Below are 72,089 nucleotides of genomic sequence, written 5' to 3'. Positions count from 1 at the left end.
AGATTGGAACAGAAAAGAAAATCCTCTGGTCATATAATAATCAAAACAGTAAATGCAGAGAACAAATAAAGAATAGTGAAAATGGTTAGGGAAAAAGGCCAAGTAACATATAAAGGTAGACTTATCAGAATTACACCAGTCTCAACAGAGACTGCAAAAGCCAGAAGATCTTGAACAGGTGTTTAACAGACCCTAAGAGAACAATAAATGGCAGTCTATAGCCAGAAAACTCTCAATAACCAAAGATGGAGAAACCAAAATATTCCACAACACATCCAAATTTAATATCCTTCTACTAATCCAGTATTTTGGAGGATAATAGAAAGAAAACCCTAACACAAAGAGCGAAACTACACTCTAGAAAAAATCAAGAAATTAACCATCTCATGCCAAACCCTAAGGAAGAGAGCCATAACACTACCACTAACAATAAAAATAACAGGCATCAACATACACTGGCCTTTAATATCTCTCAACTAGATGGGCTCAATCTCCCAATTAAAAAAAAAAAACATAGGCTAAGAGACTGGTTGCATAAACAGGACATAACATTTTGTTGCTTACAGGAAAAACACATCAGTGAAAAAGACAGACACTACCTTAGATAAAAAGGCTGGAAAAAAAATTTTCAAACCTAACAGTCCCAAAAAGTAAGCTGGAGTAGCCATTGTAATATCCAATAAAATTGACGTTCAAATTTCATCAAAAGAAATGAGAAAGGACACGTCATACACATCAAAAAACATCCACCAAGATGAATACTCAATTATGAACATGTATACCACTAATGCAGAGGCACCCACATTTATAAAAGAAACATCAATATATCTCAAAACACACAATGACCCATGTATAATAATAATGGAAGATTTCAATACTCTATTCTCATCAATGGACAGATCTTGGAAACAGAAACTAAACAGAGACAGAGTGAAACTAACAGAAGTTATGAACCAAATGGATTAACAGATATCTACAGAACGTTACACACTAAAACAAAAGAATGTACCTCCTTCTCAATATCTCATGGTACCTTCTCCAAAACTGATCATATATAATCAGTCACAAAATAATCCTCAACAGTTACAAGAAGATTGAAATAATCCCACGCATTCTATCAGATCACCACAGGCTAAGACTAATCTTCAATAACAGCAAAAATGACAGAAAGCCCACATACACATGGAAGTTGAACATTAAATGATAACTTGGTCAAGGAAGAAGTACAGAAAGAAATTAAAGAATTTTTAGAATTTAATGGAAATGTCAGCACAGCATATCCAAACCTATGGGACACAATGAAGCAGTGCTAAGAGGAAACCTCACAGCTCTCAGTGCCTTCAAAAAGAAACTGGAGAGAGCATACACTAGCAGCTTGACAGCACACCTAAAAGCTCTAGAACCAAAAAAAAAAAAAAAAAAAAAAAAAACAAATACACCCACGAGGAGTAGACAGCAGGAAATAATCAAACTCAGGGCTGAAATCAACCAAGTAGAAACAAAAAGAACTATATAATGAAACAACAAAATTATAGGCTTGTTCTTTGAGAAAATCAACAAATTAATAAGCCCTTAGCCAAACTCATTAAAGAGCACAGAGACAGTATCCAAATTAACAAAATCAGAAATGAAAAGGGAGACATAAAAACAGAAACTAAGGAAAGTCAAAGAATCAAGATCCCATTACAAAAGCCTATATTCAACAAAACTAGATGAAATGGAGGATTTTCTGGACAGATACCAGGTATCAAAGTTAAAATCAGGGCCAGATAACCTATCTAAAAAGTCCCATATCCTCTAAGGAAATAGCAGCAGTCATTAAAACTCTCCTAACCAAAAAAATCTCAGGGTCAAATGGTTTTAGTGCAGAATGCTACCAGACATTTAAATAAGAGCTAATACCAATATTTCTCAAACTATTCCACAGAATGCCAACAGAATTGCCAACTACATAATTCATTCTATGAAGTCACAGTTACTCTGATACCTAATCCACACAAAGGCCCAAAAAAGAAAGAACTTCAGACCATTTTGCTTTTGGATATCAATGCAAAATTACTCCATAAAATTATTGCAAACTGAATCCAAGAACATATCGAAACCATCATTCACCATGATCAAGTAGGCTTCATATCAGGGACATAGGAATGATTCAATATAAACAAATTTGTAAAAAATTCAAAGAAAAAAATCACATGATCATCTCATTTGATGCTGAAAAAGCCTTTGAAAATAGGGCACAGGGAAAATTTCCTGGACAGAACACCAAAGCCTCAAGCTCTAAGATCAAAAATTACAAATGGGACCTCATGAAACTGAAAAGCTTCTGTAACGCAAAGGACACTGTCAATAGGACAAAGCCTACAGATTGAGAAAAGATCTTTATTACCCCATCATCTGATAAATGGCTAATATTCAAAATACACAAAGAATTCAAGAGTTAGACTCTAGAAAACCAAATAACCCTATTAAAAATGGGGTACAGAGCTAAACAAAGAATTATCAACTGAAGAATTTTGAATGGCTGGGAAGCACCTAAAGAAATGTTGAAAGTTCTTAGTCATCAGAGAAATTCAAATCTAAATGACTCCAAGATTCTAACTTACACCAATCAGAATGGCTAAGATCAAAATCTCAGGCAACAGCAGATGCTGGTGAGGATGTGGAGAACTCTTCCATTACTAGAGGGAGTGTAAGCTTGCACAAGCACTTTGGAAATCAATCTGGTGGCTCCTCAGAAAATTTAAAATAGCTCTACCTGAAGACCCAGCTATACCACTCCTGGGCATATACCTAAAAGATGCTCCAACCTATAACTCCACTCCACATATACTCCATGCACTCCACTTTGCTCATAACAGCCTTCTTTATAATAGCCAAAAATTGGAAACTACCCAGATGTCCCACAACATAAAAACAGATACAGCTAATGTTGTCCAATTTCACAATGGAATAATACTACTCAACTCTTAAAAATAATGACTTAATGAACTTTGTAGGCAAATGGATGGAACTAGAAATATCATCCTGAGTGAGATAACCCAAACCCAAAAGGATACATAAATGTTATATTCTCACTCATAAGTGGATATTAGCCCCAAAGCTCAGAATACTCACAATGCAACTCACAGACCAAGCTTAACAAGAAGAAAGCAAAAGTCTGGATGCTTTAAACCCCTTAGAAGAAGGAACAAAATAATCACTGAAGACAGATGGAGTGAAAGACCAGTGTAGGGAGAGGAAAAAGGAGTGGGGTGGGGAAGGACAGACATGTGAAAAGACAGGAAATAAATCCAGAGGGCCACAAGAAAGAACAGAAATATGAAGCAGTGGGAGGTGGGGAACCTAGGGAACCACTAGAAAGTTCCAGGACACAATGGGAATGACATTAACCAAAATACCCAATAGCAGGGAGATAGAACCTGTACAGACCACCTCCAGTAGATAGACATAGACCCCAGTGGAGGGATTAGGCCACCCATCTATTTAAAAGTTTTAACCCAGAGTTCTTTATGTCTAAAGGAAATGAAGGAACAAAAATGAAGCAGAGGCTGAAGGAAAGACCTTCCAGAGACCACTCTACCATGTGATTTATTCCATCAGCAGACACCAAAGCCCAAACTATTGCTGATGCCAAGATGGGCTTGCAGACAGGAGCCTGGTATGGCTGTCCTCTGATAGGTTCTGCCAGCACCTGACTAACACAGATACACATACAGCAAACCACTAGACTGAGCCTGGGGAGCCCAACAGAAGAGTTAGGTGAAGGGCTCAGGGAGCTGAAGGGATTGCAATCCTATTGGAAGAATAACAGTATCAATTAACCAGACCCCTCATAACACCCAGGGACTAAACCACCAACCAAAGAGTATGCATCGTTGGTTCATGGCTCCCACTCCATATGTAGCAGAGGACTGCCTCATCTGAAATCAGTGGGAGGGGTGTGTTGATCCTATGGAGGCTTGATGCCCCAAAGAAGGGGAATGCTAGAGGGGTGAGGCAGGAATGAATGGGTGGCTGGGGGAACAACCACTTAGAAGCAAAGTTGAGGAAGATGGAATGGGGTATCATGGAGGGGAAACTGGGAAGAGGAACAACATTTGAAATGTAAACATATAAAATGATTAATAAATAAAAGTATAAAGAAAAAGAAAAAAAGAAGACCTCTCCTAAGTGGTCCATGCACAGCTTCAGAGTATTAAAAAAAGTACATACCTGTTTGATATTTGACTTTCTCTCCAATATTCTTTTTAATTTTGAATAGTACCTCTCCCAGTTAAACATAAATTTTATTATTTTAAAAGGAATTTGATTTATGTTAGCATGGTTAAAAAATAGAAAATTGTATATTTTAATATAAACCATACAACAGATAATTACAAATCAAATTCAGGAGAGTGCATTGTGTAGCAATTACTCATGGTACAGCTATTAGAGTTGGTAACAGTTATACAACTTATGAAGAATGATAACAATTACTGTCATTATAGTATATGAGTTTTAGATTAAGTAAAATATTTAGTTCTATTGTGCAGTCATTTGTAGAAGAATTCATACCATGGACCGGTTTACTCTTATTTAGAAAATCAGTGTACTACATAAAAAGTATAAATGATTTATTTTTTCTAGTGCTTGTCTTCCACATTTTATAAATGAATCTAGCACACATGGAAGGGCTTAGAGGAAACAAAGATTCAGTTCATGTCTGTGAAGCGTTGATGGGCACCACCTGAAGTTCTCTCACACAGGCATCTTCAATGGATGGCTATTATGGTCAAATGTCTGGTTAGTCCCAGGGAGAAAGCTTTATTTATTTTTATTGATTGATTGATTGATTGATTGATTGATTGATTTTCCAATACAGAGTTTCTTTGTGTAGCCCTGGCTGTACTGGAACTTGCTTTGTAGTTAGTTTAGCCTTAAAATCTGCCCACTGCCCACTGCCCACTGCCCACTGCCTCTGTAATTGTAATCTAGACAAGGATCCATATAAACTGACAAAGTCTCCTATGCAAGATGGATCCTTTTGGCACATCAGCCAGAGTCAGACTCACACTTCAATAAAAAACTTCAATATAGTTGTCTTGAGTATGGACAATTAATTCTCACTGGAGATGAAGAAAATATTTTTGCATAACTTGCAGTTGGTATTTCCAATCTGATAAAAGTTCTTTATCTTTCCATCATTCATTAATTCTTTTCAATCATCTGCCAACTGCTCACTGACTATATGGGATGCCATGCACTGGGTCCCTGCCCAGAAGATGAAAGTCACATAGAAGAATGCAGGGTTAATTAATACCACCAAAAGCTTAGGCCAGATAGACCATAACGAATCTCTAAATGATGCATGTGTCTAAGGAGCTTGCACTAATTCTGAGGTACTTCAGCAAAAACTAGAGACTTCAGAGGAAAGTAAGAATTACCAGATACAGTTTGGATATTTTGTTCATGAAAATCATCTCCAGGTAGAAAGTTCTCAGCTTCAAGTGTCTAGAGATTATTCAGGCTGGTTTCTCGAAAATACCGAAAACTTCATTAGTAACAAAACTATAGGAGGGATCATTACACATAGTTACATGAGAATGCCACTTCTTATAGAGTTGTTCATAAAAGGTTATGCCAGATAATGCTATGTCAAGTTGACACAAGCTAAAGTCATCTGAATGAATGGAACCTCAATTAATAAAGTGTCTCCATAAGATGCAGGCTGTAAGTAACCTTATAGGGAATTTTCTTAATTAGTGATTGATGGTGGCATCCTGAATTGGTGGTACTGGGTTCTATAAAAAAGCAGATGAACAATTCATGTGGAGCAACACAGTAAGCAGCACCCCTTTATGGCTTCTGCATCAACTCCTGCCTCCAGGTTTAATTTCCTGTCTTGACTTCCTTCAGTGATTACCAGTGATGTGAAGTAAGTCAAATAAACCCTTTCTTTCTTATGTTTGTTTGGCGTTTTATCACAGCAATAGAAACTGTAACACAAATATTACTAAAAAGAACAGCAAAAAATGTTTATGCAACTCTGTATGATTGCAACTAATTTTTACTTACACAGAGATTGAGGTGCTTTATTATACAACATAGGACTACCTGTGTAGGGGTGGCACTGCCCACAGTAGTCTAGATTCTCTCACATTATAAAATTAATCAAGAAAATGCCCCACCCACAAAGGTGCCTGAAGTCCTACCTAGAGGAGGTATTTTCTAGATTAAGGCTCCATCTTCTCAAATGACTTCAAATTATAAGAAGATGACAGAAAACTAATCAGCAAGATGATGCATGACAGAATTTGGAAGCATGGTAGTAGGATGGACTCTGTATAAGGAAACCAACATTTTTTTTCTATTGTAATCTCTTTACACTCGATTGTAGTTCTTGCTTGTATGTTGGGAATATTTGACATAGTAATGCTACCACATGATTTCTTTCCATACTCTGTTCTTTGGAAGCTTATCAATAAGCCAGACAGTGAATAAAGATTTTAATCTTGGGGAATAGGTACTAAAGGTAGTGTGGAGATATGTTAAAGCCAACACTGGGAATATAAATATTTTTTAGGGAAATGCTTTGAGGCAATGACTTTCAACAATATTTTTCTCACTAATTTTAGTATACACTAGTAGACTTTGCTGTGACAATTATCTCTCTGGTTCCTAGTAATGATGTTTTGGTTAACTCCTGGTTGAAAAGCAACTGAATACATATGAGAAGTCTGGTATAGGACAGAAGTACTTATATTCAACAGTGTGGCCCAGAACTATATTGTATAAACTCATAATATTCTCTTATTAATAATAACTGGAAGTTTATTTTCATCTCTGCATGGTCCTCTGTTGCATTGGAGTGTTGAGCACTGCAAAGATGCTTAATGGTCTCAAGAGAAGATGTATCACCCTTCAGTGAGTGTGTTCATTTGCATTCTCATATTGAGCCCCCACAGCACATTTGGGTTAAAGGCTAACCCAGAGCTTCAAAGAGACACTTTCAGGACAACACAGTTTCTTAACAAATTTGATAGCTTCATTCCCAATTCCAGCTGTCAGTTTACAGCTTTCCAGGTTGAAATCTTAAATCTAGAACATGCCACATGTGCACAGTTGGTAACTGCCCTAACCTTTTTTGTAAATTGATGCCTGTGGTTTTCAAAAAACATAGTAAATTGCTGGCAATTGACAATGCTTTTCTATGCCAGCCAAACTTCACTTTTGCTGCTAACAAATCAGTCTTCAATTATTCATGTACATCACTCAATGTCTAGGCTTTGATTGACAGCCATTGATTTTATGGCCTGTAATTCTCTTGTACTGCAGTAAAACTTGTCATCTGATTATTTCCACTCTCTTTAAATGTAAAATTAAAACTGTAAGCATAAAAAAGGAAAGAAAAAGATTCTTCTAGAATCTCTGTGAGAGGTGAGCACAGCTTATAATGTATTCAATCCTTGCTGCCTGGGCTGTTCTTCAGGTCAGCTGTTTCCTCAAATTAACAGCTTCAAAGTTTTCTAGTAAACACAGAGTGTGTTCTTTCCTGCATCAGTTTTATACTTGTAGAAACATTTCTTCTACAAACATGGAGACTCTGGCCACTGACCACATCCAAAGACCTAGTTCTGTGTGATCTGGCTGGAATCCTAGGAGACAGAAGCAAGCAGATCTCTGAATTCAAAGCCATCCTGGTATAGAGAAAGTTTCAGATAAAGAAAAGCTTAGGTCCAGGCATGGTAGAACACTCCTTTCATTCCAGGACTAAGGAGTCAGAGGGAGGCAGATCTGGGTTGAGTCAGTCAGTCAGCTCAGTTTAAAGTTAAGGAGTTCCGAGTAAGCACAGTTGAGTGAAGGCAGGGGAATTCAGTTTAGGTCAGTTCTGTTCAGTCAGTTGAGTTCTGATCATACAGTTCAGTTGAGTAGGGAGTTGAATTACTGGCAGTTCAGTGAGTGGCAGTTCAGATTGTGGAGTTCAGAGGCAGTTTGGACTAGGACAGTTTGACAGAGACAGCTTGCAAAGGAAGAAAGGAGCCAGAAAATTGGAACAAATTGCCACAGTTAATTTGAGGCTAAACTGAGCAATTCAGGCAGAAGCCAAGAGAAACTGAAGGGTCCTTTTAGTCCCATTTTGTCTCCACTAAAAAAGTAGGCCATAAGGTATTTGCTACTTATCCTAAATGTAAGGTACTTTGCTTCTACAACTGATCTGCCTGTTTGGATTGTTCTGAGATAAGAAGCTGCAGTCTCTGGTTTAGCACCCTATTGTAAAACAACAGGAGGCTAAGAAAAGTAGCTTTTGTTCTATCTCAGCAGGAATTATGTGGCTCTAAGTTAAAGTCTCTGGAAGGAAAGAGGGGGAGGCCTGTCTCTGCTTTGTTGTCAACACTTGAAGGACTTTCAGAGTATGTGAGCACATGGTTAAAAGTTCATTACAAGTTTGCATATAAATTCAGGTTGTATATTAACTAAGAGATTTATAACAGAAAACATCTACATGAATATCCACTAGGAGTAATGGCTAAACATTCGTTATTTGTTACTACAGTTCAGGTTCATGGAGACTTAAAAACCATAACTAAATTGTCCTTAATGTTTTGTGTAGGAAAACCCAGTCAATATTTTATCTCTTGTCCTAACACCTGTAGTGTATATCTTTAGCTCTATCTTTATGACCTTCAGTTAATGGTTTTTATAACACCTCAGAATGTGTTCTAGGCTTTAGAAGTCCATTGTTATCTCAGAAGCAATTAAGCAATTCTATTATAAAAGGGGTTTGAATGTCTTTTTCTGCATCACAATTCTGAAGTGGTGATACTAGCATGCTGGTTGTTTCTGCAAAACACAAGAGATGTGAGACTTTGTTTAGTATATTTTAAAAACATTCTCTTAAGCATAGCAGGCCTATGCTCTGGTCTGTCATAGCATCTGTTTGCAAGTAGAAACTTCAAATAAAAGATTCTGTAGAAAAAGCAAGCAATGGAGGTTGATGAATGAATATGGGAAAATTCAGATAAATGAACATATTGCTTATCTCATGTGTGACTGAAAATAAACATGGTTCTGAAATATGACCATCAGCATTAAACTTTAAACATTAATTACAACCAGCAGAGAGCCAATGATTGCATAGTAATTGGCTGGAAGACAGTAACTACTTACACCAGGTGCTAGGGAAGATAGCACAGGTGATGGTGAACATTGCACTGCTTTTAGTGGCCATCCTCTATGGTCCTCCAAGGTGGCTAGTACAACGTTACAAATCCATACCCTGTGCCCAATTAGCAGCTCACCCTTAGTAGTTTCTCCTATGCCCAACAGAAGGAGTTTGTAGTGGGTTGGCCTATGTTTGTATTCTAATGCTAAGTGCTGGCCTTCAAGATTTAGAGTCACACAGAGCTTTTGAGACCCAATCCCCAAGTTAATTTTGACTGGTGAATAAAGTGCCAACAGCAAAGGAGATAGATAGATAGATAGATAGATAGATAGATAGATAGATGAGATAGATAGATAGATAGATAGATAGATGGATGGATAGATAGATAGAGTTTAGGTTTCTGGACTAGAAACTAAGAAAAAAGGAGCAGAAAAGTGAGAGAGCCACCATGCCTAGAGGAATATGCTAGAAAGGTGAAAGGAGTCACCATGGATTAGCTGAGCCCTAAAATGTGCACATGTGGGCTGACCAATTGGAGCTAGTACCAGCCCTGATGGAACATAGTAAATAAAAATGGGGTTCTCTATAGAGTAGATTCTAACAGCATGTAGGGTAGGCAGTTGTCTAGCTATTGTACTTCATAAGACATATTAAAACATAAAAGCATTGATTATGTCTTATCTGGGAACATAAAGGGTCAAAAGAAGAAAGGAAGCAGACATCAAGATTTTTAAAATATTGCTACAAATGGCAACATTGGGGAAAAAACCCACATTAAAAAAAAGGAGATTCCCAAAAGAAAACACATGCTCTCCCTTTAAGATTAGGAGGCAGGAAGAATTGATTTCTTAGTGGAGCCACATGATTTTTCACCAAGCAGAGTGGGTTTGGGGCTAAGACAACTAGGACAAAATTCATGTTAAGTTGGCAATCATAATTCTGGGGTTTCTGGCTTAAAGATAACACAGCTATGCTTCCAAGGCAACCCTGGTATACTAGGCAACTGGTGAGAGATTCAGCCTGAAGCTTTCTCAAATGCTTTGAAGCTACAGCAGAGAGCTTAAGCCACAGATGCTGGCAGCCCCTGTAGGGAAATAAGTCAGGTTATGCAAAGAGCAGACATAATCAAGATAAAAATAGAAAAATTAATGGAAGTTGAAGAAGTCTATGCTTCACAAGCAACTGTGTTCTTTGAACGTGGGCTCCATTGGAATTCTGGGGTAGCTTAGCATAACATATGATACTGGCCTGAAAATAGGCTCATACAGAAAACAGAAGGGAATTTAATTAAAGTTAAATACATGGAAAATGATTTTAATTCAACTTATATAGGGAGAAAGGAATATAATTATATGTTCACATAGGTATCAATCTCCACAGAAGGGAGAAATAAATGAAAACTGCTTTGATTGTTTTTGAGAATAGAAGGATACTATTGTAACTACTTTAATATTTTAAGTAGTAATTGTTTTAAGTGCTTATAAAGAGTTATTACTCTCCAAAGAAAGAAGAGATGAATGAAAATTGCTTTGTTTTAAGGTTAGTAGGGGGAAAGCCTGGTAATTTTTAAGTATTTTTAAGTTTACATGGAAGAATAAATAAATCCAGACCTTTGACCTAAAATATAGTAAACAAAGGCATGGAGACAGAGAGAAACACTATCTTAATAACTAATATTAATTGTTTTAAATTATTTAATTGTTTTGCATTGTTTTCTCAAAATGAAGGTAGTTATAAGTTTACTGGTATTAATGGCATTACTAAACTCTGGGAGAGAGGACAGAGCAGGCCTAAAGAAATAATAAGGCTGCTGAATTGAATCAATTAATTTTGGGTTCTTGGACCAAGTACATGCTATTTTGGGAGAGAAGTTCTGTTTTGGGGTTAACAGAACAGGAGAAAATGCTTTGTACCCCTTCCAAAGTAATACGAATCAGACATGATAGAGAAGACCCCCGAAGATCTTGACTGAGAACAGGAAAGAAATTTAAGGAGACCAAACAGTACAGGTAACATGAATTGTTGATCCATCTTCCATATGGCATGAATAAAGATTTGTTACAATTTAGTTATTAATCAATTGTCTTTCAGCAGCCCAAAAGTGAACAAAAATTCATCTTTAACTGATCTATACACCCTGTACAATCCTATTCAAATATATTTATAGAACTAAATATTGATTGTAAATAATATTCCTATATTTCAGAATGAAGCACCAACAATGCAGCTCTAACAAGCTTCACCCTTGGAAATGCTTAGATGAAATGCTAGCTTCCAGCTCCTTGCATGATCCTGCAGCACCTGATGCTGTTTACAAAAACTTGCTTCCAGAACAGCTTAAGGAATAACTGCTGATCCCCAATGACCTCAGGTCCTTAAACATTCAGACTGTTTCAGTCAGAACTTCAGTTAAGTGCTGACCTATCTCCTCATACAGAGACTAGACAACAAATGCTACAGCTAGCCTTCTAAATCTAACCATTATTTTTTTTTCTAATTTTCTTTTCCCTCCCAATTCCCTAGGGGGAAAAAAAGAATTCTTCACTGTAATTTAGCAGGACACAGTCATGGAAAATTGTCAACCAATCCTTCAGGTTTGGGTGTCTGGATTTGTTCATATGCATATTTGTGTGTGTGTGTGTGTGTGTGTGTGTGTGTGTGTATGTGTGTGTGTATGTATGTATATATATATATGTGTGTGTGTATATATATGTTGTTATTTTAAAGGATATTTGGAAATAATTATAGTTATGGACAGGGAGGAGTAAAACTAGAGGTCCATCCCTGTGTTCTCCTGGAATGGTGGTTTAGTCCTTAAAGCTCTGTGGGGTCTTATTAGTTGATATTGTTGTTCTTATTATGGGGTGGCAAACCCCTTCAGCTGCTTCAGTCCTTTCTCTAACTCTTCCATTTGGGATCCCATTGTCAGTTCAGTGGTTGGCTGAGAGCATCCACCTCTGTATTTGTCAAGCTCTAGCAGAGCCTCTCAGGAGACAGCTATATCAGGTTCCTGTCAGCATGCACTTCTTGGTATCTGCAAAATTGTCTGGGTTAGGTAACTGTATATGGAATAGATCAACCAGGTAGGGCAGTCTATGGATGACCTTGCCTTCAGTCTCTGCTCCAGACATTGTCTCCATAGTTCCTCCTGTGAATTTTTGGGTTCCCCTTCTAAGAAGGTCTGAAGCATACACACTTTTGTCTTCCTTCTTCTTGAGCTTCATGTGGTTTGCAAATTGTATCATGGATATTCTGAGCTTATGGGCTAGTATTCATTTCAGTGAGTACATGCCATGCGTGTTCATTTGTGATTGGGGTATCTTACAGAATATGATATTTTCAAGTTCCATCCATTTGCCTAAGAATTTCATGAAACACAATTTTATTGCGTTTAATAGATAAGTAGTACTCCATTGCATAAATGTATCACATTTTCTGTATCCATCCTCTGTTGAAGGACATCTGGGTTGTTTCCAGCTGGCTATTATAAATAAGACTTCTATGAACATACTGAAGCATGCATCCTTGTTATACGTAAGAGAATATTTTGAGTATATGAATAGGAGTGGTATAGCTGGGTACCTCAGGTAGTACTATGTCCTATTTTGTGAGAAATAACCAGACCGATTTCCAGAGTGGTTGCTCCAACATTCATAAAAATATTTTTTACTAAAACTCAAAACACACATTGTACCTCTCACAATAATAATAGGTGACTTCAATACCACACACTCATCAATGTAAAGACCATGGAAACAGAATCTGAACAGAGACACAGTGAAAGTAACAGAGGTTATGAACCAAATGTACTTAACAGATATCTGTAGAACATTTCATTCTAAATAAAGGAATATTCCTTCTCAGCACCTCATGGTACCTTCTCTAAAACTGACCATATAATCAGTCACAAAACAGACCTCAACAGATAACAGATGATAAAAATAATCCCATGCATCCTATCATATCAACATGGACTAAGGCTGGTCTTCAATAACAGAAAAAAGAGAAAGTCCAAATACATATGGAAGCCGAACAACACTATACATAATGATAACTTGATCGAGGAAGAAATAAATTAAGAAGTTAAAGACTTTTAGAATATAATGACAATGAAGGCACAACATACCGAAACTTATGGGATACAATGAAAGCAGTGCTAGAAGGAAAACTCATTTCTCTCAGTGCCTGCAAAAAGAAACTGGAGAGAGCATATACTAGCATCTATGCAGCACACCTAAAAGCTCTAAAAAAAAAAAAGGGATCAAATACACTCAAGAGGAGTAGACTGCAGGAAATAATCAAACTCAGGGCTGAAATCAACCAAATAGAAACAAAAAGAATGATACAAAGAAGCAACAAAACCAGGCCATAGCTCTTGGAGAAAATCAACAAGATAGATAAACACTTAGGCAGACTAACCAGAGAGTACAGAGATATCATCCAATTAACAAAATCAGAAATGAATAGGGAGATAACAATAGAAACTGAAGAAATCCAAAAACATCATCAGATCCTCCGACTACAAAAGCCTATACTCAACAAAACTGGAAAATCTGAAAGTAATGGACAGTTTTCTAGACAGATACTAGGTACCACATTTAAATCAGGATCAGATAAACCATCTAAACATTCCCATAACTTCTAAAGAAATAGAAGTAGAAATTGAAAGCCTCCCAACAACAACAACAAAAAATACCCAGACATTCATAGAAGACCTAATACCAATACTCTCCAAATTATTCCACAAAATAGAAATAGAAGGAACACTACCTAGTTTATTCTATGAAGCCACAATTACGCTTATATGTAAACCACGCAAAGATCCAACAACGAAACAATTTGCCTTATGAATGTTGATTCAAAAATACTCAATAAGATTCTCGCAAACTGAATCAAAAAACACAACAAAATAATGGATGAATCATGTTCAAGTAGGCTTCATCCCAGGGATGCAGGGGTGGTTTAGTATATGAAAATGCATCAACATAATCCACTAAATAAACAAAAACAAAGAAAAAACACATGATCATCTTATTAGATGCTGAGAAAGCATTGGACAAAATTCACCCCTTCATGATAAAAGTTTTCCAAAGATCAGGAATTCAAGACCATACCTAAACATAGTAAAAGCCATATACAGCAAACCAGTGGCTAACATTAAACTAAATGGAGAGAAACTTGAAGCAATCCAACTAACATCCTTGTCTGGGGACTAGACAAGGCTACCCACTCTCTCCCCACCTATTCAACATAGTATTGAATTCCTAGCCAGAGCAATTAGACAACAAAAAGATGTTAAAGAGATACAAATTAGAAAGGAAGAAATTAAAATATTACCATTTGCAGATGATAGATAGATACTTAAGTAACCCCAAAAATTCTACCAGAGAACTCCTACAGCTAATAAAAAAACTTCAGCAAAGGGGCTGGATATAAAATTAAATCAAACAAATTAATAGCCTTCCTCTACTTAAAGGATAAACAGGCTGAGAAAGAAATTAGGGAAATGACACTCTTCACAACCGTCACAAATAATGTAAAATACCTCTGTGTAACAGTTCTGTATGACAAGAACATCACGTCCTGGAAGAAAGAAATGGAAGAATATCTCAGAAGATGGAAAGATCTCCCATGCTCATGGATTGGCAGGATTAATATAGTTAAGATGGACATTTTACCAAAAGCGATCTACAGATTCAATGCAATCCCCGTCAAAATCCCAAATCAATTCTTCACAGAGTTAGAAAGAGCAATTTGCAAATTCATTTGGAATAACAAAAAACCCAGGATAGTGAAAACTATCCTCAACTATAAAAGAACTTCTTAGGGAATCACCTTTCCTGACCTCCAGCTGTATTACACAGCAATGGTGATTAAAAAAAAACAAAAAAACAAACAAACAAACAAACAAAAAAAAAACCTGTATGGTGTTGATACAGAGATAGGCAGGTAGATCAATGAAATAGAATTGATGACCCAGAAATGAATCCACACACATATGTTCACTTGATGTTTGACAAAGGAGCCAATACCATCCAATGGAAAAAAGCATTTTCAGCAAATGGTGCTGGTTCAACTGGAGGTCAACATGTAAAAGAATGCAAATTGAATCATTCTTATCTCTTTGTACAAAGATCAAGTCCAAATGGATCTTGGACCTCCACATAAAACCAAACACTCAAACTAATAGAAGAGAAAATGAGGAAGACCCTCAAGCACATGGGCACAGGGGAAATTTTCCTGAACACCAATGGTTTATGCTCTAAGACAATAATCAACAAATGGAATCTCATTTGCAAAGCTTCTGTAAGGCAAAGGACACTGTCAATGGGACAAAACAGCAACCAAAAGATTGGGAAAGGTCTTTATCACTCTTCCCTCTGATAGAAGGCTAATTTCCAGTATATACAAAGAAGTTCTTCTCTATCATTAAATAAATGGAAGGGGTTGAAGTGGAAAAAGAGGAGATAGAGTAATACAAGAAATTAGATATATGAGGATGGATTATTAAATTTACTCTTAAACAAGATTATAAGATTATAAAACAATAAATAAGATTATTACCATAATCTTTTATTGGTGAAAAATCTTTTATTTTGATGCATATTTGAAATTATATTTTCTTGCATTGGTATAGAATTTATATATTCATACAAGTTCAAGGTTTTTTCCCCTTTTGTCAATTGATTATTTTATTTATTTACATTTCAAATGTTATCCCTCTTCCCAGTTTCCCCTCCCAAATCCCCCTATCCCTTTCCCCTTCCCCTGCCTCTACGAGGGTGCTCTCTACCCACCTAACCCTTCCTACCTCAGTGACCTAGCATTCCCCTCTGCTGGGGCATTGAGCCCACAGGACCAAGGATCTGCCATCCCATCGATACCAGATAAAGCCATCCTCTGTTATACACGCAGCTGGAGCCATGAGTCCCTCCTTTTGTATTCTTTGATTGGTGGTTTAGTTTCTGGAAGCTTTGTAGGGTCTGGTTGGTTGATATCATTTTTCTTCCTATGAGGTTGCAAAGCCCTTCAGCTCTTTCAGTCCTTCCCCTGACTCCTCCATTGGGGTCTCCATACTCAGCCCAAAGTTTGGCTTTGTTCATCATCATCTGTATTGGTCAGATTCTGACAGAACTTCTCATGGGAAAGCTATAGCAGCTATAGTGCGTGGGTTGGTGTCTGCAGATGGGATGGATTTCTAGATGGGACAGTCTCTGGATGGCCTTTCCTTCAGTACCTACTCCACACTTTGTCCCTACATTTTGACAGGACCAATTATGGACTATAAACATGTTGGAGCATGTGTCCTTAATATGTATTGGAGTATCTTTTGGTATATGTGCAGGAGTGGTAAAGCTTGGTCTTCAGGTAGAATTTTTTCCAATATTCTGAGGAACTGCCAGATTGATTTCCAGAGTGGTTGTATTAGCTTGCAATCCCACCACCAATAAAGGAGCTTTCTTCTTTCTCCACATCCTTGCCAGCAACTACAGTCAACTGAGTTTTTGATCTTAGCCATTCTGACTGGTATGACATAGAATCTCAGGGTTGTTTTGATTTGCATTTCTCAGATAATTAAGGATAATGAACATTTCCTTAAGTGCTTTTCAGTCCTTTGAAATTCCTCAGTTGAAAAGGCATTGTTAAGGTATGTTCCCCATTTTAATAGGGTTATTTGTTTCTCTGGAGTCAAACTTTGTGAGTTCTTGTATATATTGGATATTATTCCTCTATCAGATTTAGGATCGGTACAAATCTTTTCCTAATCTGTGGGCTGCTGTTTAGTCCTATTGACAGTCTCCTTTGCTTATAGAAGCTTTTCAATTGTGTGAGGTCCCATTTCTTAATTTTTGATCTTAGAGCATGAGCCATTGGTGTTCTGTTCAGGAAATTTTACCCTGTGCCCATGTGTTCAAGGTTTTCCCTCCTTTCTCTTCTATTAGTTTCAGTGTGTCTGGTTTTATGTGGAGGCCCTTGACCCATGTAGACTGGAGGTTTGTAGAAGGAGATAAAAATGGATCAATTTTCATTCTTCTACAAGCAGACCTCTCATTGAAGCAGCATCATTTGTTGGAAATGCTGTCTTTTTTCCACTGGTTGGTTTTGACTTCTTTTTCAAAGATCAGTTGACCATCTGTGCAAGGGTTTAATTATCGGTCTTGAAATCTGTTCCAGTTATCTATCTGTCTGATTCCATACAAATACCATGTGGTTTCTATCTATAGTAGAGCCTCAGGTCAGGGATGGTGATTCCCTCAGAAGTTTCTTATTGTTAAGAAGAGTTTTGTTATTCTTATTTAGTCTTGTCCCAAATGAATTTGAGAATTGCTTTTTCTATTTTTGTGAGGAATTGAGTTGGAATTTTGCTGAGAATTGCATTGAATCTGTAGATTGCTTTTGGTAAGATGGCCATTTTTACAATGTTAATCTTGCATGGGAGATCTTTTCATCTTCTGAGGTCTTCTTCACTTTCTTCAGAGACTTGAAGTTCTTGTCATACAGATCTTTCACTTGTTTGTTTAGATTCTTACCAAGATATTTGATATTATTTGTGACTATTGTGAAGGGTGTCATTTCCCAAATTTCTTTCTTTGCCTGTTTATTCTTTGAGTAGAGCAAACCTACTGATTTGTTTAATTTTTATATCCAGCCACTTTGCTGAAGCTATTTTTCAGGTTTAGAAATTCTCTGGTGGAAATTTTGGGATCAGTTAAGTATACTATCATATCATCTATTTTGACTTCTTCCTTTCTAACTTGTATCACTTTGACCTCCCGTTGTTGCCTGATTGCTCTGGTTATTACTTTGAGTACTATACTCATTAGATAGGGTGAGAGTGGACAGCCTTCTCTAGTCCCTGATTTTAGTGAGATTGCTTCAAGTTTCTCTCCATTTAGTTTGATGTTGGCTATTGGTTTGTTGTATATTGCTTTTATTATATTTAGTTATGGACCTTGAATTCCTGATCTTTCCCAATACTTTTAAGATGAAGAGGTTTTGTATCTTGTCAAAGGCTCTTTCCACATCTAATGAGATGATCATGTGTTGTTTTTTCTTTTTGAGTTTGTTTATATAGCGTATTATGTTGGTTTCCATATATTAAATCATCCCTGCATCCCTTGGAAGAAGCCTACTTGATCATAGTGAAGGATTGTTTTGATGGGTTCTTGAATTTGGCTTGCAAGAATTTTATTCAGTATTTTTGCATCAATATTCATGAGGGAAATTTGTCTGAAGTTCTCTTTCTTTGATGGGGCTTTGTGTGGCTTAGGTATCCATGTAACTGTGACTTCAGAGAATATATTGTGTAATGTTCCTTTTGTTTTTATTTTATGGGATAGTTTGAGAAGTATTCATATTAGGTCTTCTTTGAAAGTCTGATAGAAGAGAAATCTGCACTAAATCCATACTGTCGTGGCCTTTTTAGGGGGGGTTGTTGGGAGGTTTTTAATGACTCCTTCTATTTCTTCAGGGGTTATGGGACTGTTTAGATAGTTTATATGTTCCTGATTTAACTTTGGTACCTGGTACCTGCATAGAAAATCACCGCTTTCACCTAGATTTTCAAGTTTTGTTGAGTATAAGCTTTTCCAGTAGGATCTGATAATTTTTTAAATTTTTTCAGTTTCTTTTATTATGTCTCTCTTTTCATTTCTGATTTTTTCAATTTGTTTATTGTCTTTTAGGGTCTGTATGACATCTGCACAAGATCTTATGGCTTTAAAGGTCTCTGTTGAGAAGTCTGGTGTAATTCTGGTAGGTCTGTCTTTATTGTTACTTGACATTTTTCCCTTACCATTTTTAATAGTCTTCCTTTATTCTGAGCATTTTGTGTTTTGATTATTATGGGACAGGAGGAATTTCTTTTCTGGTCCAATCTATTTTCCATTCTGTAAGCTTCTTGTATGTTTATGATCATCTCTAGGTTGGGGAAAGTTTCTTCTAGAATTTTTTGAAGCCCTTTGTGTTGGGAGTCTTCACGCTCTTCTATACCTATTATCCTTAAGTTTGGTCGTTTCATTGTGTCCTGGATTTCTTGAATGTTTTGAGTTAGGAGTTTTTTGCTTTTTGTATTTTCTTTGACTATTGTGTCAATGTCTTATACATTACCTTCCATGTCTAAGACTTTCTTCTATCTCTTGTTTTCTGTTTGTAATGCTTGTATCTGTGACTCCTGATCTCTTTCCAAGGTTTTCCATCTCCAGGGTTGTCTCCTTTTGTGTTTTCTTTAATGTTTCTATTTCCTTTTTTAGACCCTGTACAGTTTTGTTCACCTCCTTTACCCATTTGATTGTGTTTTCCTGTATTTTTTAAGTGTTTTATGTTTCCTCTTTAAGGGCTCTACTTGTTTACCTGTATATTTCTGTACCTCTTTAGGGGAGTTATTTATCTCCTTTCTAAAGTCCTCTATTACCTTCATGAGATAGGATTAGATTTACCATGCTTTTCAGATGTTTTGGGGTGTCCAAGTCTTGTTGTGATGGGAAAACTGGGTTCTATGCTGTCCAGTAGCATTGATTTCTGTTGCTTATATTCTTGTTCTTGCCTCTTGCCATCTGCTTATTTCTTGTGCTAACTGGTCTTACTGTCTCTGACTGGATCTTGTCCCCCCCTATGAGCCTGGTTGCATCAGAACTCTTAAGAATCTACCTGTCTCTGTGATCCTGTTATTCTGGCATTTTGTGATCCTGAGATTGTGGGTATAGTAGAGCTCCTGAGAGTCAAGATGCCTCTGGGATCCTGAGATCTGGTGTGTCTGAGTTCCTGAGACCTTGGTATGTCAGAGTTCCTGGGAGTCATGCTTTCTCTGGGTGTTGCAGGGGTGTGTAGGCAGCCAGGGCTCAAGGTCTGTTCCAGGTACAGGTGCAAACCTATGATCCTGGGGTATGTCAGAACTCTTGGGAGTTGAACTTCCTCTGGGTTTTGTAGGAGTAGGTGGGAAGACAGAGCCCTGGGTTCACTCCAGGCAAAGGTACAAACCAGCAGGTTTAAGGTTTTCATTGATATAAGTATTTGTATGATGATACAAAATTTAAATTTAATTTTGTTACTCTTGAACAAAATTATTATGCCCAGGCAATTAATTTAAGAATAGAAGGCTTATACTGAATCCTCCTAATAGCTGCTATTGCAAACTACTTACAATTATTAGGTAATGCAAGTTAATAGACAGTCAAACTCATGGTCATATTGGATTCTAATTTGGTTAATTACAATGAACTATCTTCAAGATTATTCAAATAGTGAAGAGCTAAAAATAATCAATATTTGACAATTCAGTTGTGCTATGTATAGATAGATGTTCTTCAAAAGCATCAGAGATCCACAGAATATGGCACTTAAAATCACTTAATTATTAACATATCTTTTGTTTGCAAGCCATGTCTGCTCCTGACAGTATTCCCATCCCACTTTAAGGAAGGAGATGAGCAGCAATAGCTTCATGTGCAGTTACTTCAATTGTGGCAAACTAATCACTAGGCACGAAAAGCCCTAATTTCAACTGCAAACATAATGTTGTACAAAAAGGACAAACAGATGTAGGATAGTCAATTGCTAAGCTCTGGCAATACAGGGTAAGGTAGCCCCTTATAATTCCTGCTTCACTTAAAGTCTGTAAGATGTTCTTGGATGGAAAGCTGAAGACATTCAGATTAAGGTTTTCACATTAAGATTTTCTGACATTATAAAGTATATTAGAAATTTTCCAGGCAGTTAGCTGTCTCTGTCAATTGTTTAACTTTTGGAAGCTGTGTCTTTGTGTTTCCTGTGTATTCAGGTAATATTTAATTACTTCCCAAGTCTCTAACAGAGTTAAAGATTATTTATAATCTCACAATTGAACTTAAGTTGTTTGGCAATAAAGAAGATATTCTAGATTTGAAAGGACAGGTTTCAGAGGGTAATACAAGTTAAAATCAAACATGATTGAGGACAAAATTCTAAACTCATTAAATTAGGATAGATGATAGAATACTTTATCTTAATTGCCAAATATGGTGGACTGGATGTTATAAGTGTATAGCATACCTTAAAATTTACATAATTGTTATAATTGTGTTCAATGTATATCTGAGAGATAAGAGACTTTTTAATTGGACAAAAAGGGAGGGGGATGTAATGCTGCTTGTAGTCTAATATTAAGTGCTGATCTCCAAGATTTACAATATGCACCCAAGTTAATTCTGATTGGTGAATAATAATACCAGCCACCATAGCTGGAGAGAAAAGAGATAGGTGAAGTTTAGGTTTCTGAGAAAAGACACTACAAAGAAGGAGCAGGCAGGGATAGATATGCAATGGCTTAGAACAGTGTGCTGAAGAAAGGAAAGGGGCCACCATAGCCTAGCCCAACCATAAAACATGGCTGTGTTGGCTGACCAATTGGAGCTAACAGCAGCCATAATGAAACATAGTAAGCAAAAATGGGGTTATGGAAAGAAAGTAGAGCACGGAGGTTAGGCAGTTGCTCAGTTATTATTCTGCATAAGGCATATTAAAATATAAAGATATGTGTGTGTGTGTGTGTGTGTGTGTGTGTGTGTGTGTGCGCGTGCGGGTGTGCGTGTGTGTCTTTTATCAGGGAACATAACTGGTCAAAGGTGTGAAGGAATCCCTCATCAGGTTTATTTAGATATTACTACAAGAGTTTTCTACTGCAGCAGCCCCGAATGAAAGTTAATGATTAGAAGTTATCATTGGAGTCCTGTGTTTCTGAGCTTGGAATGGTACACTAAGAAATGTGACCATGGAGAACAACAAAACCTTGGTGGATTCAAAATCCATTAATTATTTTGAAGTAAAGACTATACATAGAAGCAAGCCAATGGACTCTGGAGTAGATCTGAACAGTAGTTAAAAAATGAATTATTCTGAAATGGGATTATGTATAATAATTAATAATAAGAACTTGCTTAAAACACTGAGATGACATCTCGCTCTGGTACTGATGTTGCTGCAGCTAACCTTATGAATTAAGACATGCCTGAGACATTCATGGTCCTGAAATATAAAGTCAGGAATAAAAATGATCTTACTCATGAAGAAATTATGGAATTTATGGATAATGTTTCTAAGGAAGATCACAGTGAAAGGAGCAGTTTTGTGTGTGTGATTCCAAGCCATGGTGACGAAGGATTAATTTTTGGAACCAATAGACTTGTTGACCTGGAAAAACTAACTAGATTCTTCAGAGGCAACTACTGCCAGAGTCTGACTGGAAAGAAGAAACTCTTCATTATTCAGGACTGCCAGGGTACAGATCTGGACTGTGGCATTGAGACAGACAGTGGAACTGAGGATGATATGGCATGCCAGAAGATACCAGTGGAGGCCAACTTCCTCTATGTTTACTCTACAAAACCCAATTACTATTCCTGAGAAATTCAAAGTCTTGGTTCATCCACCCACTTTGTACCATGCTGCAACTGTATGCCCACAAGCTGGAATTCATGCACATCCTCACTCATGTTAACAGGAAGGTGGCCACGGGCCTCTGGGTAGCACTTTCCAAGAAAAGAAACAGATCCCATGTATATTGTCAATGCTCACAAAAGAATTGTACTTTTATCACTAAAAAAATGATTGGGGGTGAGGTGGGGGCATGTTTCTGTTTTGGTTTTTTGTTGGTTTGAATGCCACATCAGAAAACTGTCAGGGAAACTTCATTTCCCTCTCATATAAATCAAATCTGATGTACCAGGTGTTCTTTAAACAATATCACTGCCTAGCAATGCAGCCACAATGCAGCTACCTCAATTTTGGTATCAGGTACTTGAAATGAAATTTAATTAGGAACAAATAAATGGCAATAATGATACTATCATCATAGGAGAAATTACAAAGTTACACTTTTGTAATTAGCAAGATTTGGTGATACTATGAATTTGAAAGTAATTTTTTTCTCCATCTTTATTAAATTGGGTATTTCTTATTTACATTTCAAATGTCATTCCCTTTCCCGATTTCCAGGCCAACATCCCCCTAACCCCTCACCCTCCACTATGTGAGTGTTTCCCTCCCCATCCTCTCCCCAACAATTCCGTTCACTGGGGGTTCAGCCTTGGCAGGTCCAAGGGCTTCCCCCTCCACTGGTATTTCTACTAGGCTATTCATTGCTACCTATGCAGTTGGAGCCCAGGGTCAGTCCATGTATAGTCTTTGGGTAGTGGCTTAATCCCTGGAGGCTCTGGTTGGTTGGCATTGTTGTTCATATGGGGTCTCCAGCCCCTTCAGCTATTTCAGTCCTTTCTCTGATTCCTTCACCGGGGGTCCTGTTCTCAGATCAGTGGTTTATTGCTGGCATTTGCCATATTCGGACTGTGCTTCTCAGGAGAGATATACATCCAATTCCTGATTATGAAGCAGTGATGATTTTATACTCCCTCCTCATGTTAAGAATGACATTTTAGTTTTCCTTAAATGTAGAAATGATAATGGCAAATGATATGTCTTAGAACTTGAATCCATGAGCAGAGTCAAAGGCTCGAACCTTGATTTGGAACTGATCTATGGAAATGAAGTTAGAGTACCATAACATGCATTATAGCTACTGCTTTTGTGACAATTGTCCAGGGCATGTATTTGTTATTTAAAAATAATCATGTTTTATTATTGGAACAAAACTAACTTGAGTATTTATGTGAGAGGAATCCATGTGCGAACTTGGTTGACTTGTTGAAGGCTGCCATCCTTCAGTGGTGGACATGATGACAGGGTGCTAAAATCCACCAGCATTTGTTTCTTTATTAACCTTATACAAACCAGCTTAGTTTTACAGACCAGCAAAATATCTAAAGAGCGGTTATGCAACAGCCTCAAATTGTCGACTATTAAAATGCAATAAAGGATTCTACAGGAATATACCATAATATCAATTGTCAAACAGAGCATAAGGAAAAGAGAGAAGACATCTACTGTAATTGGAGAGAAGATGGTTTAAGCCAGAGCAGAGCCATGGCAGAACCATGGGCACATCTTCAGAAAAAGTCTGCTAGTTGGACCCACCCTATGAGTACTGGTCTGTGTGGATAATGTCCAAGTTACCACAAGAGAGTGAGCCAGGTTAGAACCTTCTGCAAAAGGGCTTTCCCAGAATACTAAGAGCCTCAAGAAAGTTCACTGGACTCCATGTACAAAGTCTGTAGCATGCTGACTTTTCTGTTGAAGTTTACAAATCAAGGAAAATAATGGTGGTATTTGTATTGTTGCTAGAAATGAAAGAGCCATGGCACATAGGACTTGGAAAGCATCAGCGATAGGTCCTGCAGCCCACATGGAGGAGTTGCGGACTGGAGTCGATCCCCAACAGGAAGGCTATGCTCCAGGCTTCCTTATTCATGGAGGAGCAGAGTCTTGCTGGCTCTCCTGATGGGTCCAGCATTTCCCATAAGCTTCCTTTTTGCAAAAAGAAAGGAAGTAACTCACATTATAACTGATAGTAGTTTCTTGTTTAGACTGAATTTATTGTTAACTCTTTATAAGTAAGTACAGCATGTGATGGCATTTTAGTGTGTTCCCATGTGACAACTTTATAAAAGTTTGTTATTTTGCAATTTTATTTCAAAACATAAATTCAGATTTAAAATTTAAAAAAGTTATCATTGGTTTTTTAATACAAAGTGCTTGGATTAAAGAAAGCAGATACTATATTTTTCTGTGATAAAAATTTCACTGTACTTTTTGGTATATGTGGATAAAATGACACCCCCAAAGATAAAATAAAAATGTATCATGGGTGTTTTCAAGAAAAGCTACAGCTTAGTTGACACACAGTGAGGTGCTGAAAATAAAACTGAATTACCTCATGGAAACTTTGATGCTTGAAAATTGTTCATGTTGGCAGTGCTGTTTTTGATCTGAAAGCTGTTTATCAAGGTTCTGAAGAAGTGAGAGTCAACTTTATGAGGAGATCTGATGAGAGTAAAACCAAAAGCAGAGCATTTGTTCTTTATTCTGAGGGCTATAGGAATGAAAGTTTGCTTTACACAATAGCAGCTATTCAGATCTTAGAAAATTCTATGAGAATTCAGTATATATCTAAATAAGAATATAAATACCATTATTGAAGATATTAAAGTATTACAAAGAGGTAGGGATGAATCATTCAAATTATTAAGTCAATTTTCCTTTTCTAATTATGTTGTTTCCCTTCTCACCTGTTTAGGGATCTTAATTTTAAATTACTACTTTAAAATATAGCAGGGAAGACACACCTAAAATATTGGTGGCATCATTCCATGGGCTGGAACCCCTGGCTGAATAAAACTAAGAGAATTGACTTAATACCAACATTCATCTCTCTTTCCTTCCTCACTGTGGATACGATGTGATCATCCATCTATATTTTGGCTCCTATTCTTCCCCATCATGATGATCTGTACTCTCAAATTATAAACACGCCTATTCTTTTACCTCCTTAGCTTTCTTTTTCCAGGTATTTGTTAGAGAAAAGTAACCAATGAAAACTTTGTGTTACAGAATATTTGATCCTGTTTCTAGATATAGTGTGGCTTAGCCCCAAACACATAATTTTAATCCCTCTGGTTAGAATACAGATATGCTATTAGTATTTAGTTTTAATCCTACTATGAAGGTAAAGTTAGTTTGCAAAAGAAAATACCCCTGTTTAAAAGTGATGCCTAATTGATTGACAGACAAAGTGATGAATCAGAGATACATGTGATAAAATAGGGTATGACCAATTCACAAGAAGAAAGGAAAGGGAAGCTACTGAAGGGAAAGATAGATAGTACTAAAAGAAGAGAGTTTTGAGCCAAAACAGCTGAGTGAACTAGCAAGCTAGAGCTCAAAAAAATACTAAGAATGGGTGAGCTTATTCAGCAGTAAGTTTCAGAGGTAGAAATATTCTAGATCTAGATTAGACTGAATGAATGCTAGAAGCTTCCAGAACTAGGCCCAGGTTAGCACATGGAGGCAGTAAGCCTCCCAGACAACAATTAAAACAGGAATATAAAAGTTTTAAATTGGAAAAAATGGGGTCGGTGCTGTGTTATGATTTAGGAAATAATTTGTGGAAGAAAAATGGGTGAGATTTGTGTGTATGTGTGAAGAATCAGGAGTCTTCAGGAGCCCTTATCTAAATATGCACAGATGATGAGCAACACCAAACAAAGGCAGAAACAATGTTAAACACCGTGAAGAATGAAACATGAATGATTTAAAATTGTAGGCAAAAATACTGTCAAAATAGCTTTTATTGAAAAAAAAAAAGCCTCCAGAAAACCAAGTAGGTCAGATGCCCAAGGATCTTCCCCAATCTCTAACTTCCAACAGACTCAATTCTCAATTGTCTCTCCCAAACTCATCACTTTTCCCCTGCTCCCCAGTCCAGCTAATTAAACATGCCCAACTGCAGGTCATACCTACTAAAAGACCAGATATGTTGCCTACACATAGGTCTCCTCTATGCTCTTAGCACCCCCACAAGATTATATACCCAACCCCCATCCCATCCTCATCACCATTCCCCATCCCTACCATTGTACAGACTCATGCTGTACCAGAAGTCACACCAGCCACGCGTACTCTAGTTAGGCTACACACCCTCAAGCCTCCTCTGATCTCTTGCTGCAAGCCCAACACCATCCACAATACCCTCTACTCTATCCTCATCACTATATCTCAGCCTCCAACTCAGACAGAAATTCTGCTAGGCCAGTATCCACACTAGACACCATAACTCCAGCTCCCAGTTTCAATAGAGACTTGCTGCTAGACCATAGGTCACACATGTGGCCAAAACTCCCAGGACAAACAAAGAAGGCAAAAGAGGAAATAAATCAAGACACAAAACACATATACAACAAAGACAAACTCAGAAATTGTCACCTAGACCTATAATCAACCCCAAACCCAGAGGCCTAGACATTAGCATAAGAACACCGTCAGCAACAATCAGGGGGATATGGTAACACTAGAGCCCAGATATCATACTATAGCAAGCCCTGAGTATTCCAATACAGCTGAAACACACACACACACACACACACACACACACACACACACACACACACAGACCAGAAAATTAAGAGGTTAAGTGTAGTCATGAATAAATTATAGGGAATAAATTATCTCAGATAAGTGAAATCAAAAGGGAAACACAAGCACACCATTACAACCATCAGTACCACAATGACTACAATGACCAAAAAATAACAAACAAACAATGACAATGATTGGTCATTGATATTTCTCAATATCAGTAATCTCAATTTCACCCCCAAAGGATACAGACTAACAGAATGGATAGGAAAACAGGATCCACACAACTATTGCATCCAAAAACACATCTCAACATCAAGTATAGACATTAACACATGGTAACGGATTGGAAAATAATAACACAAGCAAATAGAACTAAGAAGCAAATTCTTATAGCTATCTCAAAAAAATAGACTGTAAATACAAACTAATCAGAAGAGATAGTGAAGAATACTCATCAAACAAAAAAATCCACCAAGATCACATTTCAATTCTTAACATCTATTCCACAAAAACATGAGTGCCCAATTTGTAAAAGAAACACTACTCTAGAAAAATCACATATAGGTATTGATCCTCACACATTGATAGTGAGAGATTTCAATAGTTAACTCTCACCAATAAATAAGACAAAGAAATTCTGGAGCTAACAGATGTCATAAACCAAATGGACCTAACAGATATATACAGAAAAGTATTTCACCAAACACAATAAGAAGTACCTTCTTCTCAGCACCTCAATATAACAACACATCTGAACTCAGTAGAACAAAAAGAAACAAGCATATCCATGAGGAATAGACAGTGGGAAATAATCAAATTGTGATAAAGGCCATGTGAGTAGGTCTCTCTCTCTCTCTCTCTCTCTCTCTCTCTCTCTCTCTCTCTCCCCCTCTGCATCTGCCTCTTCCTGTCCCACTGCCTCTCCCTCTCTGTCTCACTCACTCACGATCTCTCTCTTACACACACACACACACACACACACACACACACACACACACACATACACAAAACTCTGTCCATAAAATGTCTCCTAATGATATTTTGCTATATTCATGTACTATCCCTAGGCCAATAGAGATTTCATCTGGAAGTTGAACAAAAATGGTAAAACATTGGATCTAGAAAAGAGAAAAGGTAAGGGAAATGGGAGGAGTGTAAGGGCATCTCATAGCCCTGTGCTCTGAATTTTAGGGCAGCTTTCTGTCCTAAGCTTCATATTATCATTTAATTGCAAGTAAAGTTTTATTTTGTTACATAAACCTAGCCAAAGCCATGAATTGCTACTTTGTTAGGAAAAAAGGGCACAGACATGATGTTAAATCTGATTTTATCTTATGAGCCATGGCAAATACCTCCTAAATTCTTTATCTTCCTAATTTTCCTTCTAATTAAGTTTCCCAGCCATGAGATTATGTGCATTAAGTTTACTAATTAACTTCACAGCAAGAGAATCCATAATCTTAATGATATTTGCTGGCGTTCTATTTGTTCTACACACTGCTGTTCTAGAACGACCTTATGTTCAATTTCCTCCATCAAGAATTCCACCTCTGTGTTTGAATTTCCTTTAAAAAAAAACATAGCAGCACATCTCCCAGGAAGCCATTCAAGCTGCTTTCTGAGAGGCAGCAAGTTGCTTTTGTTAACATTAGCATCCATGCCCTGGCCTCAGCAGCTCAAGGTTTTAAGTTGGTGACTTAATTTTCCTTTACTAAAATCATTACAGGTTTATTAAAAAAAATAATGCCACCTGTGTGGTAGAAGGTAAGAGATCAGGCAGGTTTGGAGGTCATATCAGCAGGCTCCTAAGAAATCAGGTTATGGGTACAGCACCTTAAGTGTCTCTCAACATTCAGTTGGTTAAACATGATAACCTACTGCCGGCATACTCTATCCCCCACTAACACAATGGCAGACTAATGTCAGTGTGAGAAGAGTAGAAGACCTTCAAAGTCACAAGCCACAGACCACAGGCTACAAGTGTGGTATGCTGTGGCCAAAATAGACTCCTGAAACCAAACGTGAACAACCCAGTTTAGACAGCAAATGTCGATACTCAATAGTGTACTGAATCAACTGGACCAGGGTGAGGGATCCCACACAGAAGCATCAGGAAGGGCATTATTTAAAACATAACATCATTTTTGTTTCCTAATTAATGACACAGGAAACTGTACTTTCTTCAAATAACTGTTCTTATATTTGTGGAGAGATTGGACAAACATCTCACTCCTGATTTTAGTGACCTTACTTCAAGTTTCTGTCCATGTAAATTGATGTTGGCTATGGGTTCTCTGTAAACTGTCTTTATTATGTGCTATCTATAGAAAGAAGTATTCACCTCCTTTAGATTTTCTGATTTTGGGGGGAGTACAAGTTTTTAAAACATGTCTTAGAATTCTCTGGATTTACTCAGCAAATGTTTTTATGATCCCCTTTTCATTTCTGATTTTGTTAAATGGATCTTCTCCCTCTTTCTGCCTTTTTAGTTAATTTGGATAGGAGTTTGTATATCTTGTTGATTTTTCTCAAAGAACTGACTCTCTTGAATCTTTGTATTATTTTTTATTTGTTTTTGTTTCCATCTTATTGATTGCAGCCCTTGAGTTTGATTATTTCTTGCAATCAACTCCTTTTGGCTGTGATTTCCTCTTTTTGTTCTAGGGATTTGAGGAGTGCTGTTATGTTGTGAATATGAGATCTCTGCAATTTGCTCATGTAAGCACTTCATGCTATGAACTTGCCACTTAGAACCACAGTCACTGTGTTCCATAAATTTTAGTGTGCTTTGTGTTCATTATATCTAATTGTAGAAAGGTTTTAATTTCTTACTTTCCATCTTGACTCATTTTTTGTATTCAGAAGAGATTTATTCTGTTTCCAGAAGTTTGTAAAATTTTTGTTGTTTCTTCATTGATCTTATAAAGAAAGAGGAATAAAATGGCTGTGAATAGATTGTGGGAGGCAGGAATAATGCTTGTTTTATATCCTTGTCTGTGATCAATTTTGGTGAAAGTTCTGTGAAATAGTAAGAAGAAAATATATTCTTGGCTCTGAGCAGTCTGCTATCCCAGGGATATTTTCATTCTCTTGCCATCTCTCCCCCCACCTTCATTAGGCTTCAGATCCTGAGCCATATGCATAAGCTTTTCTTCCCTCTCCCATCTCCCCTGCTTGCTGAGATGTCTGGACCAAGCCAAGCTGCCCTGAGCAGCCTGCTAGCCCAGGAAGAACCTCCATTCTCCTGCCACCTCTCCTCCCACTTTCGTCAGATGTAAGATTCCTGAAACATACAAGCATCCCATCCCCCACCCATCTTCTCTGCTCTCTGAGTCTGCTGGGCCAAGCTGCCCTGAGCAGCCTTCTATCTCAGGGGGACCTCCATTCTCCTGGCATCCTTCTACCCACCTTCATCAGAACTGAGAGTACTGAACATAAAGTCCTGAAAGTCCAGAACCATACAGCACAAGGATACCAATTAGAGGACTGCCATAGCAGGACAATCCAGGTTCACCCCCATCCCAATACCTACTAGAAGAACCAAAACCAGGAACTAAAACCATCCAGATGGCTAAAAGCCCTCAGAAGAATACAATCAAGAAAAGCCAGGGCATCATGACAACTCCAAAGTACCTGGATATCCTATGTGATACCAGCATGTCAAATATGATACCAGCAAGGTCTGGATATCCTAACACAACTGAAACACAAGGAAATTGCTTTAAATCCAATCTTATAAAGATGATAGAGGACTTTAAAGAGGAAATAAATAAATCCCTTAAAGAAATACAGAAAAATACAATCAAGCAGATAGAGGTCTTTAAAGAGGAAACAAATCTCTTAAAGAAATACAGGAAAATACAATTAAACAGGTGAAGGAAATAAATAAACTGTGCAAGACCTGAAAGTGGTAGTAGAAGCAATAAAGAATACACAAACTAAGGAAATCCTAGAGGTGGAAGACCTAGGAAAGAGAACAACATATGCATTACCAACAGAATAGAGCATATAGAAGAGAGAATCCCATGTGTAAAGGATACAACAGAAGAAATTGATAAATCAGTCAGAGAAAATGCTAAATCTAAAAAATTCCTGACACAAAACATCCAGGAAATCTGGAATACTGTGAAAAGGCCTATCCTGAGAATAATAGGAATAGAGGAAGGTGAAGAGTCACAGGTCCAAGGCTCAGATAAATATTCTCAACAAAATCATAGAAGAAAACTTTCCCAACCTAAAGAAAAAGATGTTTATGAACATACAAGCTTATAGGACACCAGGTAGAATTGACCAGAGAAGAAATTCCTTCTACCGTGTAAAAATCAAAACTCAAAATCTAGAGAACAGCAGCAGCAGCAGCAGCAACAACAACAGCAACAACAACAAAAGAATATTAAAAGTGACAAAAGGAAAAGGCTAGGTAACATACAAAGGCAGACCTATGATAATTAAATCCATTAGTCCTTTCTCTAACTCTTCCATTGGGGCCCCCATGTTCAGTCCTATGGCTAGCTGCAAGCATCCTCATCTGTATCAGTAAGGCTCTTGCAGAGTCTCTCAGGAGACATCCATAGAAGGCTTCTGTCAGCAAGTACTTCTTGGCATCAGCAATAATGACTAGGTTTGGTGACTGTTTATGGGATGGATCCCCAGGTGGTTCAGTCTCTGGGTGGCCTTTTCTTCAGTCTCTGCTCCACCCTTTGTCCATGTATTTCCTCCTGTGAGTATTTTATTCCCCATTTTAAGAAGGACTAAAGCATCCACATTTTTGTTTTCCTTCTTTTTAAGCGTCATATGGTCGGTGAATTGTATCATGGGTACCACCCAGAGTTCCCAAGGACTATACCACCAACCAAAGAATACACATGGAGGGACCCATGGCTCCAGCTGCATATGTAGCAGAAAATGGCATTGTCTGGCATCAATAGCAGAAGAAGCCCTCAGTCCTATGGAGGCTTGTTTCCCGAGTGTAGGGGAATGCCAGAGTGTTGAGGTGGGAGTGGGTGGTTGGGGGGGGAGCATCCTCATAGAAGCAGGGGAAGCGGGTATGGGAAAGGGGAGAACTGGGAAAAGGATAACATTTGAAATGTAAATACATAAAATATCCAATGAAAATGTGTATAAGCCCTAAATAAAAAATTACACCCAACTTCTCAAAGGAGACTAAAACCTAGAAGGTCCTACTCAGGTATTTGGCAACCTCTAAAAAAACCACAAGTGACAACAAATACTACTATACCCAGCAAAACTCTCAATAACCATAGATGATCTTTCAAGAAAAATCCAAATTACAAAACTATCAATCCATAAATCCAGCCCTGTAGAGCATACTAGAGGGAAAACTCCAAGACAAGGATAACCACATCCATGAAAACACAAGAAATAAGTAATTCCATAACAGCAAAAACAAGAAAAATACACACACACACACACACACACACACACACACACACACACTCTAACACCACCAACATCAAAATTACAGAAAATAACAATCTCTAGTTATTAATATGTCTCAACATCAGTGGACTCAATTCCCCAATAAAAAGAAACAGATAACAGAATGAGTGCTAGAATAGGATCCATCATTCAGCTACATACAAGAAACACACCTGAGCAATAAAAGTAGACATTACTTCAGAGGAAAGGGATGGAAAATTTTTCTCTAAGCAAACAGACCCAAGAAGCAAGCTGAAGTGGTCATTCTAATATCTTGTAAAATAGACTTTCATCCAAACAAGACAGGGAAGGACAGTTCATACTCAGCAAAGAAAGAATCTACCAAGATGGCATCTCAATTTTGAAAAACTGTGCCTCAAACACAAGGGCACACACATTGTAAAAGAAATATTGTAAAAGTTTAAATTGCACATTGAACCACACACACTAATAGTGGAAGACTTCAACATCCCACTGTCACCAGGTGACAGGTCATCCAGACAAAAACTAAACAGAGAAATAATGAAACTAATAGATATTATAAATCAAATGGACCTAAGATACATCGTTAAAATATTTCACCCAATCCTGCTAAGACTGAACCCCCAGTGAACTAGATTGTTGGGGGGGGCAGCAATGGGGGGAGGATGGGGAGGGAACACCCATAAAGAAGGGGATGGGGAGGGGATGTTTGTTCGAACCGGAAAGGAATAACACTCGAAATGTATATAAGAAATACTCAAGTTAATAAAAAAAATAAATAAATAAAAAAATAAAAAAAAAACAAAACATCACTGGTATTTTGGCAAATGAGGCAAGATTAAAAAAAAAATATGTCACCCAAACACAAAAAGAATATACCTTCTTCTCCATAATTGAACATATAGTCAGTCACAAACCAATCTTGAAATGATGCTTTATATTTTATCAGACCATCATAGATTAAAACTAGACTTCAAAAACAACAGAAATATCAGAAAACCTACAAACTCATGGAAATTGAACAACTCTTTACTCAATTATCTCTGGATCCAGGAAGAAATAAAGAAATTAAAGACTTTCTAGAACTCAATGAAAATATAGACATAACATACCAAAATTTATGTGACACAATGAAAACAGTACTAAGTGGAAAGTTCATAGCTCTGTGTGCCTCCATAATGAAATTAAAAAGCTCTGAAAACAGCAATTTAAAAGTAGACCTGAAAGTTCTAGAAGTAAAAGAAGCAAGCACACCAAGGATGAATGGAAGGCAGGAAATAATCAAACTCAGAGTTGAAATCAATCAGTTAGAAACAGGAAAAAATACAAAGAATCAAACCAAAAGTTTTTCTTTTTGAGAAAAATCAACAATATAGAAAATTTCTTAGTCAAACTAATCAGGAAACAGAGAGACAGTATCCAAGTAAACAAAATCAATAGCGAAAGGGAACAGAAAGACTGACACTGACGAAATTCAAAGAATCATTACATCTTTCTTCAAAAGCCTGTACTCCACAAAATTTTAAAAATCTAAACAATTCATGAACCTCAACTACCATGTCTCTAAATCAGCATAATTTCTAACTAAATTTTAAATAGTTGTCCTTATACACACAGATTAATGTAGTAGTCCTCATCTCTCACTAAGAAACTTCACTTTGAACCAAAAAAGAGTATTACAAAAAAATACTCACACCAATCAAAAATGACAGTGGTGGAGCCCTGTTCTAATGAATGTGTTTTCTTTTTTTCCCTTGCCACAGTTTATGCATTTCTAATTCACATTGCATCCTCTCCTCTTCTCCCAGGTCTGCCCTTAAAAATCCCTCCTCCCATTACCTTCTCCCCTTCTCCTAAGAGAGGAGAAGTTCCCCTTGGGTATGACCTCATCTTGGGTCATCTAGTCCCAGCAGGACTATGCACCTTCTCTCCCATTGAAGCCCAATAAGGCAGTTCGGGTAGTAGGGAGGGTATCCAATGGCAGACAACTATATCTGCTCCAAGTTTTAGGGGACACACATGAAGACCAACTGCACATATGTGACATATGTTGGGGAAGTGGAGACCTCTCTGGTTGGTGATTCAGTCTCTGTGGGCTCAGATAGGCCAAGATTAGTTGACTTTCTAGGTCTTCTTGTCAAGACCTTGGCCCCTCTGGGTCACTCAGTTCTATCCCCTACTCTTCCACAAGACTCTCAAGGCTCCACCTTATGTTTGGCTGTATGTCTCTACACCTGTTTCCATCTGCTGCTGGATGAAGCCTCCTAGGAGACAGTTATGCAAGCATAATAGTGTGTTATTAATAGTGTTGGGGAATTCACTCTCTCCCATTGGATGGTCTCATGTTGGGCCAGTCATTGACTGGTTGTTCCCTCAGTCTCTGATTCATATTTATACCCACAGATCTTTTAAATAGGACAAATTTTGGTTGGAAGGTTTTTTGGGGGAGGTGATGCCTCCTCTTTCCACTGGAAGTCTTGCCTGTCTATAAGATGTGGCCATTTCAGTTTCTATATTTCTGACTGACTAGAATCTCAGCTAGGGATACCTCCATAGACTCCCTGAAAACTACCCTATTCCAGGTCTCCAACTAGTCCCCAAGATGCCACCACAAACTTCCATTCTCACTCTCAGCCTACTCCTGCCTTCTTTTCCCCCACAGCAGAACATCATCCTCATACCCATCTTCACCAGATCTACCACTCAGTTATCACGCCCCATCTACCTCTGATGACTATTTTGCTTTCCCTTCTAATTGAGAATCACACTTCCTCACTTATTACCCAGTTTCTTTGGGTCTGTGGATTGTAGCATGGTTTTCCTGTACTTTATGGCCAATTTTTAAGTAAATACATACCATATATGTCTTTCTGGGTCTGTGTTACCTCTCTCAGGATGATATTCTCAAATTTCATCCATTTGCCTGCAAAATATCTTTGTTTTTAATAGATTAATATTATTCCATTGTACAGATTACCACATTTTATTTATCTATTCTTCAGTTAAGGGCCATTTAAGTTGTTTTGAATTTCTGACTATAACAAATAAAGCTATTATGAACATAGGAGAACAAGTGTCCCTGTGGTATAGTAGGCATCATATGCACAGGATGGGTATAACTGGTCCTTAAGTTAGAACTATTCCAAGGTTTCTGAAAATCACTAAATTGATTTCAAAAGTGGTTGTACAAGTTTGCACTCCCAACAGCTATGGAGGAGTGTTCCCCTTGCTCCATATCCTTGTCGACATGTACTGTCAATTGAGGTTTTTATCTTAGCTATTCTGATTGGTATAAAGTGGAATCTAAGGATAATTTTGATTTACATCACCCTGATGTCTAGAAATGTTAAATAATTCTTTTTTCTCTTTTCTTTTGGTTATTTTATTTATTTACATTTTAAATTTGACTCCCCCATCCTACTTTCCCATCCATAAACCAATTATCCCATCATCAAGCTCCCTGTTTCTATGATAGAGCTCCCCCACCCACCTACCCACTCCTGCCTCACTGCCCTAACATTAGAGCATAAAAATCTCGCAGGACCATGAGCCTCCCAGATAAGGCAATCCTCTGATACATAAGCAGCTGGAAACATGGTTCCCTCCATGTGTACTCTTGGTTGGTGGTTTATAGTTCCTGGAAGCTTTGGGGGGTCTGATTGTTGATATTGTTGTTCTTCCTATAGGGATTAAAGCACTTTCAGCTCCTTCAGTCCTTCCCCTAACTCCTTCAAAGGATCCCCATGCTCAATCAGAAAATTGTCATCTTCATTTAGTCAAACTAACAAAAAGCAGAAATAGTATCTAAATTAACAAAATCAGTAAATAAAATGGGAGATAACTACTGACAATGACAAAATTGGAAAATCTAAATGATGATTTTCTAGATAGGTAAGGTTAAAAGTCTCTCATCCAAAATAAAGCCCAGAGCCAGATAGTTTTAGCACAGAATTTTGTCAGACTTTCACAGAAGAGCTAATACCAACACTCCTTAAACTATTTGACAAAATACTAATAGAAGGAACACTACCTAATTCATCCTATCAGGCCATATTCATCCTGTTATGTAAACCACACACTCAATTAAAAAAGAGAATTTCATAAAACTTTCCCTTATAAATAGCAATGCAAAAAATACTCAATAAAATACTCATAAACCAATTCCAAGAACAAATCAAAGACATCATACACCATGGTCAAGTAGATTCTATCCCAGAAATGCAGAGGTGGTTCAATATACAAAAGTTCATCAATGTAACTGAACATGTAAACAAATTGAAAGAATAAAACCACGTGATCATCTCATCCATTCAGTGTTTAAAAATGCTTAGACAAAACCAAACTCCCCTTCATGTTAGGTCTTGGAGAGGTCAGGGAGACAAGACACATACCTAAACATAATAAATGCAATATAGAGCAAGCCAGGAGACAACATCAAATTAAATGGAAAAAAACTTAAAGCAGTTCCTCTAAAATCAGGGTCAAGACATAGTTTCCCCTCTCTCTCTCTGTATTTACTCACTATCCTACTTGAAGTTCTAGTTAGAGCAATAAGACAACTAAAGGAAATCAAGATGATACAAACTGGAAAGGAAGAAGTAAAAGTATAACTATTTGAAACCTCATGGGAGAGAGAGCTCACCGCCGAGACAGGTGGGCACTCCTGAGACTGCAGAGCGGAAGAGACCACCAACACTGCCCACCCCTGCCCACATCCCTGGCCCAAGAGGAAACTGTATATGGCCTCTGGGTTCCCTTGGATAAGGGCACAGCAGCAGCAGGTCCCCTCACTCTGAGACACCACAGGAACCTGAAGGGACCGACCAGATAAACAGTTCTCTGCACCCAAATCCCATGGGAGGGAGAGCTAAACCTTCAGAGAGGCAGACACGCCTGGGAAACCAGAAGAGTCTACACTCGGCCCACATCTCTGACTCCAGAGAAAAACACCAAATGCCATCTGGAACCCTGGTGAACGGAAGCTCCCGGAAAGGGCGGCGCAGATCTTCCTGGTTGCTGCCACTGCACAGGGCTTTTATGCAACACCCCACGAGCAAACTTGAGCCTCGGGACCGCAGGTAAGGCCAACTTTTCTCCTGCAAGTGACCTGCCTGTTGAACTCAAGACACAGGCCCACAGGAACAGCTGAAGACCTGTAGAGGGGAAAAACTACATGCCCGAAAGCAGAACACTCTGTCCCCATAACTGGCTGAAAGAAAACAGGAAAACAGGTCTACAGCACTCCTGACACACAGACTTATAGGACAATCTAGCCACTGTCAGAAATAGCAGAACAAGGTAATACTAGAGATAATCTGATGGCGAGAGGCAAGCTCAGGAACCCAAGCAACAGAAACCAAGACTACATGGCATCATTGGAGCCCAATTCCCCCACCAAAGCAAACACAGAATATCCAAACACACCAGAAAAGCAAGATTTAGTTTCAAAATCATATTTGATCATGATGCTGGAGGACTTCAAGAAAGACATGAAGAACTCCCTTAGAGAAACACAGGAAAACATAAATAAACAAGTAGAAGCCTATAGAGAGGAATCACAAAAATCCCTGAAAGAATTCCAGGAAAACACAATCAAACAATTGAAGGAATTAAAAATGGATATAGAAGCAATCAAGAAAGAACACATGGAAAAAACCCTGGATATAGAAAACCAAAGGAAGAGACAAGGAGCCGTAGATACAAGCATCACCAACAGAATACAAGAGATAGAAGAGAGAATCTCAGGAGCAGAAGATTCCATAGAAATCATCGACTCAACTGTCAAAGATAATGTAAAGCAGAAAAAGCTACTGGTCCAAAACATACAGGAAATCCAGGACTCAATGAGAAGATCAAACCTAAGGATAATAGGTATAGAAGAGAGTGAAGACTCCCAGCTCAAAGGACCAGTAAATATCTTCAACAAAATCATAGAAGAAAACTTCCCTAACCTAAAGAAAGAGATACCCATAGGCATACAAGAAGCCTACAGAATTCCAAATAGATTGGACCAGAAAAGAAACACCTCCCGTCACATAATAGTCAAAACACCAAATGTACAAAACAAAGAAAGAATATTAAAAGCATTAAGGGAAAAAGGTCAAGTAACATATAAAGCAGTAAGGGAAAAAGGTCAAGTAATATATAAAGAGAAGTCACGCCTGACTTCTCACCAGAGACTATGAAAGCCAGAAGATCCTGGACAGATGTCATACAGACCCTAAGAGAACACAATGCCAGCCCAGGTTACTGTATCCAGCAAAACTCTCAATTAACATAGATGGAGAAAAAAAGATGTTCCATGACAAAACAAAATTTACACAATACCTTTCCATAAATCCAGTCCTGCAAAGGATAACAAATGGTAAAGCCCAACATAAGGAAGAAAGCTACACCCTAGAAAAAGCAAGAAACTAATGATCTTGGCAACAAAATAAAGAGAAGAAAAGCAAACAAACATAATCTCACATCCAAATACGAATATAATAGAAAGCAACAATCACTATTCCTTAATATCTCTCAACATCAATGGACTCAACTTCCCATTAAAAAGACATAGATTAACAAACTGGATATGCAATGAGGACCCTGCATTCTACTGCCTACAGGGAAACACACCTCAGAGACAAAGACAGACACTACCTCAGAGTGAAAGGCTGGGAAACAACTTTCCAAGCAAATGGTCTGAAGAAGCAAGCTGGAGTAGCCATTCTAATATCAAATAAAATCAATTTCCAACTAAAAGTCATCAAAAAAGATAAGGAAGGACACTTTATATTCATCAAAGGAAAAATCCACCAAGATGAACTCTCAATCCTAAATATCTATGCCCCAAATACAAGGGCACCTACATACGTAAAAGAAACCTTACTAAAGCTCAAAACACACATTGCACCTCACACAATAAGAGTAGGAGATTTCAACACCCCACTCTCATCAATGGACAGATCATGGAAACAGAAATTAAACAGAGACGTAGACAGACTAAGAGAAGTCATGAACCAAATGGACTTAACAGATATTTATAGAACATTCTATCCTAAAGCAAAAGGATAAACCTTCTTCTCAGCTCCTCATGGTACTTTCTCCAAAATTGACCATATAATTGGTCAAAAAACGGGCCTCAACAGGTACAGAAGGATAAAAATAATCCCATGCATGCTATTAGACCACCACTGCCTAAAGCCGGTCTTCAATAACAATAAGGGAAGAACGCCTACAAATACGTGGAAGTTGAACAATGCTCTACTCAATGATAACCTGGTCAAGGAAGAAATAAAGAAAGAATTTAAAGACTTCTTAGAATTTAATGAAAATGAAGGTACAACATACCCAAACTTATGGGACACATTGAAAGCTGTGCTAAGAGGAAAACTCATAGTTCTGAGTGCCTGCAGAAAGAAACAAGAGAGAGCATATGTCAGCAGCTTGACAGCACACCTAAAAGCCCTAGAATGAAAATAAGCAAATACACCCAGGAGGAGTAGAAGGCAGGAAATAATCAAACTCAGAGCTGAAATCAGCCAAGTAGAAACAAAAAGGACCATACAAAGAATCAACAAAACCAAAAGTTGGTTCTTTGAGAAAATCAAGAAGATAGATAAACCCTTAGCCAGACTAACGAGAGGACACAGAAAGTGTGTCCAAATTAACAAAATCAGAAATGAAAACGGAGACATAACTACAGATTCAGAGGAAATTCATAAAATCATCAGATCTTACTATAAAAGCCTATATTCAACAAAACATGAAAATCTACAGGAAATGGACAATTTCCTAGACAGATACCAGGTACCGAAGTTAAATGAGGAACAGATAAAACAGTTAAACAACCCCATAACTCCTAAGGAAATAGAAGCAGTCATTAAAGGTCTCCCAACCAAAAAGAGCCCAGGTCCAGACGGATTTAGTGCAGAATTCTATCAGACCTTCATAGAAGACCTCATACCAATATTATCCAAACTATTCCACAAAATTGAAACAGATGGAGCACTACCAAATTCCTTCTATGAAGCCACAATTACACTTATACCTAAACCACACAAAGACCCAACAAAGAAAGAGAACTTCAGACCAATTTCCCTTATGAATATCGATTCAAAAATATTCAATAAAATTCTGGCAAACTGAATCCAAGAGCATATCAAAACAATCATCCACCATGATCAAGTAGACTTCATCCCAGGCATGCAGGGATGGTTTAATATACGGAAAACCATCAACGTGATCCATTATATAAACAAACTGAAAGAACAAAACCACATGATCATTTCATTAGATGCTGAGAAAGCATTTGACAAAATTCAACACGCCTTCATGATAAAAGTCCTGGAAATAATAGGAATTCAAGGCCCATACCGAAACATAGTAAAAGCCATATACAGCAAACCAGTTGCTAACATTAAACTAAATGGAGAGAAACTTGAAGCAATCCCACTAAAATCAGGGATTAAACAAGGCTGCCCACTCTCCCTACTTATTCAATATAGTTCTTGAAGTTCTAGCCAGAGCAATCAGACAACAAAAGGAAATCAAGGGGATACAGATTGAAAAAGAAGAAGTCAAAATATCGCTATTTGCAGATGATATGATAGTATATATAAGTGATCCCAAAAGTTCTACCAGAGAACTACTAAAGCTGATAAACAACTTCAGCAAAGTGGCTGGGTATAAAATTAACTCAAATAAATCAGTAGCCTTCCTCTACACAAAAGAGAAACAAGCCGAGAAAGAAATTAGGGAAACGACACCCTTCATAATAGACCCAAATAATATAAAGTACCTCGGTGTGACTTTAACCACGCAAGTAAAAGATTTGTACAATAAGAACTTCAAGACTCTGAAGAAAGAAATTGAAGAAGACCTCAGAAGATGGAAAGATCTCCCATGCTCATGGATTGGCAGGATTAATATAGTAAAAATGGCCATTTTACCAAAAGCGATCTACAGATTCAATGCAATCACCATCAAAATACCAATCCAATTCTTCAAAGAGTTAGACAGAACAATTTGCAAATTCATCTGGAATAACAAAAAACCCAGGATAGCTAAAACTATCCTCAACAATAAAAGGACTTCAGGGGGAATCACTATCCCTGAACTCAAGCAGTATTACAGAGCAATAGTGATAAAAACTGCATGGTATTGGTACAGAGACAGACAGATAGACCAATGGAACAGAATTGAAGACCCAGAAATGAACCCACACACTTATGGGCACTTGATTTTTGACTAAGGAGCCAAAACCATCAAATGGAAAAAAGATAGCATTTTCAGCAAATGGTGCTGGTTCAACTGGAGGTCAACATGTAGAAGAATGCAAATTGATCCATGCTTATCACCCCGTACAAAGCTTAAGTCCAAGTGGATAAAGGACCTCCACATCAAACCAGATACACTCAAACTAATAGAAGAAAAACTAGGGAAGCATCTGGAACACATGGGCACTGGAAATAATTTCCTGAACAAAACACCAATGGTTTATGCTCTAAGATCAAGAATCGACAAATGGGATCTCATAAAACTGCAAAGCTTCTCTAAGGCAAAGGACACTGTGGTTAGGACAAAACGGCAACCAACAGATTGGGAAAAGATCTTTACCAATCCTACAACAAGTAGAGGGCTTATATCCAAAATATACAAAGAACTCAAGAAATTAGACTGCAGGGAGACAAATAACCCTATTAAAAAATGGGGTTCATAACTAAACAAAGAATTCACAGCTGAGGAATGCCAAATGGCTGAGAAACACCTAAAGCATTGTTCAACATGTTTAGTTATAAGAGAAATGCAAATCAAAACAACCCTGAGATTTCACCTCACACCACTGAGAACGGCTAAGATCAAAAACTCTGGTGACAGCAAATGCTGGCGAGGATGTGGAGAAAGAGGAACACTCCTCCATTGTTGGTGGGATTGCAGACTGTGGTACAACCATTCTGGAAATCAGTCTGGAGGTTCCTCAGAAAATTGGACATTGAACTACCTGAGGATCCAGCTATACCTCTCTTGGGCATATACCCAAAAGATGCCCCAACATATAAAAAAGACACGTGCTCCACTCTGTTCATAGCAGCCTTATTTATAATAGCCAGAAGCTGGAAAGAACCCAGATGCCCTTCAACAGAGGAATGGATACAGAAAATGTGGTACATCTACACAATGGAATATTACTCAGCTATCAGAAACAATGCCTTTATGAAATTCATAGAGAAATGGTTGGAACTGGAAAATATCATCCTGAGTGAGGTAACCCAATCACAGAAAAACACACATGGTATGCACTCATTGATAAGTGGCTATTATCCCAAATGCTTGAATTACCCTAGATGCATAGAACACATGAAACTCAAGACGGATGATCAAAATGTGAATGCTTCACTCCTTCTTTAAAAGGGGGAACAAGATCTGTATGACAAGAAATTCAAGACTCTTAAGAAAGAAATGGAAAAAGATATCTGAAAATTGAGAGATCTCCCATGCTCATGGATCAGTAGGATTAGCATAGCAAAAATGCCCATCTTGCCAAAGTAATCACAATTCTTTATAGTCCTTGGCAGGGAAATAGAGGCAAAGATTAAAACAGAGACTGAAGGAACACCCATTCAGAGCCTGCCCCACATGTGGGCCATACATATACAGCCACCCAATTAGACAAGATGGATGAAGCAAAGAAGTGCAGGCTGACAGGAGCCAGATGTAGATCTCTCCTGAGAGACACAGCCAGAATACAGCAAATACAGAGGCGAATGCCAGCAGCAAACCACTGAATCAAGAATAGGACTCCCATTGAAGGAATCAGAGAAAGAACTGGAAGAGCTTGAAGGGGCTCGAGACCCCTTATGAACAATAATGCCAAGCAACTAGAGCTTCCAGGGACTAAGCCACTACCTAAAGACTATATGAAAGATCCCACGCAGAGAGACCCTTACTCAAGTCTTGGGAAATCGCGGACCCCAGACACAGAGAGACCATTTTGGATGTAATAAGCAAAGGCGAGGTTTATTACAGAGACCTATTACAGAGATCTCCGGGCCGACACATATCCCACGCAGGAGACAGAGGTGTCAACCCCGAAACTCAAAAGTCAGAGGTTTATATAGAGAAAGCTAGGGGGTTTTGGCGTGGTTACATATAATTGGCTCATTCAAACATATCAGTCAGAACAAAGCAGAAAGAGTACGTGTTAGAAGTCAGGGGCTTATCAGGGTCTGGAGGACACCTAGTTGAGATATGGCCCTGAGTGAGCTGGGGGGAGATGTCTTCCTGCCAGACGTCCCATGAATCAGTCCCATTAACTCAGGCTGGTTCCTGCATTCCTTTTCCTTATCTTTATGGCTTGCCAGTCCTGCCTGGACAGTGTTTCCTGTGCTCCTTTATCTTTATGGCCTGCTAGTCCTGGCTGCAGGGCTTAGCCCTGGGTCTGTGGCCTTTTGGGGTTTATTCTTTTAATTTTGTATCTGTGGCCTTTTGGGGTTTATTCTTTTAATTTTGTATCTCCAAACCTAGAATTCATATAATTCTCCTTTCATATACATGGACTGACTCTGGACTCTGACCTCATAGGTAGCAATGAATATCCTAGTAAGATCACCATGGAAGGAGAAACCCTTGGTCCTGCTAAGACTGAACCCCCAGTGAACATGATTGTTGGGGGGAGGGTGGCAATGGGGGGAGGGTGGGGAGGGGAACACCCATAAGGAAGGCGAAGGGGAGGGATTAGGGGGATGTTTGTCCGGAAACTGGGTAAGAGAATAACATTCAAAATGTAAATAAGAAATACTCAAGTTAATAAAAAAAAAAGTATCACTATTTGTACATTATATGACAGCATGCATAACAGACCTCAAAAATTCTGTGAAAGAACTCCTATAGCTGGTAAGCACCTTCAGCAAACTGGCTGAATATAAAAATTAACTCAAAGAAACAAGTAAATCACTTGCCCTCTATTATAAAATGATAAACAGGCTGAGGAAGAAATCAAGGAAACATCACCCTTCATAATAGCCATAATTAACATAAAATATCTTGATATAACTCTGACCAAGCAAGTGAAAGATCTGTATGACAAGAAATTCAAGACTCTTAAGAAAGAAATGGAAAAAGATATCTGAAAATTGAGAGGTCTCCCATGCTCATGGATCAGTAGAATTAGCATAGCAAAAATGCCCATCTTGCCAAAGTAATCACAATTCTTTATAGTCCTTGAGAAAACAATTATCAACTTCATATCAAAAAATAAAAAAACAAGAGTAGCCAATATAATGTGGTACAACAAAAGAGCTTCTAGAGGTATCACCATCCTTGATTTCAAGCTGTACCACAGAGCAGCAATAATAAAAACTGCATAATATTGGTATAGAAATAGAAACCTTATTTATAATAGTCAGAAGATGGAAAGAACCCATATGCCCTTCAACGGAGGAATGGATACAGAAAATGTGGTACATCTATACCATGGAATACTACTTAGGTATCAAAAAGCAATGACTTCATGAACTAGAAAACATCATCCTGAGTGAGGTAACCCAATCACAGAAAAACATACATGGTATGCACTCACTGATAAGTAGATATCTTTTTAGCCCAAAAGCTCGACTTACCCAAGACACAATACACAGACCACATGAAGCTCAAGAAGAAGGACGACAAAAGTGCAGATGCTTCATTCCTTCTTAAAAGGTAAACAAAAATATTCATAGGAGGGAATATGGAGGCAAAGTTTGGAACAGAGACTGAAGGAAATGCCATTCAGAGCCAATGGAAAAAAAGAAAATATCTTCAACAAATGATGTTGGTCTATTTAGGTGTTTGCATGTAGAATAATGCAAATGGATCTATTTTTATTACCCTGCATAAAATTCAAGTCCTAGTGCACTAAAGACATCAAGATAAAACCTGAATCACTAAATTTAATAAAAGAGATATTGGGGAATAGGCTTGAATGCATTGGTACAGGAGTCAACTTCCAGAATGGTTACAATTTTCAATACCACATTCACAACTAAGACTCAGGGAGCAGTTTATAAAAGGGGCAGAAAATTCTCAGTCAAAGTACCAGGGAGTTTTCTGTGGGATTACAGTCGCTTCACAATAAAATCTCATAAACACAATTACCTAACTGGCCTGAACAAGGACAGCAAGAAAAGACATGCCAATATGGATGGTGGAGCTGGGGGTGGGGAAAGTCCAAGACCTCATGTAAAGAACTATAGACAACTAAGAAATTCTGAGAGCTGGAGAAGGGTTCTTCCTCAGAGAAGGGCACATGATTAGTTATCTAATACCAAATGGTCAGCATGTAAAGGCAGCATCTAATTTGAAATCCTTTGTTGTTTTGAAAGATAGAGTTTTAAATTAGCTCAAAACTCAGCAACAGGATCTGACTCGGGAAGACAGATTGTTAAAAATGCAGGAGAACTGGTTCAGAGACACTGACCCTCCCGCTGATCACCGGACTGAGTAAATGAGTAATGAGTTTTGTTCTGCCCCTGTGATGTTTGTTCAAGTCCCCTTTGTGCCCTCCAGCCATTGTGTCCTGCAGAGAGTATTCCAGGAAACCAGCCCGCCAAGCCTACCCAGTTTCAGATGCAGTTGCCTCATCAACTCTGACAAACATTTACCCTAAAGGACAAATGAGATCTGTTCTCAGGAGAATGAGAGCTTAACCTTTCCCCTCATTTAAACCCTAGAGTCTTAAGAACAATTCTGTGACTTTGAGAGTTTCCCCTGTCGACATTTTTGGTATTTCCTTTTGACATCCCCCCATCTCCTGGAACTTGTGACTTCTTCCTTTAAAAAGTCCTTCTCCCAGCCACCTGGGGTTGACACCTGTGTCTCCTGCGTGGGATACGTGTCGGCCCAGAGATCTCCATAATAGATCTCTGTAATAAACCTCGCCTTTGCATATTACATCCAAAATGGTCTCTCTGTGTCTGGGGTCTATGACTTCCCGAGACTTGAGTCTCTCTTCGGGGATCTTTCAGTTTTAAATGAAAATGCCCCCTCCCCAAGGCTTATATGTTTGAGTACTTGGACTTGAGTTTGGAGAACTATTTGGAAAAGATTAGGAGGTGTGACCTTGTTGGAAGACGTTGTCACTTGAGCCAGACTTTAAGGTCAAAGACTCATGCCTTTCCTCTCTCTCTCTCTTTCTCTCTCTCTGTCTATCTTGCTTTCAGATCAAGGTGTGAACTCTCAGGAATTCCTGCCACTATCCCTCTAATTCTCTAAAACCATAAGCCCAATTAAACACTCTCTTCATGAGCTGCCTAGGTCAGGTGTTTTAGCATAGCAATAAAAATAAATAAATAAAACACCAACCTACTAAGATATATTCCAAAGATTTAATTTTACAACAGTGTAAGAGTATTTTTTACAATTCCTAATTGTGTTATCCCTTAAGCAAGTAAATTATGCTATTAACAGGCAAGCTGAATTTTTTTCTTCAATAGTTAAGAAACTCAGCTACATATGCTGTCAACTTATTGCCACTCCCAAATGCCTATTTCATACTTACGTATAAAGATTAAAGTCAATATCACTTTTCTAGCTCCCAATGCTGCCAGAATTTTATAATTTCAAAAATTCTGCTTCTATAAATGGCTCTAAATAAATTCCTTGAGATGTTATGCTTGAAATAGTAGGAACCAGACCACCACAATTATCTCATTCCAAAATTTCGCTTGATGGCTACCTATGTAGAAAGAAATCTTCCATTAGAAAAAGGCAATGACAGTTTTACACTAATTGTCAGAGATTATGTGTTTAACTAAAACTGGGACATAAAAGGCAGAATTATCCAAGTCCTAACATTCAAAAATAAAAACAAAATTATGTTTACAAAGGGTAGATTAACATAACATTGAAATTGAAATTGAAATGCCATATACAACCTCAAACCCAAGCAAACGGAAAACTGGTGGAAATAAATCAACTGAGTCTTGATCAAAGGAACTCTTTTCCAAGTCATGTTCATAGAAGAAATTTAAAGTATAGACACACACACACACACACACACACGCGCGCGCGCGCGTGCGCGCGCGCTCACAAAGCCTTAGTTTATTGACCTGATTGGTTTCTAAGGGAAATATACAAATGAAGAATTTCACAGGAAAAAATGAAGTTTTACAGGCAAGTATGACCTAACAAAAATGGGAAAATAGAGAATGAGGATATAGATACTTGACAATCACTTACAGGGTCTTGGGTTTCTTTCCCAGAACCATACATTCATGTATGTGCATTTGTTCATGCATATTAGATATAACATTCTATTGAAGGTATCTTAAAGTTACTTTTTCTTAATGAATCAAAGTCCTAATAAATCAGACTACCTTGGAAAAGGTCTGTAAACATTGTACCTAACAGAAAGAAAGCCAGGACACATAATGTGTGAGATTTGTGGGCTGAATCTCAGTGGGCTGCCTCCTTTTACACTGTCTGCCACCCTTCTTTGCATATTTCTTCAACTTTTTGTGCTAAAGCCCTTCATATGATAGAGTAAATAATGCTTGCTTGAAGGACAACTGCAGTCATAGAACAAACCATATAAAATAATGTATGCATCCAGAGTAGGCAATCAGGTAATATCAGTCATGCTTCTTATCATTTTGCTTAGAAGAAATTGAAATGACATCAGTGAATTATGTAGGATCAATCACTGTGAATTTCTTTAGATTATCTGCGTTCTTTTTATGTATAAAAGTGCTTGTGTATAAATATACATATGCAAGTGCTTAGAGAATTTGAAACATTGAAAACACCCAGAGATTACAAATATAAAAAAAGCCCTATACCTCTCAAAAATGTTAATAGTAAAGAAAATTGGCTCATAAGTTTGCTCAGGATCAAATGCCAGAAAAATGTTAGGTTAGCTCCTTTGGAAAATAAAAGTATGAGTTGAAATTTTAGTATGGCTCTTGGTATCTTACATATGCCAGATGAAAAACACTTATCTTTATGGCTACATGTGTTACTTGGAAGTAAAATTATCCCAAGTCATGTATTTTCCAAGGAAGCAACAATAACTTAATTGTGCCCCTGTTGATCTTAAATTGAGGCATGAAAAATAGCCTTGGAGACTTCAAAAGATGCTCAAGTACTCCTAGTGAGACCAGTAGGGAGCAAGAGGATCTGGCAGCAGCAGTCTATCAAAAAGCTATTTACATGTTGAAAGACAGGATTTAATTAATAGTGTTACAGCTGTGAAGTCAATATGCAGATTTGAGTTGCAAGCACGAGGGACCAGTATATCTATTTAACATGTCACCAGTTCAATGATTTTCTCTTTTATGTTAATGCATGGTAATAAGCATACATCCCCAAGTATTGACTGAGTCTTTTTGATGGCTGGTACTTCTTCTACTAATGAACAGTTATAATAGCTACCATTTACTGTGTATTTAAAAATATTCCATGTCCTTTAATAAGCATACTTCACACATTGTTACATTTATTTTTTTTCAGCAACCCAATTGGAATGATGCTATCATTATCTTTATTTTTACATAAAAGTAAACCAAGGCTTTAACAAAGTGGGTAATTTGCCATGGGTTGTGCATTTTGTGAAATAGTCCATTGTCACTCTTTAACTTTTTCCTTCAACAACATTTCCATAGGAAGAGTATCTCTATTACTTTTAACTATATTTAAAAGATTTAAGTATACAAGCAAGATTGAGTCTTGAGCAGTCCTATCCTTGTTCAATTCTGCTATCCCACCATAGGATAGAGAAATTAGCTTAGACACATATCTCTGAAGGAAGGGTAAAAGACTCTCTGTAGTCTAACTTACTGAGTTCATTGTATGTATTGAATATTAGCCCTCTATCAGACATATGATTGGTAAAGACCTTTTTCAAATATGATCATTGCCATTTTGCATTATTCACAGTGCCCTTTGCCTTACAGAAGCTTTGCAGTTCTATGAGGTCGATTCTTGATCTTAGCAAATAAGCTATTGGTGTTCTGTTTAGGAAATTTTCCCCAGTGCCCATGTGTTTCAGGCTCTTCCCCACTTTTTCTTCTATTAATTTCAGTGTATCTGGTTTTATATGGAGGTCCTTGATCCACTTGGACTACAGCTTTGTATAGGCATTCTTCTACTGGCTGACTGCCTTTTGAACCAGCACCATTTGTTGAAAATGCTCCCTTTTCCTCACTGGATGTTTTAGCTCCTTTGTCAAAGTTCAAGTGCAATAGGAGTGTGGGTTCAATTCTATTCTATTGATCTACCTGCCTGTCTCTGTACCAATACCATACAGTTTTCATCACTATTACTCTGTAATACAGCTTTAGGCCATGGATGATGATTCTCCCAGAAGAACTTTTACAGTTGAGGATAGTTTTTGCTATCCTGGGTTTTTTGTTATTCCAAATGAATTTGCAAATTGCTTTTTCTAACTCTGTGAAGAATTGAGTTGGAATTTTGATGTGATTGCATTGAATTTATAGATTGCTTTTGGCAAAATGGCCATTTTTACTACATTAATCCTGCCAATCCATGAACATAGGAGATCTCTTCATTTAGTTTGATGTTGACTACTGGTTTGCTGTATATTGCTTTTACTATGTTTAAGTATGGACCTTGAATTCCTGATCTTTCCAAGACTTTTACCATGAAGGGGTGTTGAAATTTGTCAAAAGCTTTCTCAGCATCTAGTGAGATGATCATGTGGTTTTTCTCTTTGAGTTTGTTTATAGAGTAGATTATGTTGATAGATTTCCATATATTGAACCATCCCTGCATTCCTAGGATCAAGCCTACTTGATCATGATGGATGATCATTTTTATGTGTTCTTGGATTCAGTTTGCAAGAATTTTATTGTGTATTTTTGCATTGATATTCATAAAGTAATTTGTGGTGTCATAGAAGAACTTGGGTAGAGTTCCTTCTGTTTCTACTTTGTGGAATAGTTTATACAGTATTGGTATGAGGTATTCTATGAAGGTCTGATAGAATTCTGGATTAGACCCATCTTGTCCTTGGCTTTTTTTGGTTGGGAGATTTTTATAACTGCTTCTATTTCTTTAGGAGTTATGGGACTGTTTAGGTGGTTTATCTGATCCTGATTTAACTGTGGCACCTTGTGTCTGTCTAGAAAATTGTCCATTTCCTCCACATTTTCTAGTTTTGATAAATATAGGCTTTTGTAGTAGGATCTGGTGATTTTTTTTTAATTTCCTCAGATTCCGTTGTTATCTCTCCCTCTTCATTTCTGATTTTGTTAATTTGGATACTCTCCCTGTCCTCTCTGGTTAGTCTGGCTAAGTGTTTATATATCTTATTGATTTTCTCAAAGAACCAGCTCCTGGTTTTGTTCATTCTTTGTATAGTTCTTTTTGTTTCTACTTAGTTGATTTCAGCCCTGAGTTTCATTATTTCCTGCCATCTACTCCTTTGTGTATATTTGCTTCTTTTTGTTCTAAAGCTTTTAGGTGTGCTGTCAAGATGTTAGTGTATGCTCTCTACAGTTTTGTTGTTGTTGTTGTTGGTTGGTTGGTTGGTTTTTTGTTTGTTTTGTTTTGTTTTTTGCAGGCACACAGATCAAGAGCTTTCCTCTTAGCACTGCTTTCCATTGTTATGGAAATAACCTTGGGTATGTTGTGTTTTCATTTTCATTAATTTCTAAAAAGTCTTTAATTTTTTCTTTATTTCTTTTTTGACCAAATTATCATTGATTAGAGCATTGTTCAGCTTCCATGCATATGGGGCTTTCTGCTTTTTTGGTTGTTATTGAAGTTCATCCTTAGTCTGTGGTGATCTGATAGTATCCATAGGATTATTTCATCTTCGTGTATTTGTTGAGTCCTATTTTGTGACTGATTATATGGTTTATTTTGGAAAAGGTAACATAAGGGCCTGAGAAGAAGGTATATTCTTTTGTCTTCGGATGAAATGTTCTGTAAATATCTGTTAAATCTATTTGTTTCATAACTTCTACTAATTTATCTATGTCTCTGTTAAGTTTCTGTTTCCATGATCTGTCCATTGCTGAGAATGTGGTGTTCAAATCTCCCACTATTATTGTTTGAGGTGCAATGTATGCTTTGAGCCTTAGTAGGGGCTCTTTTATGAATGTAGTTGCCCTTGCATTCGGAGCATAGATATTCAGGTTTGACAGTTCATCTTGGTGGATTTTTTCCCTTTGATGAATATGAAGTGTTCTTCCTTATCTTTTTTGATAACTTTTGGTTGAAAGTCAATTTTATGGATATTAGTATGGGTTCTGCAGCTTGTTTCTTAGGAGCATTTCCTTGGAAAATTGTTTTCCAGGCTTTTACTCTGAAGCAGTGTCTCTCTTTGTCACTGAGGTGTGTTTCCTGTATGCAGCAAAATGCTGGGTCCTCTTTTCATATCCACTTTCTTAGTCTATGTCTTTTTGCATTTCACATTTTCTTTGACAGTTTTGTCAATGTTTTCAAGGATATTTTTTTCCCCTTAAATTCTCTCTTCTATATCTTGTATTCTGTCAGTGATGCTTGCATCTATGACTCCTGATCTATTTCCTAGGTTTTATATCTCAAGGGTTGTCTCTCTTTGTGATTTCTTTACTATTTCTTCTTCCATTTTTAGATCCTGGATGGCTTTGTTCAATTCTTTCTAAACAGGAACAAATCTGGGTCAGCGTTTTTGACTGTGGGATGGCAACCCCATCTCTCCACTTGGTGCTCTGCCTTTCTACTGAAAGTACAACTCTGCAAGTTCCCTATCCCCACTGTAGGGCATTTTATATAAGGTTTCTGCCTTTGAGTTCTGAGAGTCTCTCACCTCCCAGATCTCTGGTACATTCTAGAGGGTCCCATATCTCCCACCTCCTGAGGTTGCCTGTTTTCATTCATTCTGCTGGTGCTCATGGATTCATTCCTGTTCCTGCCCCCAATACCTGATCATGTTCCCTTTTCTCCTCCCCCTCTCCTCAGTCCCTCCCTTTCTATGCCCCACATGATTGCTTTCTTCTCCCTCCCTAGTGGGATTGAAGCAACCTTATTTTGGCCCTTTGGCTTGTTAACCTTCTTGAGTTCTGTGGATTGAATCCTGGGCATTTTTTTCAGTTAATCTCGAACCCAAATAAGCCCATGAAAGGAAAACACAACTAGATTAATATGAATACAAGTTGCAGGGTTAGATTGGTCAGATCTACCACTACACTACTCTATTCCTCAGCTATGAGATCCCTTATAACTTGCAGTTTCATCAGACCACATGCTTCTGTTCCATTTCCCTTTCACCTCATCCTCTTCAGTCTTCCTCTCTCTCCTTCCTTTCCTCATTCTTCCCATTATCTTTGTCTGATAGGATTTTAGGTCTCAATCTTGCTTTTGAGGTGTGTTGGGATATCCAGGGCTTGCTATGGTGGGAGAACTGGGTTGTAATGATGCCAAAGTATATTGGCTTCTTTTGCTTATGGTCTTGTGCTTGCCTCTCAACATCTGGTTATCTCTGGTGTTAGTTGGCCTGGGTGTCTCTATCTGGAGCCTGCCTCCTCTGTCCCTGGCTTGCTGCAGGTCTTCTGGGAGGCCTGTGCCCTTGCTGTAGCAAACATCCTGGGAGGCCATCAGACTCTGTGGTCTTCAGAGGGGCATGCACCCCAGTGATATGGTGCCCTAGCTGCAGCAGATCTCCTGGGATGCCTTCAGACCAGAGAAGCTGATGATCTGCCCTGTCAGATAGTACCATCTCACCCTCTTGCAATTCCTGCTTTCTTGAAAGTCAAAAGCAAAGAATCCCTGGAGCAAGTTGGCTAGCCAGGCTACATCAGTGAGTAATTTCTTCAACTGAGAGTGATTGAGGAAGGGACTCAGCATTCAACCTTGTTTCTCTACACATCCATGCACATGTCTCACAAATATACAAGGAAAGAAATAAAAGAAGTCTTAAAAAAACAACCTATGTCCCAGGAAAGTAAGAAGTCAAATTCAAATGCAGCAGAATTCAAGAATTATAAAGATCATGGAGGACATGAATGAACTAGAGACTGAAAACAAAATATGCATATAATATATTAACACTATATTATAGTTACATATTATTATAGAAATATAAATGTTAGAAAAATATATATTACTTATAATACAATAACCATATATATTTAATCAAATAATTGGTTATTTTAAAAAATGAACAAGATTGGCCAACCCCTAGCCACATTAGCTAAAGGAAAGAGAAAGAAGACCCAAATTAACATAATTAGAGATAGGAAGCTGTTAAAACAGATTGTAATTAAATCCAGAAGGTTGTTTGGCATATTTTGAAAACAATATTCCAATACATTTGAAAATTTAGATAAAGGAGATAAATTCTAAATGCATAAGACCTACCAAAAGTAAAAACTACCTACATAGACTTTTTATAAGCAATTATATAGAAGCAGTGACTTGAAGTCTACCTATAAAGTAGAGCTCAGGACCAAATGGATCCTAACAAATGTTCATGGGAGACATAATCACTAACACTTGTTACACTGTTCTACCAAATAAAAAGAACACAAACACTACCAAACTCAGTCTCCAAAGCTTTTATAAAAATAATATACACATAGAAATAAAAAGAGAGATTAATTTTAAAAAGTGGTCAAACTACAGATAATCTTCTTGAACAAAGAAAAAAAACCTCTATAGGAGTATTTCTAAACTGAATTGAAGAACATATTAGGACAATTAGAACCAAGTGGCTTCATTCCAGTATTGCAATATTGGTTCAGTATATGCAAGCCCATAAATACAATACACTACTAAGATTAAGGACAGAAATCACACAAACATCTCAGATACAGAATAGGTATTTTATAGAGTTCAACACACCTTCACAACAAAGTTCCTGAAGAAACTAGGAATAAATAGAAGATGTCTCGGGGTTGGGGATTTAGCGCAGTAGTAGAGAGCTTGCCTAGCAAGCACAAGGCCCTGGGTTCAGTCCCCAGCTCTGAAAAAAAGAAAAGAAAAAAAAAATAGAAGATGTCTCAAGATAAGAAAGGCTGTATATGGCAAACTTAAGGCAAACATTAGACTAAGGAGATTGCTTCTAAATTGTAGAATGAGAAAGAGCCACACGCTCTCTATTCTTAATCTAGATAATACTCTAAGTTTTAGCAAGAGCAGTAGGTGAAAGGTATAAAAGGGTATAAAAAGTATAAAAGTGAAAAATAAAGCAGTACAGAATCACGTTTTCTGCTAAGAAGAACAACATGATTCTGTACTTAAAAAAATCACAAAGACTCCACTAAAATTTATGGCTATGATAAAGGTTTTTCCATAAATTTCAGGTTACAAAATCAGTGTATAAAAATCAGAAGTTTTTATGCACATCAATAACAAACCTGCAGACACAAAATTATGAAATAGATCTTATAAATCCTAAAACCATCTAGTAATAAAACTAGCCAAGCAGATTAAAGACCTCTCTTTAGGGAAAGTTGAAGACACTGAAAAACTAAATTGAAGAAGACATTGGATGATGAAAAGCTCTTCTGTGCTCCTGGATTGGCAGAACAAGAATTGGAAAGATATACTTCTATATACTTGGAAGGCTATACTTCTAAAAGTAATGTACAGATTCAATAAAAATCCCATGAAAATTTTAATGACATCTTTCTTAAAACTAGAAAAAAGTCCTAAAACTCTTTTGGGAATACAAAAGACCCCAGATAGCCAAAATAATTCTAAATAGGAAGAACACAACTATTAGGTATCACACTTCCTGACACCACAGTATCCTATGGGGTCATAAGGACAGAATCAACATGGAATTGGCACTGAAACAAGCATGCAGACCAATAAAGCATAACAGCAGACACAGACATAAACCTGTACAACTGTAGTCACCTAAATTTTGACTGAGACATCAGAAACACACACTGGGGAAAACCCCAACCTTTTAAGTAATTGGTTTGGCCAGACTGAATGCCATCTGCAGAAGAATGATATCATATGTGTATTTCTTAGCCTGAACAAAAGTCAGTTCAAATAGGATCACAGACCTTAACTCAAAATTATGACTTTCAACTTGATAAAACACTTCAGAAGGTAAAAATAAGCCAAAAAAAAGGTCTGTGCAGAACACCAGTAGCATAAGAATTCGCTAATGAGATGACAAGAAATTAAAAGGCTTCCTTACAGCAAAAGAAACTATTAACAGAAGTAAACTATATAATGGGGGAAAGGTCTTTCCTAGCTCTACTTCAGACAAAGACTTAATGTATGAAGAACTGCAGAAATTCCCAAAGTGCTAAGCAGTAAGTGAACTAATAAACTGCAAAGGCATTTCTCAAAGGAAGATACAGACATTCTCAATAAATATGGAGAAGTGTTGAATATCTCATAGAAATGCAAAGTAAAACAACTTTGAAAATTATCACATCTTAGTGAGAATGACTAACACCAGGAAAAGAAATCACAAATGCTTATGAGAATGTGGGGAAAGAGCATCATGTGTGGGGAGTCTCTCCTTTAATTCCCAGGTCTCTTGCAGACAGACACAGGTAGAATCTTTGTGAATTCTAGTCCATTGTGGTCTATGTAGGGAGGTCCAGGCCACCCAGAACTACACAATGCAACTCTGAATCAGGAAACAGAAGAATAAACAAAGATTATGGGAAAAAATAATTGTTGTTGAAGCACAAATCACTGTGTAGCTGTTTTAGAGATTCTTTGAAAAACTAGGTATGTCACTTATGATACCAAACTGTCTCTACATTCTACTCCAGAGTTACAAGCACATTCCTCTTTACCACTCTCCTTTTCAACATAAGGAGAAATGAAGCAGCCTAGATATTTATCAATGGGGAAATGGATAAGGAAAGTATAGAGTATGCCTAACAGAATTTTATGTATCAGCTAACCACTGGACTGAACAAGGGAATGCCAATGGAAGAGTTAGAGAAAAGACTGAAGGAGCTGAAGGGGTTTGCATCACCATAAGAACAACAGTATCAACCAACGAGACCCCACCAGAGCTCCCACGAACTGAACCACCAACCAAGGAGTACACATGGAGGGACCCATGACTCCAGACACATATGTAGCAGAGGATGGCATTGTCCAGCATTGATAGGAGGAAAAGGCTTTGGTCTTGTGAAGGTTTGTTTCCCCAATGTAGGGGAATGCCAGGGCATTGAGTTGGGAGTGGATGGGTGGGAGTGGGAGCATCCTCATAGTAGCAGGGGGGAGGGGATATGGGAGAGGGGAGGAAAGGGATAACATTTGAAATGTAAATACATAAAATATCCAAGAAAAAATAAAATTAAAAAATAAATCAGATTTGGCATGTTCCTCCCGACCTGTAGCCTCTAGCATCCACTTATTAAATGTTATGTATGTAGGTGGGAATAAATGTTGGAAGAGGCAAAGAATCTAGAAAGGGACCCACAAGAAGGGGAAAGAGGCTTGGAGGTAGCGTAGTGGAGAAAACCACAGAACACAGGGTATATTAAAGTGGAGGTGGGGATACTTGTAAAGTAACAGAGCTGGGAAAGTGGAGCACAGGAAGAGGAGGGGAACAGAAATGGAGACTCAGTCCAAATGAACTGATTTTGGAAATTGTCACAATAAAGACTTTTACTTGGTAATCTAACAATTGATTTTTTAAAGGCAAATTTGTACAGTTCCCTGTGTGATAACTCCACCACAAGTCCACCCTTATGACTCCCAGAGAACTTGAGAGCTTCTTAAAGCAAGCAATTTATTCATAAACCAGAGTTGCAAAAACGAAGTAAAAAATGAATCTGTGACCTTTTATTTAATCATTTGCTTAAGTGTTTTACAATAACAAAGTATGCTACATACAAGAAAAGAATTTAGATCACTGGAGCCTGGTATGGCTGTCCTCTGAGAGGCTCTACCAGCACCTAACTAAGACAGATGCAGATACTTTCAACCAACCATTAGACTGAGCCTAGGGACCCCTATGGAAGAGTCATGGGAGGACTGAGGGAGCTGAAGGGGATTGCAACCCCAGAAGAATAACAGTGTCAATTAACCAGGACCCCTCCAAACTCCCAGGGACTAAGCCACCAAGGAAAGAGCATACAGGGGATAGCCCATGGTCCCCGCTATAAATGTAGCAAAGGACTGCCTTATTTGTCTTCATTTGGAAGAGATGTGCTTAATCTTGTAGAGGTTTAATTCCCCAGAGAAGGCAGACACTAAAGGGGTGAGGGGTGGGGTAGGTTGGCCAGCACACTCTTAGGAGCAAAGGAGAGGAGGGATGGGGTGAGGGGCTCCTGCAATGGGAACAGGGAAGATGGACAACATTTAAGTTGTAAGTAAATAAAAATAATTAATATAAAAGTAAGAATGAAAAAAATGAACAAAACCTTCACTTCTGTTTGGACAGCAATCCAAAGAGGATTCTGCAGGACTGATGTACGCTCATAATGTACGCACATAAAGACACCGACAGGGGTGCTGCCTGGTCATATCCAGGCACCAGTCTTCTAGTTAGGCACCTGGAATGGGACTCACCACATTAGGAGGTCCACTTGGTTACAAACATTCCATTTCAGTATGTGCATCCATCCTCTATAACATAGTGAATTGCTGTTCAGTGTGATTCTAACAACTACACACAGTCTTGCATTCATGTTTCTTGTCAGTCCCCTGTCCTGTTTTAATGACAGCTCTGCTACTTTTCACTTGACTGGACTTGCTGACATTATTCATTTAAAAACATGGATAAGGACATATTGGAAGCCAACTTTCAGTTCAACATGAAAACTAGTACATGAGACTATAGCATTGAAGTTTTGTTTTATGTAGATGTATTCCATGTGTGTGAAAGTGTGTGGGGCTTTTATTTTATATGTGTGTGCATATGTATTTTCATGGTAGGATCTCATCTCAACCCTAATTCTTACATAGCGAGCACTTCACCTCCTGGGCCATATCCGTAGGCACTGATGTTTTACTATATGTAATATACTTCTACCATCTGTTTGCTATTTTAATCATTTTATTGATTACATTACCTTGATTGTTGATATTTATGTAAATAACAATGTATAATCAAAATAGTTGATATGCGTACTTTTTATTTAGACCAACAATATCAAAAACACTGACAGTATGATGAAATTATTAAAGAGGTATTGTCTCTTTCTGGATCAAAATGAACATTGCAGATGATTGAAAGGGCAGAGAACAATATACAGGAAGGAGAAAGTGTGGAGAAGAAAATCAGACATAGGAAATAGGACACTTATAATGTCAGGAAGAATAAATCTTTGAGGCTGTGTCTTGGACAACCTCCAGAGACTTGAACCTGACTGAGGACAAGTAAATGAAGAAAAGACAGACACATAGAAAAGCTAAGGTTGGGTGATCTGGGATGTCTACCAGAGAAATCTCACCACCCCAGATAGTCAGCCTGTTGTCGTTGTCATTGTCATTGTTGTGTTTGTTGTTTGGTTTTGTTTTTTTGTTGTTGTTCTTGTTTCTCTATTTAGAATCAAGCAAAGTGGCAGAGGTTATTTCACCCAGAAAAACAATGAGGCAGAGTTTATGGTATATGACTGGGTTGAAGACACAGATTTAGCAGTAGGAATGGCATCTGTAGGGAAGTAGGCTTCAGGCTTTAAATATCCAAAAGGACAAAGATATGATGGAAACTTTATGCACATATTAGCAATACTTACACTGAGTTCCCCAAGGAAGACTTTATTATGGTACTGGTCATCACCTCAAGTTGGGAGAGAGCTGTGAATTTCTACAAGGGTCTGAGGCTCTGAGGTCCTTGACACAGTTCTTCCCTTGTCAGTAGCATACAGGCATTTGCCCAGAATACTGCATACATTTATTTGCTTACTCAGTGCTTCCTCGATTTCTTATACTTCAGGGTTGGAAGAATCAAGGACCACTAAGAGAAATGCTGCTTTCAAGACTTGCAAACGTTCAAGTCTGTTGTTTTCTAACGATTTCAGCACCTGCCAATAACATTTCATTTGTATTTAGAGCATTTTGTCAAACTGAACAATAGGTTTTCCTGAATTCTGGCTGAACTGATTACTAATTTCAGAGACATTTCATTGTATAACAAACAATATTATAAGCCACCCCTAAAGTCATCCATCATATTAAAATGTGTATTATAGTAAATTGTCAGAGTTAAAGTATTGAAAGTCCTTCCTCATTCTGATAGAAGACCACTTGTAGAGAGATGTGTGTTTAAAAAAAAGTAGAGATGATTACTATTTGTTTATAGAAACACAACCCTGTACTTTTGTGGATCATGTGGTGAAAAACACTAATTAAAATAGTCATTGACCTGGGCATAATGGCACAAGCTCATAATCACAGTCCTTGAGAAGGTGAAGAGGAGGATTGTAAATTCAAAGTTAACCTAGACTACTTAATGAGATCCAGGGTAAATAGGCACTTGAAACACCAACAGAAAAAAGGGACACTGATAATGACTTTATTTGTTCTGATGAACATCTCCTTGTTTCTCTACTTCAAGCCTGTAGCAAGTGGTAATGAAACCTGAACGCATAGCTCTTTATAAAGTACCTGAATCTAGTTAACCCAGTTACTTTTAGACTCCAATTATACAACTCCAAGAGACTGAATGTATGGGACTGCCCAGTGACCAAGAATGCAAATTCCCTTGGAAGCAAAAGACTCACAATATGGTGTTATAGTTTATCCATTTGTTTTACTTCATCAAAAACATCAATAAATTCTTGATTTCCTTAATTCTTATTATACAGCCAATAAAAGTCATATCATTTTCTGTCAGTGAAAATAAATGATGTTCAAGAGAAGTCAATTTTAAAAGCTGTATTTATTTTGTCAAATTCGTTTCCCTAAATAATTTTATACTCTGCCCAATAATAAAGTATGGATAGCAGGTGGTATCCTATAAATAGTTACAGCAATTTTAAGTCTCATTAGAACATGAAAGCCACAAAATTTAATTGATATCCACTAATGTTTTTTTTATCCAATTAAATTTTTAAAAGTTTACTTGCAGAATTGTTTACATTTAATTGCCTATTGTCTCATTTTCTCCAAGCTAGAATGAACATTATCTGGATTATACAATGTTCTAGACTTTAAATATACATATTTAAGCTGAAAGAATTAAAAGCAGACTAAGTACCACATTCTCAGGCAAGAATGGAATTAAACTAGGAATGAATACCTGGGGGAATTAAATACATTTCTAAATAACATATGACTCAAAAAGTGAGCGTGAAAAAGAATTCTGCCATCGTGAGGCTCGGGAGATGTCGCATGAGTGAAACTACTTGCCAAACAACCTGATGATGTGTACTTGGTCCCCAGATCTATGTAAAATCCAGACAAAGTAGTACAAGGTTCAGAATGTCCAGAAGAGAATATGGGAGGCAGAGACAGGAGGATTTCAAGAGAAATGTGTAGGCAAGCTATCCTACATGTGCTGAAGAAGCGGTCTCTTCTCGGAATAAGGTGGAAAAAAGAACAACAATATCCCAAAGTTGTTCACACATGCACCACAATATACTTGTGCCTTCACTCACACGCATGAGCAAGCAAACAAACAACCGCCCACATGTTCACAGACAAGTACACACACACACACACACACACACACACACACACACACACATACACACACACACCACAAAATAAATTAATACAATTATAAGAAAACAAGACAGTCTCAATAAAAGCAAAAGCTGGAACATTGAAAAGTTATGTACAACAAAAGTTAAATTTATTAGATAATTTCTACAATTATCTCAAAGAAGCAAAGAAGGAGTCCATAAATGGTCAATATCAGAAAAGTAGACACCATTGTTTATTGTTCAGACATTATAAAGATAAGGGAGTACTCTTCACAAAATTGCATCCACAAACTGACCCAATTTTTTCAGATATATGTAATCAATTTCTTCAAAAATATAGTAATATCTTTAAAAGTTTCTCACCCAAATCTATAAGAAGTATCTAATTTCCAGATCCTAAAGGAATAAATAGTTTAAAATCTAAACCATAATTAACCAGGTGAAGACATATGTAAACTTGTGGAACTACAACTTCTTCTTCTTCTTCTTCTTCTTCTTCTTCTTCTTCTTCTTCTTCTTCTTCTTCTTCTTCTTCTTCTTCTTCTTCTTCTTCTTCTCCTCCTCCTCCTCCTCCTCCTCCTCCTCCTCCTCCTCTCCTCCTCCTCCTCCTTCTTCTTCTTCTCCTCCCTCTCCCTCTTCTTCTCCCTCTCCCTCTCCCTCCCCTTCCCCCTCCTCCTCCCCTTTCCCTCCTCCTTTTTCCTCTTCTTTCTTCCTCTTCTTCTGTTTTTGTTTTGTTTTATTTTCCTCTATTTTTAACTTCTTATTGGCTCTTTGTGAATTTCACACCATGGACAAAAATCCTGCTCATCTTCTCCTTCCTCCATACCTGCCCTCCAACAGAGAAAAAAAAATCTTATTGTGGAAGTTGTAGCATGTGTCAGTGTGTCCTACAATATACCTTTTTGTCTATATTTCTTTGTAAATATTCATTGCAATGAGCTATTAGTCTGGTAGGAGACCTCTGGCTTCTGCTACTCTATCAGTATTAGAACCGCACTGAGACTCCTGTCAGAGATCTTTTTTCCCTGTGTGATAGAGAGCCTTTAGTTTTGGATCTGTAGGACTTTACCCTTTATGAACTCCAGCAGTTCATCTATCCATAGATGTTGAGGTGAGTCAATTCAAAGCCCTGGATCTGGGCCTAAGAGGTATCTGAGTTGATCAACCTGTCAGTTCTTCCACATATACCAATGGGTCAGCTCTCTGTTCTACTCAATCAAGGTGCAGGATTCCCTCTCCCTAGTGCTGCAGCAGACAAGAGGTTGGGCCGGCTTTCCCCTGCTTACACATGCAAGGATAGCCTACCTGCCACCACCACAGAAAGGCCCAACTCTACCTAGCTGCCCAAGCAAGCCATACAGTCCTCTGTCCCAAGTGTTGTAGCAAGTGAGGGACAGAGACAGTTTTCCCACTCTCATAACTCCAGGGCAGCTCTCCTGCCTGCTGTAAGAGGCAAAGGGCAAGTGAGAGTCAGGAAACTATCCCTTGAGGAGATCCAAAACTAAAGGGGTACCATGTCTCCTTTGGTCACTCCATCAGGGCCTGCTTGCCAATCCCTTTGCCACCAGGGTTAGCTCTGCCATGCTGCCCCGCTGAAGAACAGGGCTTTCTCTCCAGAGTGTTGCAGATGGTGAGGGTCATGACCATCTCTCCTGCTGCCATGATCCTAGGGCCAGGTGGCAAGGGGCCAGAGGAGAGGTGGCATCTCTCTCTCTCTCTCTCTCTCTCTCTCTCTCTCTCTCTCTCTCTCTCTATCAGTGCTCAACACAATATCAGAGCCAACTATTCCATGCTCATATCCTTGTACTAGCTCACTTGTAACTTTGAAATGTGCAGACTCACTCTCCTGGGCAGCTGGATATGGTTGGTGTCAGCTCTCCTATTATTCATGGGAGAAGAATGGGGCCAGTTTTGCACAGTTCTCAAACATCAATATGTCCCTGCAGCTACAGGAACACATACCCAGATATTTACCCCAGTGGCAGCACAGGCTAGGACCCCAACATGGCTCCTAATGGCTTCACTAGCTACTCATGTCAGGCTATTCCTTGTTCCTTAGGTGCCCACATTCTTCTGTTTCTCTTTCCTTTCCATATCTCCACCACTCTCTGGGTGGTGGCACCCAGGATCTCTTAGTGTTTAGGATAATATCAGGAATTGTCTCAGGAGAGTTATTGCACTGGGCAGAGGTCATCTTAGGTATGATCTACACAGTGCTGAACTGGTACTCATTCACTGCTAGCTCCCTGTCTGGTCCCCAAGGTGCTAAATGGTGTTGTGATTGTCTTTCAGTCTTGCTTTTGTCAGAGAGTGTTGGGCTTCTAATCATTCAGACGTTCACAGGTCAGAACACAGAGTATATGGACATAGACTATCTCTTCTCTGCCACTTACTGTTTCACATGTGACACAGCATCCATGCCTGTGATGCCTCTATAGGCAATTGTGGAGTCTTCTCATTCAAAGATGAACACATTCTCCACAACATATCTCAGAAGAAAAACACATTCTATGAGGCCAAAGAATTTACCAGGGAAGAAAATGACTAATATAATTCACAAATAATATAGAAAACTGTAAAAAGAAATAGCAAGTTATTTTAACCAAATGTACAAAGAAATATATATTATGACCAAGCAGGATTTTTCCAGATATGCACAGTTAGTTCAATATTTGGAAAGACAACTAAACTTCATTGTTACAATACAATACATGAATTAAGCTGTGTGAAGAGAATTCTGATAGTTTGTGAAAAAATTCAAAAAAAGAGAGAAAAGAAAGACAAGAATCTTGTATCTTGTGTAAAAGTAACTTTTAGTCTCTAGTTATAATCATTGCCTGTGAGGCCTTCTGAGTAAGCTCACTCTTTTTGCTTCGTTCTGAACTCTAGTTGTCTGTTTCAACTCAGCTATTCTGACTCAAACCACTCTCCAAGCTGACTGATTCAAACTGGCTTCTCTCAGCTTCTCAGTGAATTGCTCTGCTTGGCTTCAAACTAACTGTGGCAATTTGTTCTAATCTTCTGGCTACTTCTTATTCTCTGATTTCAATCGCCTCTGCTGTCCTGCACTGAATTGCACAAACTCACAAACTCATCTCTACTGCACTGTCCTCACTACAGCATACTCACTGCACTGTCCTCACTACAGTGTACTCACTGCACTGAACTCACTACACTGACTCCCGACTGACTCAACTCCACACTCACTGATGAAATGACTGACCAACTGACTCACCTTCTTTTCCTTGCACTGCTCTTAAATAGCTTCTTTCATGTGCTGTTCTCCTGAGACTCAGGTATATTCTATCTACTTCTGTCTTATTATGTCAAATCTTTCTCTGATTCATCACTTTGCCCCATAATTGTCATTCTTATACATGGCTTCTTCCATAAAGTAATTTTACCTTAAAAAAATCTCTGAATTCCAGCTAGAGGGATTAAAGGTGTGTTGTATATCTCTATTTCAGCTAGGTAACACAGACCTAGGTTTTTGAACATGATCACTCGCCAGAGCAAACATATTGCTGGGTTAAGATTCCTCTACAGTTCTATGACTGCTGTTCCTCCTAGACAGGGTTTTGTTCTTGGAATGTGCTTTTGAACTCCATCAAGTTGTAGTAAATAGGAGTGGGCTTACATCAGATTTTCTATCATAATATTCAAATCAGGTTTCCAACCATGGTTGCCCTTTCAGCTTTATATAACTACCACATGATGTAAACCCCACCAACAGTGCAGTGCAGTGATAGCCCAGAAAATCTTGTGTGACTGTGAAGGCTAGAAGTTCCAGTCAAGGAAATCCATTGCATCTGGTCATGTTTAACTAGATATACTCACACTTCCTTCATGCATGGAATGGAAATGACAAATTATAATCTCTATAGTGGTCCAACATCTAACTTCTTTTCTTAAATCATTCTGGTTTTTCTATATCAAGGCAATCTATTTTCCAGTCTTTGTCATTTACATTTTTTTGAAGTTTCAAATGTATTTCCCTTTTCCAGAAATCCCACCCCTCATCCATCACATTTTAGTTTCCCTCCAGTATCCTCTATGCGAGTGTGCTCCTCACCCACCCACCCACTTCCTCCCACCCCCTGTCCTGACATTCCCCTATACTGGGGCATCAAGCCTTGACAGGACCAAGGGCCTCTCCTCCCATTGATGCCCAACAAGGCCATCTTCTTCTACATATGTAAATGGAGCCATAGGTCCATCCCTGGGTTCTCTTGGGATGGTGGTTTAGTCTCTGGGAGCTCTGGGGAGTCTGGTTTGTTGGTGTTCTTCTTATGGGGCTGCAAACTACTTCATCTACTTCAGTTCTTTCTCTAACTCCTGTTCTCTAGTTCAGTGGTTGGCTGCAAGCATCCACCTCTATATTTGCATTTTCCATTCTTAAGTTGGATAAAGTGTATAACTGAATGGAAAAGAGGAAAGTACAGACCTTGTGCTGAAGGAATTCTAAGGTATATCAACTTCTGCTTGGTTTCTCCTGGGTTTTGGAAGCTGCCTATAAGTTGCAGTCAAAATGTCATGAAGCCCATGACACATGACAAGACTTATTGCACAAGTTAATTGTCAACAGCAGTCAAGGACTTAGCCACCAGCCTGTGTCAATTGCCAGACATTCTGGTACAGGTTTCCAGGGTATGACCCTCCAAACTGGGGTCCCACACAGTAAGGAGCAAAGGTGAGCTATCATCATTGTGCTGTGATTGAATTTTTGACAGCATGATTTGTGAGCATAATGAACATTTGCTTATGCTACTAAATTTTACAACCATAATAATTGGATCAGCTAGTGAGGTGTCATAGTCAATGTCATGTCATGGGCTCATAAAAATATGTGTTTGTTCTTCTTTTTGCATGTTACCTTAGGGAATTTTCTCCTAATTTTCCAAGAATATTCTGAAGAATATAGTTTCAAGTATAAAATACATGTTGAAGGCACATGAAAAAATAGATACTTGATTAAGATACTCACATAGCAAATTCTGGGATGTCATGATTCAAATAGTACTATATGTTCTCTTAACAATAGCATAAACATTTCATAAAAGACCTAGTAGTGTGTTGCTATAACTATTTCAAATGATTTCTCAATGAATAGTTCTCGCTTCATGAAAATAATGACAATTTTACAAGATTAATCACTATTCATACTTTCTATTACTTAGGCTTCAGGGTTCTAACATTAAACAATGTATTTTCATTCTTTAATATCATTAAGCAGCTATGAAATTCACTGTAACACACAGTCAATAATGTCAAACAGCTGAATTTCATGTTTAATGACTGTCCAGTAGAACACTGTGCATACAGTTTGGATTCTAATAGTGTGTGTTATCTCTCTGCTGTCTTGAGAATAACTGGCACATAAGTTTGCCAGTACATTGACATAGATCAAGCTGAAACTCTAATGAAAGAAACCAATGGTTATTTGTACTGGGCACAACAAGAGTCACAGAGGTGAAAATAAAATCTGAAATATTTCACTGGGGATGTATAGCAGGAATTTGGCTTGAATATATTTTAAATGAAAAAACGTGTCATTAACTCAGCAAACCTTATCTACCTTGGTTATTCTTACTGAGCTGTGGAGAAATAGATCCTCCCAGGAAAATACGACAGGGCCCAAAATCTCTCAATACATTGAGCATCTATAAATTTTCTGTTGTCACCAGCTCTTGCTCCACTGGGTGAAGAGCGCACAGGTGACAATGCATGAGGATATCTATCTGTCTGTCTGTCTATCTACCTACCTACCTCTCTATTTCTATCTATCCATCTATGTATACCTATCTATGTATCATCTATCTATCTAATGCATCATATATCATCTACTTACTGTCCATCTGCCATTCACCACCTTATAACTGCTGCAAAATACATTTAAAGTGTACGGAAGTAAGAAATTATGAATAAGTGATGATATTTATCAATATCATCAATGATAAATAATATGACACCAGTTAAAGGAGTTATTTCTCTTCAGCCATACTAGAGCTTTGTAAGGAATCTGGATTCCAGAACACATAAAGAGATGATGACATTGGGGAAGAGGTATCACTGGTAAATGTACAGGGCTTCCCTTTTGGCTCCTATAGAGCACAATGCTTTATTTTCTGAATGTGAAATTTAAGGTGGAGCTGCAGGTATTCATATCACTATACCACAGAAGGAAGACCCAGGGCAAAGCTTTTGTTAAGCTTAACCCAGTCAAATTGTTCTTGCAAAAAGGAAACTATAGGACACAGACACACCGGAGGAAACATTCAAGTCAAATAGCATTTAAATGAATTGGATGCTGGGGTATAATGTCCAAACAACCCTGCCTAATATGGTGGATGATGGCTTTATGTTATACACACAGCTTTTCTTTTAGTATAACAAAGAAAACATTACAGGGTTATATTGAAATTAAACATTTATTTATATTGTTCTGCTTGCTCATGAATTTGATATAGATCTTGGAAATATTTCTGCAAGCTGGCTCTCATAAAGAAGATAATTTGAAGTTACTTAATGTTAATAATTGATCCCAGGCCAACAATGAATGATTGTTGATCTTTTCTGTAAATGTCATAATATTAGGTGTTATGCTTTGAATTCTTGACCTCTGTATTAGAATTCTCTAGAGAAACAAAAGCAATAGAATGAATATATATATATATATATATATATATATATTGGATAGATTACATATGTATCATATATAATATTTATTAACTTGACTTATATGATACAGTCTGAAAAGTCCAACAACAGCTATCCTCATACTGGAGAAGCTGAGAACCTGACATCAGCTTGGCCCATGGAGCTGGAAACATCTGTATTCACTGTCTGGTATTGAAGACATGGAGAATTTCTGGAGAGTCACTAATCTTCAGTCCATGTTGTAAATCCCATAAATTGTGGCTTCACATCAGCAGATAATCACAACAGCAGTATAAGTAGTAGCAGGGGAAGAAACCAAATGAATGGACTTATAGATAATACAAGAAGGCAAACTGGAAAAAGACAAAAGCCTTTCCCCTAGTCCTCCTTAAAACTAGACTGTCTCAGGAAAGTATCTCTCATACTCATCATGGGTCCTTATAAACATGTTTAAAAGGTTAATCTAATCTAGGCATTTCTTCACAGGTATGCTCACAATCTTGTCCTTTGGGTGATTCTAGACCCTGTCAAGTATATAATCAATAATAACCCTCAAAGATTCTAGGAAGTATTGTTATATTAGGGTTTGCGGAAACTTTAGGAAGCACACCATCTCCTGAGAAAGAGACTCAGTGGGTTATGTTTTCAAAGATCACTCTCTTCTTCCTGATTTTCATGAGGAAACAACCTTTGCCTCTTTCAAATTCTCCTGCTACCATGATGTTCTGCCCAAGAGCTAGAAGTCATGGACAGTGAACTGAAAGATCCCAAACTAAAAGCTGAATAAACACTTCACCTTAAAAGCTGTTTGCTTAATATTGTGGTCAAAAGAGTCCAAAAATAGTTTAAAAGCATTAAGTATTTCCAATAAGTACATCAATGCCATAAAATGGTGAATATAATAAGCTTACAAACTCCAACATAATTTCATAACATTAAAATGTGTGTGTGTGTGTGTGTGTGTGTGTGAGAGAGAGAGAGAGAGAGAGAGAGAGAGAGAGAGAGAGAGAGAGAGAGAGAGAGAGTTTCTCTCTGAATGTGTGTGTCTGTACACTATATTCATGTAATGCCCAAGAGAGTTAGAAACAACAGATCCACTAGAATTGGAGTTACAGATGGTTGCGATCTGTCACATGGGTGCTGGGCTTCAAATCTGAGTCCTCCCGAAGAGCAGCCAATGCCTTTCGCTACTGAACCATTCTTCCAGCCCCAAATTTTATAACTTTAATAATTGCTAAAGGAAAGGTAAAATTCTATTTCCTTCAAACAACAACAGCAACAAAAGTTCTGGAGTACAAAAGTATTCTAACTTGGAAATGTTCTCATTTCTGGGTTCTTTCTTTTGAATTAAAAATTAAATTAAGTGGTTCAAACTAAACATTTTTAAAGGAAAACATTGAAGTTAATTTATGTTGGTAAGTACCAAAAGAAAAGTAAAATGCTAAGTTTAACCATGCTACATATAGTTTTAAAACATGCTTTTTTTCTGAAATTTCACTTAGAAGTTAACCTAGAAATGCTAGTGCTGTATTAAGTATATTTTTATTTCCTCAAGGAAAAAAAATAGTGTCAAGATTCTATCACATGAGCTAAAGATGAATGACTGAAAACTTCCAGGAGATTTTATTTTCAGTATTTGAGATACTACTGTGATCTATTCAAAACCACAAAAGAAGAATAAGAGTTAACATTTAAGCTAAACTGCTTTCTGCAACTTATTTGCCTAAGAAGACTATTAACAGTCAGTTAGAAGGGGTTGATAGCTCTTAATTTCACAATAATCTTACTAGCATGAGAATTTGTAATTTATAGACAACTTTTGAGACGCTGTTATATATATATATATATATTGCATACTAATTATTCAAAGTATTTCTTATGTGTTAAAGGGTAGGAAAAGAACATTTTAACAGTTTATCATAAAATTCTAAACTGATTATCACTTTTAATGATAAATGCTAATTAGGCTTCTCATATTGGCACTCAGAATGAAGAGTATTGTAACCATTTTTATTAATTTACTCTCTCATATATTACATCTCAACCACAGTCACTGCCTGCCCCTGCCTGTCATTCCAGTCCCTCCCCCACCACATACTCCTTCCCTCCTCTCTCCTCCTCTGTTTCTGTTCAGAAAAGGTCAGGCCTCCCAGACATATCAACCAAACATAGCATATCAAGTTGCAATAAAATTAGGCAATTCCCCTCATAGAAAGGGTGGACAAGGTAACCCATTAGGAGGACAAGGGTCCCAAAAGGAAGTAAAGACATCAGAAAAAACTCTTGTACCCTCTATTAGGAGTTCCTAAAACACCAAGCTACACAAGTCTAGCACATACACAGAGGGTCTACTTTAGACCCATCCTGGCTTCCTGATTGTTGATTCAGTCTCAGTGAGCCCCCTGTGAGTCCAGGTTTACTGATTCTGTGGATTTTCCTGTAGTGTCCTCGACTACTAGGTTCCTAAAATTCTTGGTCTCTCTCTTCCTGAAGATTCCTTGAACTTTGTCTAAAGTTTGGCTGTGGGTTTCAGTATCTGCTTCTTTCAGTTTTTGGATGAAGCCTCTCTGATGACTAGTGGGTTAGGCATAAATCTATAAGAATAGTAGAATATCATTAGGCATTAGGCATCAGAAAGTCATTATTCTATTAACATTTTCCAGTTTGGTATTACCTTAAGTTCTGGTCCATTTGGCCTCTGGTTCTATTCCTCCAGGCAATGTCAAGGGTTGACTCCATAGTGTGGCATGGGTCTCAAGCTGGACCCATCATTGGTTAGCCATTCCCACAATTTCTGTGCCACCTTTTCTCCAACATGTCATGCTAGCAGGACACATTGTAGGTCAAAGATTTTGTAGCTGGATGTACTTCTCATTTGCTCCACTGGAAATATTGCCTGGTTATAAGTGATGGCTGGTCTAGGCTCTGTATCCCCTATTACTAGGAGTTTTAATAAGGTTACCCTAGTAAATTCCTAAAATTAATTCTTTCATTATGGTTTTCTTTTTGTGGGAGGGTTTCCAAAATTTCATGAGAATCCCGAATGTGAAATACTGAGGGTCCCTGCCCCAAGCTGGCTCTGATTGGTAAATAAAGTTGTTGGTGTTCAAAGACTGGGCAGGGAGACAGAGGCAGGACTTTAGGATTTACTGGCAAGGTGACCAAAGAAGAAGGGGAATCACCATTGCTGGAAGAGGAGGAAGATCTAGGCTTGAGAGTTACAGAAAAGAAAGCATACAATTGTGAAAAAGCTGGGGAAAAGCAACCCCAGCCCCTCACCACCAATTAAGTCTAGGGTAGCAGAGATGAAATGCAGATTTTAGTTGAGTAATAACTGAGGAGTGTTGGAGGGGAAGTGTTAGCAATATTGAAGTTTGGGAGTGGTCTAGCCATTGAGCAGATTGAGGCATATTAAATATAAGTCTCTCTCTCTCTCTCTCTCTCTCTCTCTCTCTCTCTCTCTCTCTCTCTCTCTGTCTCTCTCTGTCTCTCTCTCTGTCTCTGTGTCTCTCTGTGTGTGTGTGTGTGTGTGTGTGTGTGTGTGTGTGTGTGTGTGTTCCATTTGAGAATCCAGAGCATTTCACTGAGTAGCAAGAAGTGTGCATGCCACCACTGGAGATATTAGAGTGGAGAAATCAACTACTGCAACACACTAGATCTCTAGATTGTTCTCCAATTGTCCACCAATTCTAGTTCTCCGTTCCAGTTCCAGTACTCATTCTCTTCATCTTCTCCCCTGTTTCCTGCTCTTCCTAGACCCACATACTCACAGTCCATCAGCAATATCTATTCTATTTCCTCTTCTTAAGGAAAACCAAGAGCCCACACTTGAGCTTCTTAGCCTCTCTGGGTCTATGAATTTTAGTATGATTATCATTTACTTTACAGTTAATATCTGCTTATAACTACATACCATATTTGTTTTCCATGTCTGAGTTACCTCACACAGGATGGTTTTTTCTAGTTCCAGTCATTTCCCTTCAAATTTCATAATAAATTTGAGGTGATTCCAATCTGTTATTCAAAATAACAGGAGACAAGTTCAGGAGTGTCAAGATACCAAACAAGAATCAGGAGTAGTGGCATTTTTTGTTGTTGTTGTTGTTGTTATTGTTGTTGTTGTTGCTGCTGTTGTTGTTTGGTTGGGTTTTTTTGTTTGTTTTGGTTTTGGTTTTTCTGATTTTTTTTTGTTTTTGTTTTTTGGGGAATTCTGTTTTTTTATTGGATTTTTTTATTTACATTTCAAATGTTATTCTCTTTACTGCTTTCCCATCCATATGCCCCTTCTCCTATCCCCTTCCTCCTGCTTCTATGAGGGT

The 72,089-nt window shown here is 37.9% G+C and overlaps 1 non-coding gene and 1 pseudogene across 1 annotated transcript; one reads left to right on the top strand and one right to left on the bottom strand.

Moving 5' to 3' along the window:
- The first annotated feature begins 21,893 nt into the window (after positions 1-21,893).
- LOC116889158 lies at positions 21,894-22,721 on the top strand (annotated as a pseudogene).
- A 40,701-nt stretch (positions 22,722-63,422) lies between these two features.
- LOC116890557 lies at positions 63,423-63,556 on the bottom strand. The gene has a single exon (XR_004386731.1). It is a non-coding gene; the product is annotated as a small nucleolar RNA SNORA17 (small nucleolar RNA).
- Positions 63,557-72,089: the final 8,533 nt, after the last annotated feature.

This window comes from Rattus rattus, chromosome 1 (genome assembly GCF_011064425.1).
Source record: "Rattus rattus isolate New Zealand chromosome 1, Rrattus_CSIRO_v1, whole genome shotgun sequence".
NCBI classification, from domain to species: Eukaryota; Metazoa; Chordata; class Mammalia; order Rodentia; family Muridae; genus Rattus; species Rattus rattus.
This window is presented reverse-complemented; position numbering and strand designations above follow the sequence as displayed.